General features: G+C 46.9%; 1 protein-coding gene across 2 annotated transcripts; it reads left to right on the top strand.

Moving 5' to 3' along the window:
- Nucleotides 1–28223: 28223 nt before the first annotated feature.
- MRPL55 (mitochondrial ribosomal protein L55) lies at nucleotides 28224–49832 on the top strand. Of its 2 annotated transcripts, none has more exons than XM_073629451.1 (4): nucleotides 28224–28378; nucleotides 36683–36804; nucleotides 39529–39733; nucleotides 49605–49832. In XM_073629451.1, exons 2-4 carry the CDS (start codon nucleotides 36758–36760, stop codon nucleotides 49755–49757), a joined length of 405 nt encoding a protein of 134 aa, XP_073485552.1. In that variant the 5' UTR covers nucleotides 28224–28378; nucleotides 36683–36757; the 3' UTR covers nucleotides 49758–49832. The 2 variants fall into 2 exon arrangements, with proteins under 2 accessions (XP_073485552.1, XP_073485553.1); XM_073629452.1 differs by having other exon boundaries at nucleotides 28299–28392.
- Nucleotides 49833–72089: the final 22257 nt, after the last annotated feature.

Raw genomic sequence — 72089 nt, 5'->3', positions numbered from 1 at the left:
AGACATGATACAGGAGATGGTCAGAGACTGCAGACATGATACAGGAGATGGTCAGAGACTGCAGACATGATACAGGAGATGGTCAGAGACTGCAGACATGATACAGGAGATGGTCAGAGACTGCAGACATGATACAGGAGATGGTCAGAGACTGGGGACACGATACAGGAGATGGTCAGAGACTGGGGACACGATACAGGAGATGGTCAGAGACTGGGGACACGATACAGGAGATGGTCAGAGACTGGGGACACGATACAGGAGATGGTCAGAGACTGGGGACACGATACAGGAGATGGTCAGAGACTGGGGACACGATACAGGAGATGGTCAGAGACTGGGGACACGATACAGGAGATGGTCAGAGACTGGGGACACGATACAGGAGATGGTCAGAGACTGGGGACACGATACAGGAGATGGTCAGAGACTGGGGACATGATACAAGAGATGGTCAGAGACTGGGGACATGATACAAGAGATGGTCAGAGACTGCAAAACATGATACAGGAGATGGTCAGAGACTGCAGACATGATACAGGAGATGGTCAGAGACATTGCTGCTATAACAGGGCAATAAGGAAACACAGATTGAAGTATGCAGGAGGCCTGAGGACTTTAGGAGCTGAAATTCACTATACAGACACCAATACCTATGGTATTCACCCATGGAGACAAGGGTTTACTCCATCCCTATTACAGCCAAAATAAGATCAATATATTTTAATGAATATTATAATGCAGACAGGTGGCACTCCTGGTCACACATGACACAACCTAATGTCATTTTTGGTCCCTACTTTTCCAGCCAACAACCATCAATAGACATTTAAATGATCTGAGAAGCTTGAATGCGTGCCTACGTAGGTTTGATCACACCAAATGGTCCTTCAGAGAGGACCATCCCCAAGAATATCAATCTTTACAGTAAGAATCTGGTTTGGCCATAAGGAGGACTATCTTTCTGGAAGTCTATTTATCTAACGGACCAGTGATATACAATACACAGGCTCGTCTCTCGCATCTGAAAGCACTGGCTCAACTAATTGCTGCCAGAGAATGTTCTTTGGTGTGAAGCTCACTGGGAAGTCAGGTGTGAACTCCATTATGGCTGAGGCTAGCTGAAGCATTGTTTATAGCAACAAATACAGGCCATTGTTCTATCATGGGTCACATCACCCTTGGGATGGAGTGCTGAGCAGCGATATGCACAGGGTAGAGACAGACGGAGGAACTTGTTTCATGAAACAAAGACCAAGAAGCACCCAGCTCTGAAGGCAGTACAATCTAATGTTACACCGGACACAAGATGGTCATAGGATGGAGGATCAAAGGTGATGCACAATACAATCAAATTTTTTAATAGACAAAAGCACAATCAAAATATAAGACCAAGAGTCTGGGGACACCTGGCCACCACACCTATATGAACATCATGGATATCCTATTTCAAGACCACGGCCATTACTATGGAGTTGGTCCCCATTTATGGCTGTGATGAGCTCCACCCTTATGGGAAGGCTTTCCCGAAGACTTCGGAGGGTTTCTGTTGGAATATGGGCCCATTTTTGAGGTCAGGTATCAATGTTGGATGAAAGGACCAGGCTCGCAATTGGTGCCCCAATCCCTCCCTAAAGTGTTGAGTAGGGTTGAGGTCAGTTACTGAAGTTGGATAAGACCTCGCTCACATTTGGTGCCCCAACTTATACCCAAGGTGTTGAGTAGGGTTGAGGTCAGGTACCGATGATGGATGAGAAGACCTGGCTCACAATTGGTGCCCCAATCCATCCCTAAAGTGTTCAGTAGGGTTGAGGTCAGGTACCGATGTTGGATGAGATGACCAGGGTCACAATTGGTGCCCCAACCCATCCCCACGGTGTTCAGTAGGGTTGAGATCAAATACCAGTGTTGGATGAGAAGATCTGGCTCACAATTGATGCCCCAACCCATCTCCAAGGTGTTCAGTAGGATTGAGGTCAGGTAACGATGTTCGAGGAGAAGACTTGTCTCAAAATTGGTGCTCCAACCCGTCCCCAAGGTGTTCAATCACCTGTTGGGTAGCTTTCCTCTAACTTCCTGTCCTGTGATGATATAACACTGGAGGAGGTTCTGACCCTTCTCTCTACCTAGTGACATCCGACACATCCGGAGATGTCCTATAGCATTGGTGCTCAAAGCTCTGCAGGGGAGGAAAATATGGACGTTTCCCCACAAGACAGGTCAGTATTCAGCTTCTTCTTTTTACAGGTTGGTACATTTCTTTTCAACTTTAAAGCTCCATACCAAAAAAGAAATTCAAAACTACTCTTGCACTGGGGCTTCTCCTGTGCTGCAAGGGTTCAATGGTCATTCTTGTCTTGGGAACCATTACCTTATCCCTTGCAGTCCTGCATTATAAGGTGCGTTTCAGACACGCGCAGAAATGCGTTGCCCAGTGGTTACATTAATACTTAGGGACCCTAGTGCACGATACCAGTATGGGCCACAATGCCCGACCTCTATGAACGACCAGAGACGCGGTCTGACTGTTTCTCAGTGTCCTAATGCCCAAGCAAACATTTTCTTTTTTCTTACAAGTAATATATAATAATAACAATCTAATGTATAATAGTATAAATAATATACTAATAAATGATGATGACAATATAATGTATTATTATTTTTGTTATTAATATAATTTATATTATATGTACTACTACTATTATAAATAATGATAATAATAATAATAATAACGATAATAAAAATAATACTAATATTATAAATAAGAATAATAATATACACTTTATTGCCCAAAGTATTGGGATGCCTGCCTTTACACACACATGAACTTTAATGACATCCCAGTCTTAGTCCGTAGGGCTCAATATTGAGTTGGCCCACCCTTTGCAGCTATAACAGCTTCAACTCTTCTGGGAAGGCCGTCCACAAGGTTTAGGAGGGTGTCTATGGGAATGTTTGACCATTCTTCCAGAAGTGCATTTGTGAGGTCAGGCACTGATGTTGGACGAGAAGGTCTGGCTTGCAGTCTCCGCTCTAATTCATCCCAAAGGTGTTCAATCGGGTTGAGTTTAGGACTCTGTGCAGGCCAGTTTAGTTCCTCCACCGCAAACTTGCTCATCCATGTCCAAGGTCAAGCCCAACCCCTGAAAAACAACCCCACACCATAATCCCTCCTCCACCAAATGATTTGGACCAGAGCACAAAGCAAGGTCTATAAAGACATGGATGAGCGAGTTTGGGATGGAGGAACTTGACTGGCCTGCACAGAGTCCTGACCTCAACCCGATAGACCACCTTTGGAATGAATTAGAGTGGAGATTGTGAGCCAGGCATTCTCGTCCAACATCAGTGCCTGACCTCACAAATGCTCTTCTGGAAGAATGGTCAAACATTCCCATAGACACCCTCCTAAACCTTGTGGACGGCCTTCCCAGAGGAGTTGAAGCTGTTATAGCTGTAAAGGGTGGGCCAACCCAATATTGAACCCTACGGACTAATGCCCCGTACACACAGTCAGATTTTTCAACGGAAAATGTGTGATAGGACCTTGTTGTCGGAAATTCCGACCGTGTGTGGGCTCCATCACACATTTTCCATCGGATTTTCCGACACACAAAGTTGGAGAGCAGGCTATAAAATTTTCCGACAACAAAATCCGTTGTCGGAAATTCCGATCGTGTGTACACAAATCCGACGGACAAAGTGCCACGCATGCTCAGAATAAATAAAGAGATGAAAGCTATTGGCCACTGACCCGTTTATAGTCCCGACGTACGTGTTTTACGTCACCGCGTTCAGAACGATCGGATTTTCCAACAACTTTGTGTGACCGTGTGTATGCAAGACAAGTTTGAGCCAACATCCGTCGGAAAAAAATCCTAGGATTTTGTTGTCGGAATGTCCGATCAATGTCCGACCGTGTGTACGGGGCATAAGACTGGGATGCCATTAAAGTTCATAGGTGTGTAAAGGCAGGCGTCCCAAAACTTTTGGTAATATAGTGTGTATATATTATAAAACATAAATAAGTAAATATAAACTAATAAATTATTAATAATAAAATGAAAAAAAAAAAAAAATTATATATATATATATATATACACACACACACACACACACACACACACTGTGTATATGTATCTATATCATGGTTTAATAGATGTGGCGAGACTGATTAAATAAGTAAAAATAAAAAAAAAACAGAGCCTTCCCATTCAATGTATTTGGAGAAGCCATGATCGATTCTGACGGCATCAATGAGCATCTGTGGAATGTATTTGATCACATTTGATTACTCAGCACATTTCTGTACATTCACCAAAGAACATTTAATCAATAGGTCACATCTATATGGCGGCACGGTGGCTTAGTGGTGGGCACTTCTCCCTGTGCCTGTGTTAGCTATATAGATGTATAACAACAACAGCGTGTGACTGTGGGGGGGGGGGGGACGACATTAGAATGTAAGCTCCTCTGGTACAGAGGCTGATGTGGCTGGCTCAGTGTTCTCTGTACAACACTGCGGTATATGTCAGAGCTATATAAATATATAATAAAAGTGTGTGACTGTGGGGGAGGGGACATTAGAGTGTAAGCTCCTCTGGTACGGAGACTGATGTGATTGGCTCAGTGTTCTCTGTACAACACTGCGGTATATGTCAGAGCTATATAAATGTATAATAATAATAATGTGTGACTGTGGGCAGGACATTTAAAGTGTAAGCTGCTGTGGTACAGAGACTAGGTTGCTGGCTCAGTGTTCTCTGTACAGCACTGCAGTATATGTCAGCGCTATATAAATGTATAATAATAATAATAAGTGTGTGACTGTGGGGGGAGGGGACATTAGAGTGTAAGCTGCTGTGGTACAGAGACTGTTGTGACCGGCTCAGTGTTCTCTGTACAGCACTGCGGTATATGTCAGAGCTATAGTATATAAATGTATAATAATAATAATAATAATAATAATAATAGTGTGTGAATGGTAACCATTGGAAATTTGAATGGAGGTTCCAAAAAAAATTAAAAATTTGAGCAAAATGTTTCTGGTGTTTGGCCAGCTTTGGATTGTAAGCTCCTGGAGTGCAAAGACCGATGTGACTGTACGGCATGGAAAGCGATGCGTAAATTGTCGTAAAATGCCGGTGGTAATAATCAATAAATCAGAATAAATAATAATAAATTGATCATATTCCAATATGTTTGGTCACATTGATCTCAGTTAGCGGACCACCAGTTGATTGGCTCTTCCTCGGACACTGCGCGGCCCCCTCTGCCCCCCCATCACCCACCTACCTCGACTCCTAGGTCTCCTCTCGCCCTGGCAGTCCTCCGGATTGTGGTGATGTGGAGGAAGCTGTGAAGGATTTATCTCAGCTCACAATGACAGGAGGAGGAGGGAAGAGCCGGTAATCCGGCCTGCATTCCACTGTACAGCCCCACACCCGACACACCTAATACACACACAGCGCAGGGTGACGGGAGGGGACAGCGAAGGGTTAACCATGGAGGATCACTATGTACACTCTTCACACCTCCAGAGTGCCGCCATGGGACCTTCCCGTCCTGGACTTCCTCATCCAGGGAAAGTGATCAATATACACCTCACTACACCCACACTCCGCTCAAAGGAGCTGACAATCTAAAAACAAAGACTAAAAAGACCAAAAGACAGACAAAAGTGACTGTGGGGGGGGGGGGGGGGGGCATTAGAGTGTAAGCTCCTCTGGTTTAGAGACTGATGTGACTGGCTCAGTGTCCTCTGTACACCACCGCAGTATATGTCAGCGAGTGAGCGTGGTGGGGCATTAGAGTGTAAGCTCCACTGGTGCAGAGACTGATGTGACTGGCTCAGTGTCCTCTGTACACCACCACGGTATATGTCAGCGCTATATAACTGTATAATAGTGAGCGTGGTGGGGCACTAAAGTGTAATCTCCTCTGGTGCAGAGAAAGGAACAGCTCAGTGTTCCCAGTACAACACTACAGAATATGTCAGAGCTATATAAATGTATAATAAGAATAGTCTCCGAGTGTGGTGGGGACATTAGAGTGTAAGCTCCTCTGGCACAAAACTGCAATGGCTTAGTGTTTTCTGTACAGCACTGTGGTATATGTCAGAGCTACTTAAACATATACAAATAGAGTGTAAGCTGCTCTGCTGCAGAGACTGGAATGGCTCCGTTTTCTCTGTACGGCACTACGGTATATGTCGGAGCTATAACAATGTATAACAATAATAGTGTGTGACTGTGTTGGGGGCATTAGAGTGTAAGCTCCTCTGGTACAGAGAATGGTGTGACTGGCTCAGTCTTCTCTGTACAGCACTGCGGTATATGTCAGAGCTATATAAATGTATAATAATAATAATAATAGTAATAGTGCGTGACTGTGGGAAGGAGAAGGGGGACATTAGAGTGTAAGCTCCTCTGGCACAAAACTGCAATGGCTCAGTGTTCTCTGTACAGCACTGTGGTATATGTCAGAGCTATTTAAATCTATACAAATAGAGTGTAAGCTGCTCTGCTGCAGAGACAGGAATGGCTCCGTTTTATCTGTACGGCACTACGGTATATGTCAGAGCTCTAACAATGTATAACAATAATATCTGTGTGACTGTGTTGGGGCATTAGAGTGTAAGCTCCTCTGGCGCAGACACTAGAATGGCTCCGTTTTATCTGTACGGCACTGCAGTATATGTCAGAGATATAGCAATGTATAACAATAATAGTGTGTGACTGTGGGGGGAACATTAGAGTGTAAGCTCCTCTGGTACAGAGACTGATGTGATTGGCTCAGCGTTCTCTGTACAACACTGCGGTATATGTCAGAGCTATATAATTGTATATTAATATGTGGCTGTGGGGGAACATTAGATTGTAAGCTCCTTTAGTGCAGCGAATAATACGAAATCATTCAAAGTGCCCTGTACAGCACTGCGGTATATGTCAGCGCTATATAAATGTATAATAATAAAAAATAATCTAAAAATGAAGACTAAAAAAAAAGGCCAAAGAGGCGGAAGTGACTGCGGTGGGGGCATTAGAGTGTAAGCCTCTCTGGCGCAGAGACTGGAATGGCTCGTTTTTAATCTGTACAGCACTTTGGTATATGTCAGAGCTATACAAATGTAGAATAGTAATAGTGTGTGACTGTGGGGGGGGACGGGACACGGACATTAGAGTGTAAGCCTCTCTGGCGCAGACTGGAATGGCTCGTTTTTATTTGCACAACACTTTGGTATATGTCAGAGCTATACAAATGTAAACTAGTAATAGTGTGTGACTGTGGGGGGGACATTAAAGTGTAAGCTCCTCTGGTGCAGCGAATAATACGAAACAGTCAAAGCTCTCTGTGCAGCACTGCGGTACGGTATATGTCAGAGCTATCTAAATGTATAAGAATAGTAGTAGATCACTAAAGGCGGGCAGTAGAGTGTAAGCTCTTCTGATGCAGAGACTTATATGAATGGCTCAGTGTTCTCTGTACAGCACCAAAGGATATGTCAGAGCTATATAATAATAATAATAGTGTGCGACTGTGTGGGGACATTAGAGTGTAAGCTCCTCTGGTTCAGAGACCGATGTGACTGGCTCAGTGTTCTCTGTACAGCACTGCAGTATAGGTCAGAGCTATATAAATGTATAATAATAATAATAATAATAATAATAATAATAATAATAATAATAATAATAATAGTGTGTGACTGTGATGGGACATTAGAGTGTAAGCTCCTCTGGTTTAGAGACTGATGTGACTTGACTGAAATACAAAAGCAAGAATCAGAACATGTAAATCTCCAGCCAACGAGGACAATGGATATCTCCAGCAGTGACGTATTTCTCTATGGCTGAACCTTTATACATTGGACAATGACACCGGACACAGGAAGGGGTTTTCTAATGCTGTATGACCCCCGGGGCAGGCCAGGCACTGAAAAGCCAGTTATTCTGCCGCCTATTTAAATGTTCATGTGAACGCCCAGGGCAGGGTTGGGAATGTGATATGGGATCTTGTAAAAAAAAAAAAAAAAAAAAGAAAACACACAAAAAAAACCATAAACAAACAAAACAAAACAAAACCAAAAAAAAACAAGCAAAAATACTTCCTCTGAACATTCTATCCTGGCAATGAATATATTCATATACTGTATATAACATAGGATTGTATGGATAGGAAAAACCTAAAGCCACAAAATGCCAATAAAACCTAAAAAGGTCACAACAAAAATAAGGACTACCCTCTGGTGATAACTAAAAATCGACTTCTGGAAATCAGGACCTCCTCCCGCTGGTGATCCCTCTAGTGATCTAAAAGATCTATATACATTCACAGGCCACTTTATTAGGTACACCTGTTCAATTTTGCTAATCAGCCAATCACATGGCAGCCACTCACTCAATGCATTTAGTCGTCCAGACGTGGTGAAGACGACTTGCTGAAGTTCAAACCAAGCATCAGAATGGAGAAGAAAAATGGGATTTAAGTGACTTTTAACGTGGCATAGTTGATGGTGCCAGACGGGCTTGTCTGAGTATTTCTGGGATTTTCACACAACCATCTCTCGGGGTTTACAGAGAATGGTGGGAAAAGAGAAAATATCCAGTGAGCGGCAGTTGTGTGGAGGAAAATGCCTTGTTGATGTCAGAGGAGAATGGGCAGACCGGTTGGAGATAACAGAAAGGCAACAGTAACTCAAATAATCACTCGTTACAACCAAGGTATGCAGAATACCATCTCTGAACATACAACACATCCAACCTTGAAGCAGATGGACTACAGCAGCAGAAGACCACACCGGGTGCCTCTCCTGTCAGCTAACAACAGGAAACTGAGGCCACAATTCGCACAATTCTCACCAAAATTGGACAATAGAAGATTGGAAAAACGTTGCCTGGTCTGATGAGTCTGGATTTCAGCTGCGACATTCAGATGGTGGGGTCAGAATTTGGCGCATGGATCCATCCTGCCTTGTATTACCGGTTCAGGCTGGTGTTGGTGGTGTAATGGTGGGGGGGATATTTTCTTGGCACACTTTGGGCCCCTTAGCACCAACTGAGCATCGTTTACACACCACGGCCTACCTGAGTATTGTTGCTGACCATGTCCATCCCTTTATGACTACAGTGTCCCCATCTTCTGATGGCTCCTTCCAGCAGGATAATGCACCATGTCACAAAGCTCCAATCATCTCACCACTGGACAATGAGGTCACTGTCCTCCAATGGGCTCAACACTCACCACATCCCAATCCACCTTTGGGATGTGGTGGAACGGGAGATTGGCATCATGGATGTGCAGCCGACAAATCTGAAGCAACTGCATGATGCTATCATGTCACTATGGACCCAAATCTCTGAGGAACGTTTCCAACACCTTGTTGAATCTATTCCACCAAGAATGAAGGCAGTTCTGAAGGCAAGAGAGGTTCCAACCTGGTACTAGCAAGGGGTACCTAATAAAGTTGTCAGTGAATATAGAGGAATCAGGACCTCCTTCCTCCTGCAGGTGGCCCCTCTAGTGATATAAAGAACTATATAGAAGAATCGAGACCTCCTTCCTCCTGCTTGTGATCCCTCTAGAGATATAAAAGGTCTATATAGAGGAATCAAGACCTCCTTGTTCCTGCTAGTGATATAAGGATCTATATAGAGGTACCAGCACCTAATTTGTCCTGCTGGAGATTCCTCTAATGATATAAAGATCTATACTGAGGAATCAGGACCTCCTTCCTCCTGCTGGTGACCCCTCTAGTGATATAAAGATCTATGTAGAGGATTCAAGACCTCCTTCATGTGACCCCTCTAGTGATATAAAGATCTATATAGCAGAATCGAGACCTCCTTCCTCCCGCTGGTGACCCTTCTAGTAATATAAAGATGTCGAGGAATCAAGACCTCCTTCCGCCTGCTGGTGAACCCTCTAGTGACAAAGACCTACGTAGAGGAATCGAGACCTCCCTTCTTCTGCTGATGACCCCTCTAGTGACAAAGATCTATGTAGCTGAATCAGGACCCCCTTCCTCCTGCTGGTGACCCCTCTAGTGATATAAAGATCTATATAGAGGACTCGGGTGCTCCTTCCTCCTGCATGTGACCCCTCTAGTGATATAAAGATCTATGTAGAGGATTCGAGACCTCCTTCCTCCTGCTGGGGATCCCTCTAGAGATATAAAAGTCTATATAGAAGAATCAAGACCTTCTTTCTCCTGCTAGTGATATAAAGATCTATATAGGAGGTATCGGGACCTCCTTTCTCCTGCTGGAGATTCCTCTTATGGTTGCCAATAAAGGAACATTTTGGTTGGGGTGGACAGCAGAAGGCCAATTGTTGAGTTGTCTTCCAATAGCCGGGTACAGATAAGAACCTCTCTGCAGTCATCATCAAGAAGGTGTAGAGCAACCTGTAATGACTGGGTGGAGGGGCATGCTAAAACGAATAGTTCTTTGGACTGCACAAAAAAAAGTTTTGGCTTTAGATATCAGGACCTCCTTCCTCCTGCAGGTGGCCCCTCTAGTGATATAAAGAACTATATAGAAGAATCAGGACCTCTTTCATCCTGCTTGTGATCCCTCTAGAGATATAAAAAGGTCTATATAGAGGAATCAAGACCTCCTTCTTCCTGCTAGAGATATAAGGATCTATATAGAGGTATCAGCACCTAATTTCTCCTGCTGGAGATCCCTCTAGTGATATAAAGATCTATACTGAGGAATCAGGACCTCCTTCCTCCTGCTGGTGATCCCTCTAGTTATATAAAGATCTATACTGAGGAATCAGGACCTCCTTCCTCCTGCTGCTGACCCCTCTAGTTATATAAAGATCTATCTAGAAGAATCAAGACCTTCTTTCTCCTGCTAGTGATATAAAGATCTATATAGGAGGTATCAGGACCTCCTTTCTCTTGCTGGAGATTCCTCTTACGGTTGCCAATAAAGGAACATTTTGGTTGGGGTGGACAGCAGAAGGCCAATTGTAGAGTTGTCTTCCAATAGCCGGGTACAGATAAGAACCTCTCTGCAGTCATCATGAAGAAGGTGTAGAGCAACCTGTAATGCCTGGGTGGAGGGGCATGCTGAAACGAATAGTTCTTTGGACTGCACAAAAAAAGTTTTGGCTTTAGATATACTTTAAAGCACACATCGAGAATTCGGGCGTTCACGTCTAGATGCCAAATTAAATGATTTATGATCTGTGGCCAAGTACAATGAACAGCTCAAGGTTTGTCAGCCTATAATCTGCAGCACCTAAATATAGAGCAAAGCCGATTTAAAGGCAGAAGATGAGGGAAGAGCCGGGAGTACAGCCAGATCACCAAGACTTCTCCCAGATGTCTGACTGTCCTCTGCCGAGAACTTATAAGAAGAATTACAGAGGCACTCCAGGGACAACTCCACCGTAATCCATCAAGCCGGGATCAGCGGCACAGAGAAGGTGATGGGTGCATTGTGTGAATTACGTTCATCTCCCGATACAATGAACCTCTGCTCAACTCTCATCCTAACCATCTGAAGTTTAGTCTTTTATACCTTGGCCTTCCCTTCAGTTGTACCGTCTCCTCTCCTGGACTGAAATGGCTTCCTCCGATTTCACTGCACACTGTGAACTTCTCACAACGTGCATTAGAAGCTGCAGCAAGTCAGATAGAGCCCACCTCATTTCCTGGTTGGAAGACGCCCAACATCGCCCCTTCATTCATCTGAACAACTTCATTCATTCTTTCAACTATGAAGCCTCGACATCCCATGTGGATGTTGTTTTGGGCAGTCTCTAATGCAGTCTGCTTAGGAACGCCTACTGGAATCCACCCATCAAGGCATTTTGATATTTGCGCAACTCCTCCTAAGAGCCAGAAGGACTCCTCTTGAGAGGAGTACCAAGGTGGCTGCTGTGATGTTTTCAGCAAGCCATGTACAGCACCCCGCTGGCCCCTCACAACAGTCACTATCTACATTGCATAGAAAAGGTACAGAGACCCAGTTATGACACCACCAAAGTAGTCAGGTGCTAGGCTATAGCAATATGGAGAAAGACGTTGCCTTTTTATTCTTTTCTCCCTCCACTGAGATACTAATGTTATGCTGCACCATCCTCCTCCGACCAGCAGGGGGAGAGCTAAAGCCATGCAAGCCTATAGAGATTTCTATGAGGAGCTCTTAGAATCCTGGGAGTTGTAGTTTGAGACACCAGCCGTTTAATGGCTACACTACAATGGTTACACTACAGATCCCAATATGCACTGTGCAGTAGGAGGCGTGGAAAGATGATTTTTATTAAACTGCTCAGAAAAGGTTCTTCCTCTTGGTACCGAGGGAGTTGGGGAGAGAGCACCTTTGTCTGGATATTCACCTGCCATTGGGACCAATTGTACATACATAGTTCATACCACACTCATAATGCACTGTATAATGCACTTATTGCAAACCTAGACTGCACCTATAGCAACCCTTCTACAGCATTATACCAAACCTTTACCACAGGGCTCGACAAAACCCAGGTGCCAGGTCGCAACGGCGACTGGAAATTGCATCCTGGCGCCCGAGTTACACTGCAGCAGTGATCGGAATCCTCCCATGTGGCCCACCCACGTGCGAACTAGCGTAGGGCTGGCCGATAATTGAGGCTACGGCTTTACGGCCTGCTGGAGCGGGATACACGCTCCTATGTGCGAACCAGCGCCCTCTGGTGGACGGCGCTGTGATGAACTTGCTTTTAATGCCCGTCCACCTCCGACATCTTCCCAGGTTGCCAGGTGTTGAGGTTGCATGATTGGTCGGTCGCTCGCCGCTGAGTGGATGGGGAGTGCAGCCTATCAGTGCCCATAAGTGCCACCCATCAGTGCTCATTAGCGCAGCCTCATCAACATCGCCCATCAGTGCCGCATGTCAGTGCCCCTTATTAGTGCCCATAAGTGCCACCTAATCAGTGCAACTTATCAGTGCAGCCTCATCAATGCTTATCGGTGCAGCCTCATCACTGCCCTCTTTCAGCGCCCATCAGCGCAGCCTCGTCAGCTCAGCCTGTCGGTGCCGCCTAATCGGTGCTTATCAGCGCAGCCTCAGTGTCGCCCATCAGTGCCACCTCATCAGTGCATATTAGCGCAGCCTCATCCATGCCCATCAGTGCCACCTTTTTTAATTTTCGGGGTTTTTTCGCTTGGCACCAGGCGTGAGCATTTCTTATTGCCTGACGCCCCGGACATGCAGTTCTGGGCACTGGGCAGCAGATTTAAAATAAAAAAACTGGCTCCTAACTTTTTAGCTGGCTCCTACATTCTAAGCAAATACGTCAATCCCTGCTTTACCGCATCTGAACCACATCTACCTTGCACCTCTGCCAATACTATACTGTACCTATACTGTATGCAGGCTAACTGGGACTGTAATTTAAGTGTTGCTAAACCCACGACTAGGGTTGTCCCGATAAAACTTTTTTAGGACCGAGTACAAGTACCGATACTTTTTTTCAGGTACTCACCGATTACCGATACTTTTTTTTTTTTAAATGTCATGTGACAGTGTTTTTTTGGGGGTTTTTTACAATTTTTTAACAATTTTTTTATAATTTTTTTTTGTTTTTTTACAATGCTTTCTTTTTTTAGGGAGGGAGGGGGTGGATGGTGTCTGTTTTTTATTTTAATTTTTATTATTTTTTACAATTATTTTTTTATTTTTTTAATTTATGGCAATACTTTTTTTTTTTTTTTTAATCAGCCCTGTTGGGGGACTTTGTGAGATATCAGGGGTCTTAATAGACCCCTGAAATCTCCCCCTTGAGACAGAGAAAGAGACCGAGGATAGAGATTCCCCAGTTCCTTTCTCTGCAGCCTCAGCTGCACTGAAAATGAATGGAGAGGAGACAGCGGCTCCTCTCCATTCATAAACTGAGACATCGTAATCACAGGAGGTTACAATGTTTCAGTTATGTGAATGGACAGAGTCAGCTGTCCATACAGAAAAGGAAGGAGGATGACATGGAGAGGGACAGCAGAACGGAGGAGGACAGGGAGGAAACCTGGAGGGGGACAGCAGCAGAACGGAGGCGGACAGCAGCAGAACGGAGGCGGACAGCAGCAGAACGGAGGAGGACAGCAGCAGAACGGAGGAGGACAGCAGCAGAACGGAGGAGGACAGCAGCAGAACGGAGGAGGACAGCAGCAGAACGGAGGAGGACAGCAGCAGAACGGAGGAGGACAGCAGCAGAACGGAGGAGGACAGCAGCAGAACGGAGGAGGACAGCAGCAGAACGGAGGAGGACAGCAGCAGAACGGAGGAGGACAGCAGCAGAACGGAGGAGGACAGCAGCAGAACGGAGGAGGACAGCAGCAGAACGGCGGGGGGACACAGAGGGGAAGAAAGGAGTGGGACAACAGAATGGAGGGGGCATGGAGGGGGACTGGAGGAGGATGCGGTGACAGTCAGCGGTGATCGTGTGTGGGGGAGTTACAAGCACCGATCACCGCTGTATAGATTTCACTAAAGCAGCTGAAAAAGGGGGGGGGGGAGAAGCTTGTACCTCCCCCACTCACCGATCACCGTTGACCGTCCAGGTATCGGGGGAAGCATCGGGAGCATTTGCCTGAGTACAAGTACTCGGGCAAATGCTTGGTATCAGTGCCGATACTAGTATCGGGACAACCCTACCCACAACAGTACAATCAGTCTGTAAATGCAGTAAAGCATGCTTGTTACACCCAATGTGGAACCTAAGGGGTTAATCCTCTGCATTGTGTAAAAAAGCAGCTTGATCTTATATGCATAGATCCTCCCCCTCCCTGCACTGTCCTCCTGGACAAGTCCAGACAAAACAAAGCCTTTGGAGTCAGGCTGCACATGGTCAGTTTGGAGTGAAATGCTAGGGAGGTTTTTTTTCTTTTCTTTAGAGGGTGCATGTGATCAGCACAGAGCCAATCAGCACTGTCCAGACAGAGGGTCAGGAGCCCTGCAGCCTCATAGGACAGTCAGAGGAGAATGAAAACACCTCCTACAAGCTTCACTAGGAACTGATAGAAAGACTGCTATATACTGCTGATGAGAAAAGGTATTTAGCAGTTTATATTTAATAAAATGATTGCATTTCCATGTTATGTGTACTGTGGGAGACCAGATATAGTGACTGCAGGCTCCTGAGTTTAGTAACATTTTAAGTGCAAAGATGCTCTTAAAGGGCCCCAATGATAGCCAGCAGAACATCTCAATGGACTCTCCCTCCCATAATAATTATTCTGCAAGTCCCCAAATGTTATCCTATGCCTGCTCCTTAAAGTGGTTGTTAAGCCACTCTAACCTGTATACACCATCAGCACTGCCTCCTATTGTAGTATCCCCCTCTGTGTGTGATTTATAAAAATAAATGCTGCAAATACCTCATTTCACTGCTGAGACTGCGATCACATGACCGACCAGCTTTCTCCTTTCCTCATCTGAGAGATGCAGTGGGCGGGGCTGAGATTCCTCTGCTGATGTCAGTCTGGAGGGGGAGGAGGAGAGCGCTGGCTGGTCATGTGATCGCATTCTCAGCTCTTAAATTAGGTATTTACAGCATTTATATTTATAAATCGTTCACAGAGGGGGACACTGGAATAGGAGGAAGTGCTGATGGTGTATACAGGTTAGTGTTATGAGAGCAGCAGGAGGGGGGAGGGGCGGCTCACACACAGAGAATGGAGGGGGGAGGAGGACGTAGGAGCAGAGAGGAGAGCAGATAGCAGGCTGCTGATGACAGAGGCACGTAAACTGACCACGGTGTCAGGGCTCAGCAGCCATGACACACCGTGGTCAATTTACAAAGGGGTGGGGAGAAACTGGCAGGATCAGCCAGGTTTTTTAGGTGTTACAGGGGGCCAAATGACACAGGACAAAACACTGTCATACAACATGCTTTAGAGGAGCAGGATAAAAAATTTTTATTGGGGTTAAACTCTTTAATCACTTTGTATGCCAAATTGTGTGATCATTGTTATTCCATTCATGCTTGCCTAGTTATCAACCATATCGGATGACAATATATATTAAGTTTGCCTTTACTACCTGGTTAGGTGCCCATTTTATTTGATATAGCGCTACTATTGTGAGCTACTTATTACTTTCAGTGATTTCCTGTGATATTGTATATTTGTACCCTCAACCTGGTGCGTCAGAGGAGCTGAGGTTCTTGAGAAATTCGAGGTGTCATAAAATTTCTCTCCGACTTATGAAAATCCTCCACCTCCTCACTTCCGGTGACGCCGCATCACCAAACAGCTGTTTGCTCGTCTTTACCGCGCATGCGCCAACTGTTTTTTTGGGTCCAGGAAAAATTATAGACCCGAGCGGCGTGCCAGTTGATGCATGATGTCAGCGGGAGCAGTGCGCCCAGCCCCATCCCTGCCACTAACATGCCCCTAGGCTGCTCTAGTAACCTGTACCGAAGGAAAGTGGGGGTGGGGGGGAATAGAGCGGTGCTTGGAGAGGGGGGTGGGCGCCCTGCATAGCACTGTGTGCATGTATGTATGTATGTATGGATGGGAGGTCGAGGAAAAACATAGAGCTGTGTCTGTGATCTCTGTCAAGTGCTGGGGGCTGGATCGCCTGCGTTTTCTTCCAATCAGGGGCCAAAGAAGCTGAGTGTGAGTTTCCCTGTAGCTCTCACGCTGGAGACTTGTGTATCATCATCATGGCATCTCAGGACGATGGGTACCCTGTCCCAAGGGCATGTGTGACCTGCGTCACCGGTAGTGACGAGGTCGAGGATTTTCATAAGTTGAGAGAAATTTTATGACAGAGGCAAAGAACAGAGAACCCATCCTATCTAGCGGCTCCTACAGGGGTAGCTCTGCACTACGTTAAGGTATATAAAGAAAACACAAAAGGTTTCTTTAGAAAATGTAATTAGCATATTGATGAGGGGGAAGGGAAGGGACCGGGGAAGGCAAAATATAAGCAAACCCCAGCTTTAAGATTAAAAAAAAACAAAAACAAAACACACATTAAAAACTCACCATGCATCCTCCTTAGACTCTTTTGTGGTGGCACATGACAGGCTCTCGACTATTAAGTTAAATTTACGACAAAAACACAACTATTTCCGCATAACGGAAGGAAGACGACTCATGTGAGCACCAGGAAGTCACATTTAACGGCTTATTAGTAACGATGTGCTGAGCATAAAAGTGACCAATTACAACAAAGTCTCTTATTTTCCTCTTTCAATCACTACGACGGGATGTGTAAGCTTTGTCCCAACTGTTAACAGCCACAACGAAGGTCCCAAGAAAACGGCAGAAAGTTTAAAAATATAAAAATTGCAACACAACCCCGCTTTCCAGACATCCCCCCAGACTACTAATAGTACAAGCCGTTCACTGCAGATCACAATGAAGATGTTACGCAACTAGAGAGTTCAATGAAGGCCAACCAAGTTCATAAGAGGCAATGGAGGAGCCCAGCAATGAGGAATGATGAACTGAAGGTATTCTCCCCTGAGAAAATGTTTTTGAAGATGAATGGAGGAGATCTAAATAGAGGAATCATGACCTCCTTCCTCCAGCTGGTGACCCCTCTAGTGATATACAGATCTATATAGAGGAATCGGGTCCTCCTTCCTCCAGCTGGTGACCCCTCTAGTGATATAAAGATCTAAATAGAGAAATCAGGACCTCCTTCCTCCTGCTGGTGATCCCTCTAGTGATATAAAGATCTATATAGAGGAATCAGGACTTCCTTCCTCCAGCTGGTGACCCCTCTAGTGATATAAAGATCTAAATAGAGGAATCAGGACCTCCTTCCCCCAGCTGGTGACCCCTCTAGTGATATAAAGATCTAAATAGAGGAATCAGGTCCTCCTTCCTCTGCTGGTGACCCCTCTAGTGATATAAAGATATATATAGAGGAATCAGGTCCTCCTTCCTCCAGCTGGTGACCCCTCTAGTGATATAAAGATCTAAATAGAGAAATCAGGACCTCCTTCCTCCTGCTGGTGACCCCTCTAGTGATATAAAGATATATATAGAGGAATCGGGTCCTCCTTCCTCCAGCTGGTGACCCCTCTAGTGATATAAAAGATCTATATAGAGGAATCAGGTCCTCCTTCCTCCAGCTGGTGACCCCTCTAGTGATATAAAGATCTATATAGAGGAATCGGGTCCTCCTTCCTCCAGCTGGTGACCCCTTGTCAGGGCTGGGCTCAGCCCTTCCTTCTGTGAGCTGGCCGCTCAGCTGTCGGCCAATTACCAGCTCCCATCTCTCTCCATAGTTACTCAGCTGTTGATGATATCCTGCTCGTCAGTCCTGCCTACTTAAGCCATCCAGTCCAGAGGAACTCTGTCTTTGCCTTGGTCACATCACAGGAAACTATCTCCTGCTTTCCTGTTTAATGACTTGCTTTGCTGACATCTCTTCTGGCTCCAGATCCTGCTTGCTGTTTCAGTACTTTGATCCCTGACTTCTGGCTTGGCTGACTATCCGTTCCGGTTACTGAACTTTGGCTATGTTTTGACTACGTTTGTTCTTTTTACTTCTATTATTAAACAAGTGTGATTTAACTGTACTTCTTTCTCAGTCTGTATTCATGGTTTCCGACACCCCTCTAGTGATATAAAGATCTATCTAGAGGAATCAGGACCTCCTTCCTCCTGCTGGGGATCCAAATAGTGATAACCTATTACCCTTTAGAGAAAATAAATACAATGATAAAGTGTTATCAGCACATTACATACACAAGATAGAGCCTGTGATGTGCACACGTTTGTGATTAATAAATGGCTCTATATTGAGCATGCGATGGGCCGATGAAACTTTACCATTGCAGAACCTCTCTTAGTTCTACTGGAAACCCATTCAGAAAGAACTGCACTTCCCCCTTTTGTATGCTATATATGGTAAGTACAGTGCTGAGTTATAGGGTTTGTCTTGGTTAAAATAATAGTTTTCTTCATTCTGGATACGGGAAGTGGGTGTCTATTTTTACCTCCATCAGCAGACACTCCATCCAAAGTTTATATACAAAATACAGCTTCCAGGATAAAATGTTACACCATACTGCCGTGTAGCAGCAGCTGTGTACCCGTAACTCTATTTCTGTGTCTGTGTGATGACTGTAAACATATGGGAACGGCGCGTGCAACAATGGATGCCGCATTGTGCAACTGTAATAAGAACAGAAGAACACTAAAAATAAAAGTGCACCATAAGGGTTCGTTCACACCAGGTGCCATTCTCAACCAGGGTTCCTCCAGTGGATTCTAGGGGTACCTTTGACCTCCCATCTGATGGTGTCAGCATAGAGTTGGGGGCCAATGCCACTTGGCAGAGGTAGCTGTAGGCCACCGAGGATTATTTTAACCGTCTGTACAAAGGGCAATCTTTCCACTGGCGGCCAAGGACTCGGTTTCAGCAGGGGTTTCCTGAGAACTAAAAATAATTTCAAGGGTTCCTCTGGCCTGCAGTTGACCTCCTCCTGAACTGCAGCTGACCACCCCCCCCCCCCCCCCCCCGCAGAGAGCCTGCTTCTGTCCTGCAGTTGACCCCCTCCTGACCGACAGATGGCCTCCCTCTGTCCTCTAGTTGACCCTCTCCTGACCTGCAGTTGATCTCCTTCTGACCTGCAGCTGACCCCCCTTACCTGTAGATGGCCGCCTCTCCTCTAGTTGATTCTCTCCTGACCTGCAATTGATCTCCCTCTGACTTTTGACCCCCTCCTGACCTGCAGATTGCCTCCTTTTGTCCTCCAGTTGACCCCTTCTGAACTGCAGCTGACCCCCTCCTGACCTGCAGATAGCCACCTTCTATGCTCCAGATGACCCCCTCCTGATCTGCAGCTGATCTCCTTCTGACCTGCAGATGGCCTCCTTCTGTCCTCCAGTAGACCCCTCCTGACCTACAGATGGCCTCCTTCTGTCCTCCAGTAGACCCCTCCTGACCTACAGATGGCCTCCTTCTGTCCTCCAGTAGACCCCTCCTGACCTGCAGCTGGTCTTCTTCTATCCTCCAGTTAACCCCCACCTGACCTGCTTCAAGTAGGCAAGTGCAACTCCATAGACTTGTATGGGGAGAGAAGCAGTTCTAGAGCCATGGTCAACGCTGGCCCTTCATGGTGTGTTTTACCTACAAGCCACCTACAGAGATCTGCAGCTGCAAAGTCTGGATCCCAGCACAGCTTCATCCTCAGCATGCCACTCTGTAGCCAGAAAAGATAAAAGTGTAACCCTGCGCTTACCCAACAAGGAAGCAGCTCACACAACAAATAAGGATTTTGTCAAATTACAAATGCATATACAAGTGTAGCGCTGTGGGTTAAAAAGCTTATAAAATAATGGAAATAAAGAAAAAACGTCTGTGTCAAACAACTATAGTTGCAAATTATGTTAACTTCACAGATAAATAAAATAGACAAAATAAAGTCTCTGATGTTTCTTCAGATGTTTTTTTTTAAAATTTGAAGAGAACTGATGTTAGTCCAAAGGTATGTATAGTTCCTTATTCACCACGTGGATAATACATGCAAAAGAGTGATGAACCCTCCACATAAGGACAAAATGAAGGCTTACCAGAAGGATTGAACTCATAAGAACATACGTTCAATGAGTCAATCAAGCTTGTAACCCCAACGGGTAATCAAAAGGAGGAACCTTGCGACTGGATGGTGGTAAAGCTTCAGTATATGTCCACACTTCTGACGGAACTCAAGATAAATGGCAAACCTTCCCACGGGTCATCTCAGATGGATAATCCATATAAGAATAAAGAAGGGGAGCCACATAGCATAATACCGTTTGGGAAAACAGATTTATTAAAATAAGTAAACAGTGGAGTGGGAGACTCCACTGCCTGCCATAATTTTAATTTGAAGCGCTTTTCTTACTACTGAAATGTAAGTTGTTTACTTATTTTAATAAATCTGTTTTCCCAAACGGTATTATGCTATGTGGCTCCCCTTCTTTATTCTTATATGGATTATCCATCTGAGATGACCCGTGGGAAGGTTTGCCATTTATCTTGAGTTCCGTCAGAAGTGTGGACATATACTGAAGCTTTACCACCATCCAGTCGCAAGGTTCCTCCTTTTGATTACCCGTTGGGGTTACAAGCTTGATTGACTCATTGAACGTATGTTCTTATGAGTTCAATCCTTCTGGTAAGCCTTCATTTTGTCCTTATGTGGAGGGTTCATCACTCTTTTGCATGTATTATCCACGTGGTGAATAAGGAACTATACATACCTTTGGACTAACATCAGTTCTCTTCAAATTTTTAAAAAAAACATCTGAAGAAACATCAGAGACTTTATTTTGTCTATTTTATTTATCTGTGAAGTTAACATAATTTGCAACCATAGTTGTTTGACACAGACGTTTTTTCTTTATTTCCATTATTTTATAAGCTTTTTAACCCACAGCGCTACACTTGTATATGCACTCTGTAGCCATCCAGAAAAAGTCCTTAGCCCGACCAACACCTGTGCAGATCTACCCCCCCTTCCCCATCTATGAGTTTTCTGGATGGAGGCCGAGGGGTAAATCACTGCACTCATCTCACCCCCATCCAGGGTACTAATGTACCATTCATGCCAATAAAGCCCCAAATTTAAAGTGTGGTTGCAGCAAAGCGATGTGATGTATGCTACCGGTCAAAAGTTTTAGAACACCCCCATTTTTCTAGTTATTATTGAAAAATAACCACCAGACCTCTGGAAGGTGAAACTGACAGGAGGAAGTCTGGCAAACACAACAGAACGAGAGGACAAGTTTCTGAGAGTCAACAGGCGGCTCACAAGACAACAGCTTCAAGCACTGCTAATCACCGACCAAAGGAAGTCTCAGATTCAACTGTGATGAGAAGACTCGAGCTGCAGGTTTGACAAGTCGAGTGTGATGTTCTCCTTTCCTTCCCCCTCCTCACTTCCTTCTCCCCTCCATTCCTTCCCCCTCCTCTTCTATCTCTCGCTTCCTTCTCCCCTCCCTCCCCCCTCCTCTTCTATCTCTCCCTTCCTTCTCCCCTCCCTTCCTTCCCCCTCCTCCTCTTCCATCTCTCCTCTCCCTTCCCCCTCCTCTTCCATCTCTCCCTTCCTTCCTTTCTCCTCTCCCTTCCCCCTCCCCCCTCCTCTTCCATCTCTCCCTTCTTTCCTTTCTCCTCTCCCTTCCCCCTCCTATTCCATCTCTCCCTTCTTTCCTTTCTCCTCTCCCTTCCCCCTCCTATTCCGTCTCTCCCTTCCTTTCTCCTCTCCCTTCCCCCTCCTCTTCCATCTCTCCCTTCCCCCTCCTCTTCCATCTCTCCCTTCCCCCTCCTCTTCCATCTCTCCCTTCCCCCTCCTCTTCCATCTCTCCCTTCCCCCTCCTCTTCCATCTCTCCCTTCCTTTCTCCTCTCCCTTCCCCCTCCTCTTCCATCTCTCCCTTCCCCCTCCTCTTCCATCTCTCCCTTCCTTTCTCCTCTCCCTTCCCCCTCCTCTTCCATCTCTCCCTTCCCCCTCCTCTTCCATCTCTCCCTTCCCCCTCCTCTTCCATCTCTCCCTTCCCCCTCCTCTTCCATCTCTCCATTCCTTCTCTCCTCTTCCATCTCTCCATTCCTTCTCTCCTCTCCTTCATTCTGCTCTCCCTTCCCCACTCCCTCCCTCTCCTCTCTCCTTCCCCTCTCCTCTCCTCTCCCCTCTTTCCCCTACCCCTTCCTTCCCTTCCCCTCCTCTCCCTTCCTCTCCCTTCCTGCTTCTTTGCTTTCCTTCCCCTCTCCTCTCCTTTCCCCTCTCCTCTCCCTTCTCTGCTTTCCTTCCCCTCTCCCTTCTCCTCTCTCTTCCTCGCCCGCCCTTCCTTCCCTCTCCTTTCCCTTCTCTCTCGTCTTTTGAGCTGCAGGTTTGATGGGTCGAGTGGCTGTGAGAATACCTTTACTAAGATGGCAAAATAATAAAAAAAAAAAAAAAAAAAAAAAAAAGAGAGGCTTGTCTGGACTATGAAGACAACTAGAAGAAGGTAAAAGTAAAAAAAAAAAAAAAAAAAAAAAAAAAAAAAAAAAAAAAAAGTAAAAGCACGGCTCACCCACCTATTTTTACCGCTCCCTAACAGTAAGTGTAAACTACGCCTTGAAGAGGAACTCCACTCCCCTGCCTTTAAACTTTTTTCTTTCCCCTCTTACCTTGTCTGCTGGGTTGTCCTATGAAAACACCCACCCAGGGAACCCGACCTATAGTAATAATGGATGCGTTGCACAGGCAGTCAAGTTGCATCAAGCGACATTCCACAAACGTCCCATGAGATTTATTTTTTTGTTACAACACTAAAAACGTGGAACGAGCCATTCTGGTGATTTGCAACCGGGCTTTAAATGCGATGTAAACGCTATGGGGGCATTCACAGATCACTGGCAACGCGTTTCAACAGAAGTGAATGGAGGCGGCCGGAAAGCATTAATGCCCGGAGAACTCTGCAGGCTGCGATATTTAAGGCTCGCCACAATGCGAAGCGAATAATGCCGTGTGTTCCCCTCCATCTGCTCCGTTTCCGTAATTGTTACTAGGCAATCACAACGCAGTATAAACACAACCGGACACATTTTTAACATCTGTGCTAACAAAGCCTTATTGTTAACCAGAACAGAGGGACAGAGGCAAAGTAAAGGGGTCTTCCACAACCGTGGCAGCTATTCCTGCTTCCTGAAAAGCGATTCACATTTTGGGGGGGGTGTTGTGTCACAGTGCCGCACTTCTGGCTTTTTTTGCCTCAAGGCCTCCTGGGATATGGAGGTCAGCAACTTCCCTGCAAGAACCAGGAAGAGACAACCCCCCCCCCCGGTGACGTGAGAGGAGAAGATGGCGGAAGAGTGCTGTGATGGAGCGGCAGCATACACTTGTCGCTGGACAGCTTAGATCAAAGACACTAGGTACAGAACCAATCAGAATGGCTCTATAGCTTGTGAATGTTGCCAGTGTTTACAAACATTGTGCCCATTCACCAAGGAGGAAGGGGAGTGTTGAATGTTTGTATACACAGCAGACAGGCGGATTACAACAGACCAAAAGGTCAGGGTGGGATGTATTTATTATATGCAGGTTATAGGTATATAGTGATTGTACAATAAGATTATATAGTGTGTATGGGCAGCTTTAGACTGACACCCCGTGCAATGTGCGCTACAGCCAGGTCCTCTCCGCTCCCTCCTTTTCTCTCTTTTCCTTTCTTTTCTTCTTCTTCTGCACCTTCTTCACTCTCTACCTTGTCTCTCCTTTCCTCTCTCTGACCCTCTGCTCATTCCCTCTCTTCTCCATACTCTCGCTTTCTCCCCTCATTTCCTTCCCTTTCTCTCTTCTCTTTCTGCTCCTTCCTCTCCCCACTCTCTCCCTCTTCGAGCCCTCGCTCCTCTCCTCTTCCTTCTCGTCTCCCCTCTCTCTGCTCCTTCCTCTTTTTCTATCTTTTCCTTTGCTCTTCTCTCTTCCTCCCCTCTCTCAGCTCCCTTCCTATCCCTTCACTTCTTCCTCAACTTCCTTCCCTCTCATTTAGCTCCTCTTGCTTCCCTCCCTTCACCCCTCTCCTCTTCCTTACCCTAGCCTTTCCCTCCCTTCCATATTCTCCTCTCCCTTCTCTCTTCCATCCTTCTACTCTCCTCTCCCTTCCTTCACCTCTCCCTTCCTTCTATCCATCTACTCTCCCTTCCCTCTCCTCTCTCTCTCTTCTCTCTCTGGTCCCAGGTTCCTGATATTCTATTGGCTGAAGATCTATGTAAGGCTCATTGACACACACATAGGAATCGTGTCTCTCTCCTATCTGTGTGCAATACAGCACTGCAGTCCTGGGCTCAGGTCCTGGCTAGGACACAACGTTCAGGCAAAATCTTTATACCAACAAAATAGTTGATTGTAATGTGAGATCATGTCATGTGATGGGATGGGAGGTCATGTGATGGGATGCGAGGTCATGTGATGGGATGGGAGGTCATGTGATGGGATGGGAGGTCATGTGATGGGATGGGATGCGAGGTCATGTGATGGGATGCGAGGTCATGTGATGCGAGGTCATGTAAGGTCATGTGATGTCATGTGATGGGATGCGAGGTCATGTGATGCGAGGGAATGGGAGGTCATGTGATGGAATGGGAGGTCATGTGATGGGATGGGAGGTCATGTGATGGGATGGGAGGTCATGTGATGGGATGGGAGGTCATGTGATGGGATGGGAGGTCATGTGATGGGATGGGAGGTCATGTAATGGGATGGGAGGTCATGTAATGTGATGGGAGGTCATGCAAAGGGATGTCATGTGATGGGATGGGAGGTCATGTGATGGGATGGGAGGTCATGTGATGGGATGGGAGGTCATGTCATGGGATGTCATAGTTACATAGTGGGTGAGGTTGAAAAAAAGACACAAGTCCATCAAGTCCAACCTATGTGTGTGATTATATGTCAGTATTACATTACATATCCCTGTATGTTGCGGTCATTCAGGTACTTATCTAATAGTTTCTTGAAGCTATCAATGCTCCCCGCTGAGACCACCGCCTGTGGAAGGGAATTCCACATCCTTGCCGCTCTTACAGTAAAGAACCCTCTACGTAGTTTAAGGTTAAACCTCTTTTCTTCTAATTTTAATGAGTGGCCACGAGTCTTGTTAAACTCTCTTCTGCGAAAAAGTTTTATCCCTATTGTGGGGTCACCAGTACAGTATTTGTAAATTGAAATCATATCCCCTCTCAAGCGTCTCTTCTCCAGAGAGAATAAGTTCAGTGCTCACAACCTTTCCTCATAACTAAGATCCTCCAGACCCTTTATTAGCTTTGTTGCCCTTCTTTGTACTCGCTCCATTTCCAGTACATCCTTCCTGAGGACTGGTGCCCAGAACTGGACAGCATACTCCAGGTGCGGCTGGACCAGAGTCTTGTAGAGTGGGAGAATTATCGTTTTATCTCTGGAGTTGATCCCCTTTTTAATGCCAATATTCTGTTTGCTTTGTTAGCAGCAGCTTGGCATTGCTGAGCCTATCATCTACTAGGACCCCCAGGTCCTTTTCCATCCTAGATTCCCCCAGAGGTTCTCCCCTCAGTGTATAGATTTCATTCATATTTTTGCCACCCAAATGCATTATTTTACATTTTTCTACATTGAACCTCATTTACCATGTAGTCGCCCACCCCATTAATTTGTTCAGGGCTTTTTGCAAGATTTCCACGTCCTGCGGAGAAGTTATTGCCCTGCTTAGCTTAGTATCGTCTGCAAATACCGAGATTGAACTGTTTACCCCATCCTCCAGATCGTTTATGAACAAATTAAATAGGATTGGTCCCAGCACAGAACCCTGGGGAACCCCACTACCCACCCCTGACCATTCTGAGTACTCCCCATTTATCACCACCCTCTGAACTCGCCCTTGTAGCCAGTTTTCAATCCATGTACTCACCCTATGGTCCATGCCAACGCACCTTATTTTGTACAGTAAAAGTTTATGGGGAACTGTGTCAAATGCTTTTGCAAAATCCAGATACACCACGTCTGCGGGCCTTCCTTTATCTAGATGGCAACTCACCTCCTCATAGAAGGTTAATAGATTGGTTTGGCAAGAATGTTTCTTCATGAATCCATCCTGATTACTGCTAATGATATCGTACGTATTACTAAAATCTTGTATATAGTCCCTTATCATCCCCTAGAGTTTACATACTATTGATGTTAGACTAACTGGTCTGTAATTCCCAGGGATGTTTTTTGGGCCCTTTTTAAATATTGGTGCTACATTGGCTTTTCTCCAATCAGCTGGTACCATTCCAGTCAGTAGACTATCTGTAAAAATTAGGAACAACGGTCTGGCAATCACCTGACTGAGTTCCCTAAGTACCCTCGGATGCAAGCCATCTGGTCCCAGTGATTTATTAATGTTAAGTTTCTCAAGTCTAATTTTAATTCCGTCCTCTGTTAACCATGGAGGTGCTTCCTGTGTTGTGTCATGAGGATAAACACTGCAGTTTTGGTTACTGAAGCCCCCCGATTCACTCGTGAAGACTGAGGAGAAGAATAAATTCAATACCATCGCCATCTCCCCATCCTTTGTAACCAGATGTCCTTCCTCATTCTTTATGGGGCCAATATGGTCTGTCCTCCCTTTAGTCATGTAATGGGATGTGATTGTGAGGTCAGGTCATGGGATGTGAGGTCAGGTCATGTAATGGGATGTGAGGTCATGTCATGGGATGTGATGTCATGGGAGGTCATGTAATGGGATGGGAGGTCATGTAATGGGATGGGATGTCATGTAATGGGATGTGATGTCATGTCATGGGAGGTCATGTAATGGGATGGGATGTCATGTAATGGGATGTCATGTCAGGTCATGTCATGGGATGTGAGGTCATGTCATGGGATGGGAGGTCATGTCATGGGATGGGAGGTCATGTCATGGGATGGGAGGTCATGTCATGGGATGGGAGGTCATGTCATGGGATGGGAGGTCATGGGATGGGAGGTCATGTCATGGGATGTCATGTCATGGGATGGGAGGTCATGTCATGGGATGGGAGGTCATGTCATGGGATGGGAGGTCATGTAATGCAGACACACACACACAGAGGGGGGAGGGGGGAAGTGAGACATAGAGAATAATGGATGATGATGAAGATGATGATGAAGAGGATGATGAGGATTCATCTTCTCATCCAGCAGACAGTATGTGACGTCAGAGCCTCTCATCACACAGAGGACTCTCCAGGAACTACAAGTCCCAGCATGCCCCGCCCATGTATACCACACAATGTATCTCCCACACACAGGCAGAGCTGTGACGTCACGTGACCACCCATACAACGATACAATGTATTACAATGTATTTTACCTGCAGCAGCGGCAGAGAAGAAGCGGCTCACAGCTCTTCCGAAGATCATCAGTGCCTGGCAGTGCGGGGCGGGACCACGTGTGCAGGGGTACTGCCGAGGGGGCGGGGACACGGCTGCATCTCTGAGGCTGGGGGCGGGACCAAGGTCCACACCTCCACTACTCGAGGCGGGGCCATTTTTTTATGGTTTTATGCTTCTCCTGAAGGGCGGGACCACGTGCTCACCTACCGCAGCCAGGGGCGGGGCGTGTTAAAAGCCGCACGGCCGGGGCGGTACTATATGTTCCGGAGGCGCGAACCTACTTTAGTCGGAAGGCGGGGCCATGTGGTCTAGACTACAGCTAGAGCTCGACTCCACCCACCGAAGGAGGGCTTATCACCACGGCAACCCAGACGTCACTTTTATGTCCCCGCTGTCGGGGCCATGCTTCCGGAGATTTCATCATGCAGTCTCTCGATGGGCGGCCTCAACAAAATGGCCGACTTGGTGTAATTTAGGAACCGGAAACGGGGACACAGCACCGGGGACTCAGGGTGATGACGTCATGTCGCTGTGGTGATGTCAGGAGCTCTGGCAGAGCAGTGTGACTTTGACATCGGTGAGTATCAGGAGGTGAGAGGTTTGTATGATGATTATTATTATCGTTCTATATAAATATTAATGACGTTACATTCTGGTTCTCTTTCTATAGAAGAACCGATAATCCCCCCAATCAACCTGTGATTACTCCATGTGGAGGACTACAAGTCCCATCATCACCCCCCTTTATGGAGGACTACAAGTCCCAGCATCCCCATCACCCCCCTTTATGGAGGACTACACGTCCCAGCATCACCATCACCCCCCTTTATGGAGGACTACAAGTCCCAGCATCACCATCACCCCCTTTATGGAGGACTGCAAGTCCCAGCATCCCCATCACCCCCCTTTATGGAGGACTGCAAGTCCCAGCATCCCCATCACCCCCCTTTATGGAGGACTGCAAGTCCCAGCATCCCCATCACCCCCCTTTATGGAGGACTGCAAGTCCCAGCATCCCCATCACCCCCCTTTATGGTGGACTACACGTCCCAGCATCACCATCACCCCCCTTTATGGAGGACTACAAGTCCCAGCATCACCATCACCCCCCCCCCCCCCCCCCTTTATGGAGGACTACAAGTCCCAGCATCCCCATCACCCCCTTTTATGGAGGACTACAAGTCCCAGCATCACCATCACCCACTTTGTGGAGGACTACAAGTCCCAGCATTCCCCATCACCCCCTTTATGGAGGACTACAAGTCCCAGCATCACCATCACCTCCCTTTATGGAGGACTGCAAGTCCCAGCATCACCATCACCTCCCTTTATGGAGGACTACAAGTCCCAGCATTCCCCATCACCCCCTTTATGGAGGACTACAAGTCCCAGCATCACCATCACCTCCCTTTATGGAGGACTACAAGTCCCAGCATCCCCATCACCCCCCTTTATGGAGGACTGCAAGTCCCAGCATCCCCATCACCCCCCTTTATGGAGGACTACACGTCCCAGCATCCCCATCACCCCCCTTTATGGAGGACTACAAGTCCCAGCATCCCCATCACCCCCTTTTATGGAGGACTACAAGTCCCAGCATCACCATCACCCCCCCCTTTATGGAGGACTACAAGTCCCAGCATCCCCATCACCCCCCCCCCCCCTTTATGGAGGACTACAAGTCCCAGCATCCCCATCACCCCCTTTATGGAGGACTACACGTCCCAGCATCCCCATCACCCCCTTTTATGGAGGACTACAAGTCCCAGCATCCCCATCACCCCCCCCCCTTTATGGAGGACTACAAGTCCCAGCATCCCCATCACCCCCTTTATGGAGGACTACAAGTCCCAGCATCCCCCTTTGTGGAGGACTACAAGTCCCAGCATCACCATCACCCACTTTGTGGAGGACTACAAGTCCCAGCATTCCCCATCACCCCCTTTATGGAGGACTACAAGTCCCAGCATCCCCATCACCCCCCTTTATGTAGGACTACAAGTCCCAGCATCCCCATCACCCACTTTATGGAGGACTACAAGTCCCAGCATCCCCCATCACCTCCCTTTATGGAGGACTGCAAGTCCCAGCATCCCCATCACCCCCCTTTATGGAGGACTACAAGTCCCAGCATCCCCATCACCCCCCCTTTATGGAGGACTACAAGTCCCAGCATCCCCATCACCCACTTTATGGAGGACTACAAGTCCCAGCATCCCCATCACCCACTTTATGGAGGACTACAAGTCCCAGCATCCCCATCACCCACTTTATGGAGGACTACAAGTCCCAGCATCCCCCATCACCTCCCTTTATGGAGGACTACAAGTCCCAGCATCCCCATCACCCACTTTATGGAGGACTACAAGTCCCAGCATTCCCCATCACCCCCTTTATGTAGGACTACAAGTCCCAGCATCCCCCATCACCCCCCTTTATGGAGGACTACAAGTCCCAGCATCCCCATCACCCACTTTGTGGAGGACTACAAGTCCCAGCATTCCCCATCACCCCCTTTATGGAGGACTACAAGTCCCAGCATCCCCATCACCCCCCTTTATGTAGGACTACAAGTCCCAGCATCCCCATCACCCACTTTATGGAGGACTACAAGTCCCAGCATCCCCCATCACCTCCCTTTATGGAGGACTGCAAGTCCCAGCATCCCCATCACCCCCCTTTATGGAGGACTACAAGTCCCAGCATCCCCATCACCCCCCCTTTATGGAGGACTACAAGTCCCAGCATCCCCATCACCCACTTTATGGAGGACTACAAGTCCCAGCATCCCCATCACCCACTTTATGGAGGACTACAAGTCCCAGCATCCCCATCACCCACTTTATGGAGGACTACAAGTCCCAGCATCCCCATCACCCACTTTATGGAGGACTACAAGTCCCAGCATCCCCCATCACCTCCCTTTATGGAGGACTACAAGTCCCAGCATCCCCATCACCCACTTTATGGAGGACTACAAGTCCCAGCATTCCCCATCACCCCCTTTATGTAGGACTACAAGTCCCAGCATCCCCCATCACCCCCCTTTATGGAGGACTACAAGTCCCAGCATCCCCCATCACCCCCCTTTATGGAGGACTACAAGTCCCAGCATCCCCCATCACCTCCCTTTATGGAGGACTACAAGTCCCAGCATCACCATCACCTCCCTTTATGGAGGACTGCAAGTCCCAGCATCCCCCATCACCTCCCTTTATGGAGGACTGCAAGTCCCAGCATCCCCATCACCCCCCTTTATGGAGGACTACAAGTCCCAGCATCCCCCATCACCTCCCTTTGTGGAGGACTACAAGTCCCAGCATCCCCATCACCCCCATTTATGGAGGACTACAAGTCCCAGCATCACCCCCTTTATGGAGGACTACAAGTCCCAGCATCACCATCACCCCCTTTTATGGAGGACTACAAGTCCCAGCATTCCCCATCACCCCCTTTATGGAGGACTACAAGTCCCAGCATCACCATCACCTCCCTTTATGGAGGACTGCAAGTCCCAGCATCACCATCACCTCCCTTTATGGAGGACTACAAGTCCCAGCATCCCCATCACCCCCCTTTATGGAGGACTACAAGTCCCAGCATCCCCATCACCCCCCTTTATGGAGGACTGCAAGTCCCAGCATCCCCATCACCCCCCTTTATGGAGGACTGCAAGTCCCAGCATCCCCATCACCCCCCTTTATGGTGGACTACACGTCCCAGCATCACCATCACCCCCCTTTATGGAGGACTACAAGTCCCAGCATCACCATCACCCCCCCCCCCCTTTATGGAGGACTACAAGTCCCAGCATCCCCATCACCCCCTTTTATGGAGGACTACAAGTCCCAGCATCCCCCTTTATGGAGGACTACAAGTCCCAGCATCACCATCACCCACTTTGTGGAGGACTACAAGTCCCAGCATTCCCCATCACCCCCTTTATGGAGGACTACAAGTCCCAGCATCACCATCACCTCCCTTTATGGAGGACTGCAAGTCCCAGCATCACCATCACCTCCCTTTATGAAGGACTACAAGTCCCAGCATCCCCATCACCCCCCTTTATGGAGGACTGCAAGTCCCAGCATCCCCATCACCCCCCTTTATGGAGGACTACACGTCCCAGCATCCCCATCACCCCCCTTTATGGAGGACTACAAGTCCCAGCATCCCCATCACCCCCTTTTATGGAGGACTACAAGTCCCAGCATCACCATCACCCCCCCTTTATGGAGGACTACAAGTCCCAGCATCCCCATCACCCCCCCCCTTTATGGAGGACTACAAGTCCCAGCATCCCCATCACCCCCTTTATGGAGGACTACACGTCCCAGCATCCCCATCACCCCCTTTTATGGAGGACTACAAGTCCCAGCATCCCCATCACCCCCCCCCCTTTATGGAGGACTACAAGTCCCAGCATCCCCATCACCCCCTTTATGGAGGACTACAAGTCCCAGCATCCCCCTTTGTGGAGGACTACAAGTCCCAGCATCACCATCACCCACTTTGTGGAGGACTACAAGTCCCAGCATTCCCCATCACCCCCTTTATGGAGGACTACAAGTCCCAGCATCCCCATCACCCCCCTTTATGTAGGACTACAAGTCCCAGCATCCCCATCACCCACTTTATGGAGGACTACAAGTCCCAGCATCCCCCATCACCTCCCTTTATGGAGGACTGCAAGTCCCAGCATCCCCATCACCCCCCTTTATGGAGGACTACAAGTCCCAGCATCCCCATCACCCCCCCTTTATGGAGGACTACAAGTCCCAGCATCCCCATCACCCACTTTATGGAGGACTACAAGTCCCAGCATCCCCATCACCCACTTTATGGAGGACTACAAGTCCCAGCATCCCCATCACCCACTTTATGGAGGACTACAAGTCCCAGCATCCCCCATCACCTCCCTTTATGGAGGACTACAAGTCCCAGCATCCCCATCACCCACTTTATGGAGGACTACAAGTCCCAGCATTCCCCATCACCCCCTTTATGTAGGACTACAAGTCCCAGCATCCCCCATCACCCCCCTTTATGGAGGACTACAAGTCCCAGCATCCCCATCACCCACTTTGTGGAGGACTACAAGTCCCAGCATTCCCCATCACCCCCTTTATGGAGGACTACAAGTCCCAGCATCCCCATCACCCCCCTTTATGTAGGACTACAAGTCCCAGCATCCCCATCACCCACTTTATGGAGGACTACAAGTCCCAGCATCCCCCATCACCTCCCTTTATGGAGGACTGCAAGTCCCAGCATCCCCATCACCCCCCTTTATGGAGGACTACAAGTCCCAGCATCCCCATCACCCCCCCTTTATGGAGGACTACAAGTCCCAGCATCCCCATCACCCACTTTATGGAGGACTACAAGTCCCAGCATCCCCATCACCCACTTTATGGAGGACTACAAGTCCCAGCATCCCCATCACCCACTTTATGGAGGACTACAAGTCCCAGCATCCCCATCACCCACTTTATGGAGGACTACAAGTCCCAGCATCCCCCATCACCTCCCTTTATGGAGGACTACAAGTCCCAGCATCCCCATCACCCACTTTATGGAGGACTACAAGTCCCAGCATTCCCCATCACCCCCTTTATGTAGGACTACAAGTCCCAGCATCCCCCATCACCCCCCTTTATGGAGGACTACAAGTCCCAGCATCCCCCATCACCCCCCTTTATGGAGGACTACAAGTCCCAGCATCCCCATCACCCCCCTTTATGGAGGACTACAAGTCCCAGCATCACCATCACCTCCCTTTATGGAGGACTGCAAGTCCCAGCATCCCCCATCACCTCCCTTTATGGAGGACTGCAAGTCCCAGCATCCCCATCACCCCCCTTTATGGAGGACTACAAGTCCCAGCATCCCCCATCACCTCCCTTTATGGAGGACTACAAGTCCCAGCATCCCCATCACCCCCATTTATGGAGGACTACAAGTCCCAGCATCACCCCCTTTATGGAGGACTACAAGTCCCAGCATCCCCATCACCCCCCTTTATGGAGGACTACAAGTCCCAGCATCACCATCACCCCCCCCCTTTATGGAGGACTACAAGTCCCAGCATCCCCATCACCCCCTTTTATGGAGGACTACAAGTCCCAGCATCACCATCACCCCCCCCCCCTTTATGGAGGACTACAAGTCCCAGCATCCCCATCACCCCCTTTATGGAGGACTACAAGTCCCAGCATCCCCCTTTATGGAGGACTACAAGTCCCAGCATCACCATCACCCACTTTGTGGAGGACTACAAGTCCCAGCATTCCCCATCACCCCCTTTATGGAGGACTACAAGTCCCAGCATCCCCCATCACCCCCCTTTATGTAGGACTACAAGTCCCAGCATCCCCATCACCCCCCTTTATGGAGGACTACAAGTCCCAGCATCACCATCACCCACTTTGTGGAGGACTACAAGTCCCAGCATTCCCCATCACCCCCTTTATGGAGGACTACAAGTCCCAGCATCCCCATCACCCCCCTTTATGGAGGACTACAAGTCCCAGCATTCCCATCACCCCCCCTTTATGGAGGACTACAAGTCCCAGCATCCCCATCACCCACTTTATGGAGGACTACAAGTCCCAGCATCCCCATCACCCACTTTATGGAGGACTACAAGTCCCAGCATCCCCATCACCCACTTTATGGAGGACTACAAGTCCCAGCATCCCCCATCACCTCCCTTTATGGAGGACTACAAGTCCCAGCATTCCCCATCACCCCCTTTATGTAGGACTACAAGTCCCAGCATCCCCCATCACCCCCCTTTATGGAGGACTACAAGTCCCAGCATCCCCCATCACCCCCCTTTATGTAGGACTACAAGTCCCAGCATCCCCATCACCCCCCTTTATGGAGGACTACAAGTCCCAGCATCACCATCACCTCCCTTTATGGAGGACTGCAAGTCCCAGCATCCCCCATCACCTCCCTTTATGGAGGACTACAAGTCCCAGCATCCCCATCACCCCCCTTTATGGAGGACTACAAGTCCCAGCATCCCCATCACCCCCCCTTTATGGAGGACTACAAGTCCCAGCATCCCCATCACCCACTTTATGGAGGACTACAAGTCCCAGCATCCCCATCACCCACTTTATGGAGGACTACAAGTCCCAGCATCCCCCATCACCTACCTTTATGGAGGACTACAAGTCCCAGCATCCCCCATCACCTCCCTTTATGGAGGACTACAAGTCCCAGCATCCCCTGTCTTCCCCTTTATAGTAGACTACAAGTCTCAGCATCCCCCTTTACCCCCTTTATGGAGGACTACAAGTCCCAGCATCCCCATCACCCCCTTTATGGAGGACTACAAGTCCCAGCATCCCCCTTTATGGAGGACTACAAGTCCCAGCATCACCATCACCCACTTTGTGGAGGACTACAAGTCCCAGCATTCCCCATCACCCCCTTTATGGAGGACTACAAGTCCCAGCATCCCCCATCACCCCCCTTTATGTAGGACTACAAGTCCCAGCATCCCCATCACCCCCCTTTATGGAGGACTACAAGTCCCAGCATCACCATCACCCACTTTGTGGAGGACTACAAGTCCCAGCATTCCCCATCACCCCCTTTATGGAGGACTACAAGTCCCAGCATCCCCATCACCCCCCTTTATGGAGGACTACAAGTCCCAGCATTCCCATCACCCCCCCTTTATGGAGGACTACAAGTCCCAGCATCCCCATCACCCACTTTATGGAGGACTACAAGTCCCAGCATCCCCATCACCCACTTTATGGAGGACTACAAGTCCCAGCATCCCCATCACCCACTTTATGGAGGACTACAAGTCCCAGCATCCCCCATCACCTCCCTTTATGGAGGACTACAAGTCCCAGCATTCCCCATCACCCCCTTTATGTAGGACTACAAGTCCCAGCATCCCCCATCACCCCCCTTTATGGAGGACTACAAGTCCCAGCATCCCCCATCACCCCCCTTTATGTAGGACTACAAGTCCCAGCATCCCCATCACCCCCCTTTATGGAGGACTACAAGTCCCAGCATCACCATCACCTCCCTTTATGGAGGACTGCAAGTCCCAGCATCCCCCATCACCTCCCTTTATGGAGGACTACAAGTCCCAGCATCCCCATCACCCCCCTTTATGGAGGACTACAAGTCCCAGCATCCCCATCACCCCCCCTTTATGGAGGACTACAAGTCCCAGCATCCCCATCACCCACTTTATGGAGGACTACAAGTCCCAGCATCCCCATCACCCACTTTATGGAGGACTACAAGTCCCAGCATCCCCCATCACCTACCTTTATGGAGGACTACAAGTCCCAGCATCCCCCATCACCTCCCTTTATGGAGGACTACAAGTCCCAGCATCCCCTGTCTTCCCCTTTATAGTAGACTACAAGTCTCAGCATCCCCCTTTACCCCCTTTATGGAGGACTACAAGTTCCAGCATCCCCCATCACCTCCCTTTATGGAGGACTACAAGTCCCAGCATCCCCTGTCTTCCCCTTTATAGTAGACTACAAGTCTCAGCATCCCCCTTTACCCCCTTTATGGAGGACTACAAGTCCCAGCATCCCCCGTCACCCCCTTTATGGAGGACTACAAGTTCCAGCATCCCATCACCTCTTTTATAGTAGACTACAAGTCCCAGCATCCCCTGTCTTCCCCTTTATGGAGGACTACAAGTCCCAGCATCCCCTAACTTCCCCTTTATAGTAGACTACAAGTCCCAGCATCCCCCGTCACCCCCCTTTATAGTAGACTACAAGACGCAGCATCCCCTGTCACCCCCTTAATGGAGGACTACAAGTCCCAGCATCCCCAAAGATGATTAGTTGATTACTGCCCATGTCTTATCTCTCTTCCTTCTCAGGTGTCTCAGTGATGTGGGAGGTTCTCTTCAGGATCTGACCAATCAGCATTGGGAATCGCCCGTCCCCGGGGTGTTATGGAAGCTCTCCGGAAGTCCGGCACAGCGCTGAGCACCGTTCTCTGGTAAATGGCGGGGGGTAGATCCCGGTACAGATAGATTAGAATTATCCGAGACAATCGCCGAGGGTGCCGCAGCTGACCTCTGCTTCTGAAAATGCTTTGTGCCTGGCTGCCATGCTGACCATCGGGTTTAACATGAGCCTTTCCTATGCTCACACAAGGGGGGGGGGCAGGAAGCATGGCGGAGAAGTCACATGGGGAGGGTGGGGGTGGGGTCTATGGGAGCGATCAGACGGCTGTACAGCTGTAAGTGTGTAAAATGCCACATGGATGGCAGTAAAAGGGTTAAAGTGTCAGTAAACCAAATAGAATTCTCAGTTTTACTATAAAACTAGTCAGTAAATATCTGGTGATCCCACCCGTAGGTTGGACTTCCTCATTCCCGGGGGAAACCCTTCGGAGGCCGATCTTCCCTCTGCAGCGTTGCCCCCGGACTTCACATTGTCCGGTTTTGTCAACAGCCGCAATTCTGCAGAGCGTTACCCATTCCCTCTCCGCTCCAGCAAAACTCCGCATGATGTATACCTTCCTTAAAGAGGAGCTGCAGTCTGCTCACATGATTTGTAATAAAACATCTTTGCCATTCTGAAGCTTCCCTCCAACCACTTTGCATATTATTTTATATATACTGTGATTCTGTACTTGCCAAATATGCTGCAGAAATCGCCCTCCACTGAGTCTGGCTGCAGCCATTTTAACTGTGGGCAGCTGAAGCTGCTGCCTGTTCACTTCCTGGATTTACACAGAGGCACACCTCCAGCTCTGCAGCTCTCATTGGCCCTCTTATGACTCATCCCCCCCCCCCCCCCCCTCCCGTCCTGGCAAACTCTCAGGAGAGTGAGAGAGAGAGCTGTGCATTATGTTGTAATCCTAGGCTAATGACCAGACAAGAAACAGGACGTGGGCTGTATAAGGGATTTACTGGCATAAAAAAAATACTATTCAAAGTTAAAACAACAACAGGGGCAGAAGATTTCATAGATGGGAAGATGAAAAAATGACTCAAATTCCGCTTTAAGAAATTGTTTTAAATTACAGGTTAGGCTCTATTCAGATGCGTGTGACTCCAAACTAGTGCGACTTTACATTGCGACTTTGGGTGGGTGCGACTTTGGCTGTTGCCCAACCGTCACAAGGTGCGACCCTTTGAGAGTTGACATTGCAGTCTATGGCACTCCTGTCGCATCAAAGTAGTGCAGGAACCTTTTTTTACCCCTTCAATGCCGGGCACTTTCACCCCCCTTCCTGCCCCAGGCCAATTTTCAGCTTTTAGCGCTGTCACACTTTGAATGACAATTGTGCCTTCATTTTACTCTGCACTAATATGATTAGTATACAATTTCCTTTTTTTTTCTTTACAAATAAATATATATATATATGTGTGTAAAGAAAAAAAAAAAAAGGAAGTTGAAAAAATTTATATATTTTTTTTTTTACATCTATCAAAATTTTATATATATATATATATATATATATATATATATATATATATATATATATATATATATATATATATATATATATATATATATATTTTTTTTTTATAAATACACTGTGACAAGAGCAATACAGCGTTACCATAGTAACATTGTACTACTCTGGGGAAGTAATAAGTATTTTTTTTTTCTTTAACACACAATATAGATTGCTTATAACATATGCTTGCTGTGATTAGCCACAGCTAATCACATAGTACAGATGGACTGTGATTGGCCCTGTATGCACCATGTGATCACTGTGACCAATCACAGCTAGCAGCACAATTGTACACAATGAAATGGCATGTAAGGAAGCCATCCTTTTGTTTACAATTGTCATGTGACCTGTTGTGATTGGTCACAGTGATGACACGGTACCGGCAGCCTGGCCGGTGCACTGATCAGTTATCGGCTGTGTCCACCGGACGGATCGCACCACAGCGCGGGCCTGTTCACGTCATATGACGCCCACCCAGAACAGCCAAAGTTCCGCCCAGCCGCCATTTTGCTATGGGGAATAAAGCCTTACAATCAATCCGAAGATAAATATTAAAGAAACTATGTATGATTTTTTTTTTTTTCTCTTTGTGAACGGTGGTCATGTGACTGCTTTGCAGAAGATGGCGGTCACCTGATGCCCTGTTGCTTAGCCCCTCCCCCCCAAAGACCGACGCCATGCAGTACGGAGAAGCAAGATGAGTCATGTGACCAGAATAAAATTTACTGAAAAAAAAAAAAAAAATCATCCTACTTGTAATGGTGCGATTTCGGGATGGATTAGTCTTCTATAGCCAATCTTTATGGTGAGAGGGATGTAGATGGGTTTACTGACACTTTAGGGTCCATGTATAAAACATTCACTTGAACGATTGTCAGAAGCGTTCTGCAAACTCAACTAAATTTCCTTTTTTATTTTCTAATAGATTGATTCCTGTATCGCCAGCGCCATCTAGTGGCCAGAATGCGGTATATGTCCTCATAGAAGGACTTGACGATATCACATTTTTGCCACTAGGTGCAGCTGACGATTTTTATTTTTGTTTTATTAGTAAAATCCGCGTTGTTTAGCTTGTACGAATGCATCTGACATTCGTGCAACAAATGTTTTATAAATAATGGACCCCCCCCCTTAAGTGACCTTTTTACGTTGGCAACATTGTAAAAAAATTTGTGGCAGATAAAAAAGTACAGAAATGTATTCACGGAATGCCACTGATTTACTACAACCCCCTCCTGTGTTCCCTTTCAGCTCTGTGCAGTACTCGCCTCTCAGGAGGTTTCTCCCCGCAGCGTGCCGCCTCCTCCACTCCTCGTCTGATCTACACAGCGCAAACAAAGCGTGCATAGGCCGCTCCGGCAGATCCACTTACCTGAGGACCTACCCGGTGCTACTGGTCCAGCCTGATGGGTCCACCATCACCATCCACTACAAGGAGCCACGAAGACTGCTGACTGTAAGGAACATGTGACTAGTGTATCTTCTCTGTACAGCACCGCAGTATATGTCAGAGCTGTATGATAATGATAGTGTTTGACTGTGGGGGGGGATTATAATGGGCACAGCGGGTGTACAGACCTGGGAACTCAGCACAGGGATGGTGGGAACCCCTCATAATGGGCACAGCAGGTGTACAGACCCAGGAACTCAGCACAGGGATGGTGGGAACCCCTCTTAGTGGTGTGATCTGAAGAAGTAGTGTAATTGTAGATGTAGTTTAATTCTGGGTTATTAAAAATATAGTATTAAAGTGGAGGGCCACCCTAAAATAGAAAATAGCATAAAAAAAATTAAAAAAAACATTTGAAAAAAATTTTTTTTTTTAAACTTACCTGAACCCTTGTTGCTAGGCAGTCTTCGTAATCTGCCTCTTCCTATTCCGCGGCGTGTTCTGCTCCTAGCTGAGCGGCCCCGTTGCCTTCTGGGAACTGTGTGTGTGTTCCCAGAAAACCACGGGGCCATTCACAGATCGCCGCGCCGCTCGCGCGTGCGCAGTAGGAAACTGGCAGTGAAACCGCAAGGCTCCACTGCCTGTTTCCCTTACCTAGGATGGCGGTGCCAGGACCCGAGAGCCGAGGGACGGGTCGGCCTTGGGCGGCCAACATCGTGGGCACCCAGGACAGGTAAGTCTACTTACTTAAAGTCAGCAGCTACAGTGTTTGTAGCTGCTGACTTTTAAAAAAAAAAAAAATTATAGCGGCTGGAATCCCGCTTTAACCACTTCAGCCCCGGAAGAATTTACCCCCTTCCTGACCAGAGCACTTTTTGTGATTCGGCACTGCGTCGCTTTAACTGACAATTGCGCAGTGGTGCGACGTGGCTCCCAAACAAAATTGACGTCCTTTTTTTCCCCACAAATAGAGCTTTCTTTTGGTTGTATTTGATCACCTGTGATTTTTATTTTTTGCGCTATAAACAAAATAAGAGCGACAATTTTGAAAAAAATTCATTATTTCCAAAACGTCTTTCAGGACAGCACCCGAGAGATCATGGCTCCTCCTCCCACAGGAAACACCTCATCAATTAAGTCTTTAAATTGGAGCCCTCCACGTTGCCTCGTCAGTTTTTTGTGTTTCCTCCTGCTGGAGGAACACCTCTGGTGGGTGCCATGATCTCTCAGGTTTATCCTGGGAGACACAGGTTCTCACCTGTTAGGTCTTTTTATGGCTAGGAGAGTGAGCCTCCCACTTGCCTCTCAGATGGATGGTCCCGTGGGCTCCCTCTCCCTCTTCCGTGCTCGGGGAGAGCCTGTACGTCTGGGGGTGCTGCCTCCAAATTTTTTGGCCAGAAAGGCGGCCGTCCTCTGTTCCCTGCGGGCTGCATTGGAGGAACGAGCGGTGGCGGCCGCCATGTTTCTGGTGGCAGAAGAGCGCTTCAGCCACGTCCTGTAATGGGAGGAGGCAGCACTTCCGGGTCGGCGCGCGCGTCATTTCCGGTCGCAAAGCGCAGTGGGAGAGGGCAGGGTCACCTGGTGCCTTATTTCCGGTTCCAGGTCAGCGCAGCGGCGTTTTCGAATCTGGAACTGGTCGTTTCACCACGCACCGCAGACAGCTATGGATAGCGATGCAGCGGATAAGGGGGCATGCCAAGGCGCCAGCAAGGCTAAGGTAAGGGACTGTGTCCTCTATTACCCGGGGCCGTTTTCTCCTGTGGGGGGGTTACTCACCCTTTCCCCCACCACCCCCCCCCCCCTCCCCTCCATGGGAATGTATGTTGCAGTGGCTAGATTTAGTATATCTGCCCTACAACAGGGGATTAGGTGGTGGTGGCTTGCTGGGCACATGGAAAGTGAGATGTTATCTTCCTTAGTGCACCTGGGTGTCTTATTTGCGCTGTATTGCAGCCTTTTAAGCGTGGTTCCATGTCTCTTTTCTGTTTGTCCAGGCCAAAGGTTCTGCCCAACCAGTCAAGAAAAGGTGCCCTGTCTGCAAAGAGAAATTAAGCGATGCTTGGACCAAAACGCTTTGTGCAGAGTGCATTACAAGTTTGGTCAGAGAGGAGACTCCATCCGTATGTGGCGACTTGGTTTCAACAATAAAGGATGAGCTCCGGGCCACCTTTCAAGCTTTTAGGTCTAACCTAAGAGAGGAACCAGGTCCCTCTAGGGATTCTTTGGTTCCGCAGCCATCTTCAGAACCCCAGGGCGGCTCTCAAATAATTTTTGGGGGTCCGATATCCCAGGACGCTTCCCAAGGGTTCGTTTCCCTCGCTCCAGATGATACAGATTCTGAGGAGGAGGAAAATGAATCAGATGCTGCTTCTAAATACAAATTGTCATTAGAAGAGGTGGGAGGACTCCTGAAGGTAATCCATGCCACTTTGGGGATAGAAGAGGAAAAGAAGGAACTCTCCCTGCATGACCGCATGTATGCTGGTTTAGGAGATTCAAAAGGCCGTTCTTTTCCAGTCCATTCAGTTATCACTGATATGATTAAAAAAGAGTGGCTGGAACCTGAGAAAAAGCCTTTCTTTTCCCGGGCTCACAAGAAAAGATTTCCATTTGAGGAAAATCCAGATTCTATATGGAATAAGGTTCCAAAATTGGACTCTGCCTTTTCTCAGGTCTCTAAGTCTACGGACCTCGCCTTTGAGGATATGGGCACTCTGAAGGAGCCTATGGACAAAAGGATGGACCTGCTTCTTAAAAGAACCTGGCAATCAGTGATGCACAATCTGAAACCAGCAATGGCAACAACCTGTGTTGCAAGGAACTTAGATCACTGGGTTAACCAGTTGAAAGCCCATGTCATAGCAGATTCCTCAAAACAGGAGATTCTAGACTCTTTTTCAACCCTGTCTGCAGCAATATCATATATTGCGGATGCGTCTGCGGAATCTATCCGCATGTCAGCAAGGTCAGCAGCTTTAACTAATTCTGCCAGAAGGGCCTTATGGCTGAAGACGTGGCCAGGGGATGCTGCATCTAAAAATAGACTGTGTGGTATTCCGTTTGCAGGTGATCTGCTATTCGGTTCAGAGCTAGAGTCCATTCTTGACCGTACGGCAGATAAGAAAAAGTAGTTTCCGGTTAAGAAAAAGCAGGTGCAAACCCGTAAGCGTTTCTTTTGGCCCCAAAAAGGTCAGCAGGAAGGAAAAACGCAGGGCAAGAGGAAATCATGGTGTTCTCAGAAGCCCAAAGGTAGGGGTGGAGTCCTCTTCAATCCTCCTGCGGCCTCCGCAAAACCACAATGACTCCTTCAAGGTCGGGGGAAGACTCCAGGAGTTTCTTCCTCAGTGGAGAGCCATTTCTTCAAATCAGTTCGTTGTAAATATGCTCTCCCAGGGGTATGTGATAGAATTCACGGAAGAGCCTCCAAAAAGATTCCTGGTGACAAACGTCCCAAGGGATGCAGTCAAGGCTTTCGCCATGAAGTCCCTAATTCAGGAACTGAAAAATCAGAAAGTCATTGTTCCGGTCCCGTCAGGGGGAGTTCTTCCAGGGGTTCTACTCACATGTTTTTCTGGTTCAGAAACCTTCAGGAAAGTTCCGTCTTATCCTGAATCTCAAAATGTTGAACAAATCAGTAGAGTACAGAAGGTTTCGGATGGATTCAATATTTTCAGTAAGAAACCTCCTGTATCAAGGGTGTTATATGGCATCAATAGATTTACAAGATGCCTACCTCCACATTCCTATTGCCGCCAGGTCACAGAAATATCTGAGGTTAGCACTGAAAGAAGGGAAGAAGGTGGTACATCTACAATTCAGAGCACTCCCGTTTGGTCTGTCATCATCCCCAAGGTCTTCACGAAAATAATGGCCGAAGCTCTGGCGCCTCTGCGTCTAGAGGGGATCTCAGTTATTCCTTATCTGGACGACCTGCTGTTTTTTGCTCAGACCAGAGAAGGTCTTCAAGAAAACTTGCTCAGAACCGTGTTCACCTAGAATCCATAGGGTGGATTTTAAACCTTCAAAAATCAAATCTGATTCCCTCACAGGAAGTGTTATTCCTGGGTTTCCGTATCAACTCTTTGGAACAAAAAATTTTTCTTCCAGAGGAAAAACAGGAAAAGTTGGTACAAGTGGTGTCACTGCTACAGTCCAATCAATTTCTGTCCATCAGGAAGGTCATGTCAGCATTGGGAACCCTGACCTCTTCCATACCGGCCATCCAGTGGGCAAAGCTCCACTTCAGACCTCTGCAAAGTTTCCTGTTAAAAACCTGGAATCACCAGCAGGATTCACTAGATTCATTAGTGAAGATCCCTACTTCAGTAAAAAGAAGTCTTTGGTGGTGGAAGAACCAGACAAGGTATTCAGAGGGTCTGTTATGGTCCTTCCCAACTCAGGTGAGGTTGACAACCGATGCCAGTTCCTGGGGTTGGGGGGCTCATATGAGCGGCCGGTGGGCCCAGGGCTCGTGGGCCACAAAAGATGCACTGAGGTCCTCAAATTGGAGGGAACTAAAAGCTATAGAGATGGCCTTACTGACCTTTGTGAAAGAAGTCCAGGGGCAGCATACTCAGATCCTGTCAGACAACGCCACGGCAGTGGCTTACATAAACAGACAGGGAGGAACCAGAAGCAAAGTTCTGCAAAGCCTGGCAAAAGGCATTCTGAGTTGGGCAGAGCTCCATACTCTATCCTTATCCGCGGTCCATTTGAAAGGGACCCTAAACAGAGTAGCGGACTTCCTAAGCAGGAACCAGATATTGGAAGCGGAGTGGCAATTGAATCCAGAAGTCTTCCATTTAATAGTGCAGAAATGGGGGCGCCCAAGAGTGAATCTCTTTGCCACCCAGGAAAACTCGCAAATGTCTCGCTTCTTCTCCCTGAACAGGAACGAGGCATCACTGGCAGTGGATGCTCTGGCGCATGATTGGAAATTTCACCTCTGTTACGCATTCCCCCCGTTTCAGCTTATCCCTCGGGTCATAGCAAAAATCAGGAAGGAGGATACAACAGTGATCCTTATCACTCCCTTCTGGCCAAAAAGGCCTTATTTTTCATCCCTTCTTCAGATGCAACTAAAACCATACTGGCACCTTCCGTTAAGAAAAGACCTTCTGTTACAAGGTCCTCTGCTTCACCAGGAAGTAGCAAAACTAAAGCTCACGGCCTGGCTACTGAGGAACAGCTCTTGAAGAGAAAAGGTTTCTCGGATAGGTTGGTAGCTACCCTCCTATCCAGTAGAAAGAAGGTTACAAGAGCAATATATTCCAAAGTTTGAACTCCTGGTGCACAGCATCTGACAGATCACCAAAACAAACTTCTTCTGTTCTTGAGTTCCTGCAAGAAGGGGCGGACAAGGGCCTAGCGGTCAGCACCCTCAAGGTTCAAGTTGCTGCGCTGGGGGTATTCCTGGAAAAATCCATTTCATCAGAACCCCTAGTAATAAGATTCTTCAAAGCTCTTACCCGGTCTAGACCAGTGGTAATCAAAAGCTGTCCAGCATGGGACTTATCGGTTGTTCTACAGGCCCTGACCAAGGAAACTTTTGAACCCATTAATTTAGCCTCCCTGAAATTAATTACTTTGAAAACCGTTTTTTTTAGTGGCTGTTACAACAGCTCGAAGAGTTAGTGAGCTGCAAGCCTTATCAATCAGGGAGCCTTTCTTTTCCATTTTTTCAGACCGAATTGTTCTGAAGACGGATCCTAATTTTTTGCCGAAGGTCGCTTCGATCCAGAATCGAACTCAGGAAATAATACTTCCTACCTTTTGTTCTAATCCATCGTGTAAGAAGGAAGAAGAATTCCATACCCTGGATGTTAAAAGAGCAGTCTTGAGTTGCTTGGAAAACACTAAAGACTTTAGATGTTCAGATGCTCTATTTGTTTTATTTTCCGGTAATAAAAAAGGAAGACAAGCTTCTAGAGGAACCATTGCCAGATGGTTGAGAATGGCTATCTCAGAAGCCTATTCTCTTACAGGTCAAGAGAGTCCAGTGAATGTCCGGGCTCATTGTACAAGAGCTTCGGCGGTGAGTTGGGCAGAAAAAGCTGGCGCCACCCCCGAACAAATCTGTAAGGCAGCTACTTGGACAAGTCTGACAACCTTTGCCCGTCATTATAGGTTAGACCTCATGACGGCTGGGGACCAGGCTTTTGGAAAGAAAGTCTTACAGGCTGTTGTCCCACCCTAAATGGAGTAAGTCTCGATTATCCTCTCGGGTGCTGTCCTGAAAGACGTTTTGGAAAATTGCAAGTTAGACTTACCGGTAACTTGTTTTCCAATAGGCTTTCAGGACAGCAGTAACCCGCCCTTTTTTATGCTAATGCTGTAATACTATGATATAACTGTCGCTTATGTGTTGCAGCTGGGGCTGGAGTTCTCTACAAACAACTGACGAGGCAACGTGGAGGACTCCAATTTAAAGACTTAATTGATGAGGTGTTTCCTGTGGGAGGAGGAGCCATGATCTCTCGGGTGCTGTCCTGAAAGCCTATTGGAAAACAAGTTACCGGTAAGTCTAACTTGCAATTTTTTTACATTTTGCTATAATAAATATCCCCCAAAAATATATAAAAAAACTTTTTTTTTCCTCAGTTTAGGCTGATACGTATTCTTCTACATATTTTTGGTTAAAAAAAAATCGCAATAAGCGTTTATTGATTGGTTTGCGCAAAAGTTATAACGTTTACTAAATAGGGGATAGTTTTATGGCATTTTTATTAATAATTTTTTTTTTTACTAGTAATGGCGGCGATCAGTGATTTTTATTGTGACTGCGACATTATGGCGGACATGTCGGACATTTTTGACACATTTTTGGAACCATTGTCATTTATACAGCGATCAGTGCGATTAAAAATGCACTGATTACTGTGTAAATGACACTGGCAGTGAAGGAGTTAACTACTAGGGGGCGGGGAGGGGTTAATCAGTACTAGGGGATTGATTCTAACTGTAGGGGGGAGGGGCTGTGTGTGTCACTAGACTGATCATTGCTCCGGATGACAGGGAGCAGTGATCAGTGACACTGTCACTAGGCAGAACGGGGAGATGCTGTTTACATCAGCATCTCCCCGTTCGTCCTCTCCGTGAGGCAATCGCGGGTATCCCCGCGGCGATCGAGTCCGCGGGACCCGCGACCCGACTCGCGGAGCTCCCGGCCGGCGCGCACACGCGATGGCACGGCAGGGAATTCAAATGGACGTACAGGTATGCCCATTTGCCCAGCCGTGCCATTCTGCCGACGTACATCGTCGTGCGCCGGTCGGGAACCGGTTAAATATCAGTCATGCACGTATGTTCTTTTATTAGCATTTGAAAAGGACAGAGACAGTTATTTTAGGATGGAAGTGACACCTAGATGCCAATAAAAGTTCCCATTAGAAGTAAACATAGATTGCCACCTTCCTGAGGCCTCAAAGAAAACTGCTAGTCATCTTGGCTACACGAATCCGCAGGGGGCATTCGCGAGGCACCGGCCGGTCTGCAAACTTTGAATAATATCAACAGATCTAAGGAACCTATTTTATAAAAGCTCAAATATTAGCGGATTTCTGTTTTTATCCTTTTTTATTTTCATAGCAAATTGTGTGTCTTTCTGTATTTTTTGTATTTTTTTTTTTTTTTTTGTAACTCCTTTTTCTTTGTATATATCTTTAATGCACTGCCCACTTTCAGGATATTAAATGATAAAATTAATAAGTGACTTCTGTGTACTAAGCTAGGACTCATATCTCTGGAAAGGTTGTTGTATTTTAGTGCCTAAGTACTCGGTCTAAGTGATGTGCCAATCGGTATGCAATTGCACTGCGTGTTGGCAGATTGCATGCAGATTGTAAGCTAACAGATCTTCCAGACGGAGATCTGTGTGTGTGTGTGTGGTGGCTCAGCAGACCAGTCTGCGGACAAACTGTTGGGTGGTGGCAGGCTATCGTTTATTGTGTGTCTGTGGGAAGAGTGATTAATACCAGGGTTCAAGCTTGCAGGATAGCTGGAGGAACCCTAAAAGTGTATAGTAATTGCTGGACTGCTCCCCAACCCTTTGAGTGCACCAGATTGTATGTAAGATTCGTATCTGCCTGTGTGTGGTCAGCTAGCTGGATTGGAGTGGAGTCTCCCTCTAGTGGTGGCCAAAGGTAGTGCAGGCTGTGAAAGTACCACAGTCAGTCTTACATGCTCGGTATAAGTTCCCCCTTAGTTCCTCATATACCCTGGTCACGGAACGCACGTTGTGGCTAGCTAGTCGCCGTGGGCGTGCATATCCGGGACACCCTCATAATGGGCACAGCAGGTGTACAGACCCGGGAACTCAGCACAGGGATGGTGAGAACCCCTCATAATGGGCACAGCAGGTGTACAGACCCGGGAACTCAGCACAGGGATGGTGAGAACCCCTCATAATGGGCACAGCAGGTGTACAGACCCGGGAACTCAGCACAGGGATGGTGAGAACCCCTCATAATGGGCACAGCAGGTGTACAGACCCGGGAACTCAGCACAGGGATGGTGGGAGCCCCTCATAATGGGCACAGCAGGTGTACAGACCCAGGAACTCAGCACAGGGATGGTGAGAACCCCTCATAATAGTGTTGTCCCCATACCACTTTTCTGAAGACTGTACAAGGCCGATACTTTTTTTTTTTTCAAGTACTCGCTGATACTGATACTTTTGTCACATGACAGTTTTCAAAGCACAATACAGGCTAATGATAGGTGGCACTGAAGAGCACTGATAGATGGCACTGAGTGATGGCTGGCACTGATACGTGGCACTTATGGGGAATTCCTGGCCTGGCATAATAAATTACATGAATGATGAGAGAAAAGGAAGGATTTTGCAATGCTGTATGGCATATAGCATTGCAAAATCCTCCCTTTACTCATCATTCATCATATACAGTAGTATGCTGAGACGCTCATTTTGGTACACCTTGCCGCAGTAAGCAGCAGTAAGCATCTTGTTACACCCAGCCCGAACTATATGGGCTGGGTGTAACAAGATGTCCGCTGCTGGTTTACTGCGGTCGAGAGCAGGGTGTACCAAGATGGGCGTCGTCATGTTTAACCCTCCGAGGGAGACACGGAACTTCACTTCCTTTTACCTAATGTGATGGCTCCGGTCTCCGATTTTGACGGAATTCAACGGAATGGCCAGGGCAGGGATGCCACCCTGCATCCCTGCCCCAGCCAGCTTACCACTTGTTCCACTGCTGCCAGCCTGTTGACACGCTCTCTGCCCTGCCTGTTGACTTCCGGTTCCGCCGCATTCCCAGGTATCACAGGGATGGTGGAAACCCCTCATAATGGGCACAGCAGGTGTACAGACCCGGGAACTCAGCACAGGGATGGTGGGAACCCCTCATAATGGGCACAGCAGGTGTACAGACCCGGGAACTCAGCACATGGATGGTGAGGACCCCTCATAATGGGCACAGCAGGTGTACAGACCCGGGAACTCAGCACAGGGATGGTGGGAACCCCTCATAATGGGCACAGCAGGTGTACAGACCCGGGAACTCAGCACAGGGATGGTGGGAACCCCTCATAATGGGCACAGCAGGTGTACAGACCCGGGAACTCAGCACAGGGATGGTGGGAACCCCTCATAATGGGTACAGCAGGTGGTACAGACCCGGGAACTCAGCACAGGGATGGTGGGAACCCCTCATAATGGGCACAGCGGGTGTACAGACCTGGGAACTCAGCACAGGGATGGTGGGAACCCCTCATAATGGGCACAGCAGGTGTACAGACCTGGGAACTCAGCACAGGGATGGTGGGAACCCCTCATAATGGGCACAGCGGGTGTACAGACCTATAAAAATAGGTTGTAGAGTCCATTCTTGCACAGACCTTGCTCCAGGATGTGACATCTTTCATGATATGATTGGTCATGTGTCCCTGTGTTCTCTCTCCCTCTCTCTCTCCACAGATGCCGATAGATGTCACCACGCTGTCTGAAGACGAGCGGAAGGCGCGGCAGCGTCTCAGGGACCAGTCCAAGAAGGTGAAGGCCAAGAAGGAGAAGGACATCTATGATGACTTCAGCTTAGACGAGTACAAGAAGTTCTGGAAGAAGAAATAAATCCCACTGAGAGCTGTGATTGTACATAGAATTATCGGGTCACGAGCAGAACTAATAAAGATTTTTTTTTTTTATATTGAAAGCATTGATTTTGTCTTTGTAATAAGATCATTTCATGTTCAAGGAGTCTACTTAATAAGCGGCAGTCACACCACATCACATGCGTTGGGTTGACCTGCATTGTTATCTGTTCTTTCACAGCATTGCATTGATGTGAAGGTTTTTTTTTTGTTCACAACAGGAGCCAAAATACATGACTTTTTTTCAAAATCAGCCACAGCCTGAGTAGCAAAGCCTGTCCCCTGCCAGAATGCTGTAGAATAGAACCTTGCTCTCTGTTTGGAAGCAGTAGTCTCTCTGCGGAGGTGCGATACACCCCCTGCTACATATCTGCATTCATTAAAGCTCATGCCCCCTACTAGAGAGCTCTGGCTCTGACACAGGAAGGGATATGTCAGTCCTCTGCAGAGAGGCCGCTGCTTCCACACAGAGAGCCCTTCTCTGCAACATCCTGACATGCTTTACTCTGAAATTTAAAATATACAATTCTATTCCAGAATGTATTCTTAAAGTGATTCTAAAGAAGAAAAAAAATTCCTTTTAACCACTTCAATACCGGGCACTTTCACCCCCTTCCTGCCCAGGCCAATTCTCAGCTTTCAGCGCTGTCGCACTTTGAATGACAATTGTGCGGTTATGCAAACCTCGTACCCTTATTAACATTTTTATCATTTTTTTTTTCACATAAATAGAGCTTTCTTTTGGTGGTATTTAATCAGCACTGGGTTATTTTTTTGCTACAAAAAATAGAAAAAAGACCAAAATTTGGGGAAAATTTTTGTTTCTGTTTATATAATTTTTAAAATAATTTTTTCTTCATTAATTTACACCAAACTATATGCTGCTACATTTATTTGGTGCAAATAGCTAAAATCGGTGTATATTATTTAGCCTGTAGGAAAGTTATAGAGTTCACAAACCATGGGATATATATCTGAAAATCGATCAATCCTGATGTACTGACAGCCGATCTAATTTCTTGAGGCCCAAAAAAGTCCGGACAAGTACAGATACCCCCCAAATGACCCCTGTTTGGAAAGTAAGACAGTCCAAGGTATTTGGTAAGAGGCATGGCGAGTTTTTTGAAGTTGTAATTTTTTTTTTGTCACAATTTTTTTTGGAAAATGAAGAAATTTAAAAAAATGAGGTTTTTTTTTTTCGTTTTATTTATTTTTTTTTTTTAAATACTATCACCAGTGCAGTACAGTGTCATCATATGACTGGTCAGCGATCAAGGACACTAACTGGTGACAGTATGTGAAAAAATTAATTTAAAAAAATTATTACAATTATTTTTTTTTTTTTTTTAAAGATTTTTTTACATTTTATTTAAAGTAGTTGGAAAGTCTCCATGGTTTCTCACCTTAATGCATTCTATGCATTAAGGTGAAAAACCTGTGCTGCAGCAGCCCCCCCTTGTTCTTACCTGAACTCGATCGTTTCAGCGCCGAGCGCGAGCCCAACGGCTCCAGCCGCTGTCTCCGTCCTCATTGGATAGATTGATCGCCATTGGCTCCCGCTGCTGTCAATCAAATCCAGTGAGGCGGGGGGTGTGAATGGACGCAGCAGCAGGACTCGTGAGCGCGCCCGCCCGGATGTCCCCAGGGAAAGCGGCTCTCCGTGGGGGGGCACTCCATGTAGAGGAGGAGCCGGGAGCGCCGGCGGTACACCCCAGAATGGGAGGATTCGGGCTGCTCTGTGCAAAACCCTTGCCCAGAGCAGGTAAGTATAACAAAAACAAAGCTTTACAATCATTTTAACGCACTGACCAGAGCAAAACCGTTTTAGCATAGTAACATTGTACAACTCTGGAGAGCTGATTAGGATTTTATTTTTATTTTTTTACACGCTATGATTGCTTATACCAGTGAATTTCACTGGTATAAGCAACCATTTTTACTAGATGAAATTGATTCATTCAGTGCGTATTGTTGTAGTTAGCTGTGATTGGCTCTGTCTGTACCATGTGATCACTGTGACCAATCGCAGCTGGCAACACAATTATACACCGTCAATGGCACGAATCCAAGCCATGTACGCATGTGATCAAGGCAACCCTTCCATATGGTGAGCAAGGCAACCCTTCCATATGGTGAGCAAGGCAACCCTTCCATATGGTGATCAAGGCAACCCTTCCATATGGTGATCAAGGCAACCCTTCCATATGGTGATCAAGGCAACCCTTCCATATGGTGAGCAAGGCAACCCTTCCATATGGGGACCAAGGCACCCCTGCCAGATGACATTGCAGGTCAGTGACCTCACTTTCTCTCTGCAGTAGTCAAACAATGGAGCTTGGTCACCCATCCCCAGACTCCTAACAGGACAGCACTTCACCAATTGTCACACTGCGTTAGGCAAAGCTATACACCGCAACGTGGCCTGACCGGCTCACACTGATACCTGTCCCTCTCCCAGTTTGAATTCTGCTGCAAGGAAGGTGTGTAGGTGCGGCGGGCAGAAAACACACAGAGTCTAAGTGCAGAAACAGGAATATATTGTAACAGTCCCGGCGGTAAGGCAAACCGACTGGGAAAACTGATAAGGTGTAAAAGTGATGTGACATCAGATTGGTGACTTGGAGGTGCCAAAAGCATCTGTCTCAAGGGGGTGGAATGTGGCCTGGCCGGTCTGTACCCAAATGTGGAGGCTTCCAGGTAGGATGGCCAGTCCCTGCACTTTCCCTACTCCTCCTGAACATTTCCCTGATGCTAAGCACTGTCCTTGACAGACAAGTGACCTGTCCCTACTCTAGCCACTCAGAAAATGCGCACCAAACCCAGGAGCCAGGGTCTTAAATACACTCTGCCTGACCCAAGAGGGCCACCAAAGTCACCTGGGGTGCCAGCATCCAATCGGATAGCTGCCTCCTTGTGACTGACGAAACCATAGAGGACCTAGCTTCCTCTCTACTTCCTCCCCCATCTGCATTGCCGCTGCGGACAGCGCCACCCGCAGTGGAAAAAATAGACTGCAGTTGCCTACAAGCTAATATAAAAATAGCTTTTTGGTATTTTTACTGGCTTTATTTGGGAAATAGTTGTCATGAATACATCAATGGAATCAAGCAATGTTTTATATTTGTCTGGACTTCAAGTATTAGATATTGGATTAGATTAGTTTGATGTAGGGGAAGACTAGAAACATGTTAGAAAAGGGTTATGGTATTGAGAAGTTTAGTATACATGTCCTTTCTCCATGGAGGAACCACCCTACAGTATTTGTGGCAGCTGCCAGAAAGTGAGAACAGAACAGCAAATTGTACGATGGGTGTCACTTATATCAGTTCATGGAGCAAAGATAAGAGAGAGAGAGAGAGAGAGACTTTCATTTGGACCTTCTAGCTGAATTTCATCCACTGACTTGTCTGTATTTCCTTCCCCAGGATTATATGTTCTATGTTATGGAATATCTCGGTGGAGGAGACCTCTACCAGAAGGAAAACATCATAGATCCAGGTGACCTCCCCACCATCAGACTCCTGGCAGCGGAGCTCCTCTGCGGTCTGGATTTCTTGCACTCCAAGGGTGTAGCTCACAGGTAACTATATTCAGTCGTTTTACAATCTGTCCCTCCCCCCCCCCTCCTTTGCTCTCACTGCCTCCGTATCTTAATGGTTACTATACCCTATTGGTGGAAAGGACGAAGGTGAGTGCACACTCACCAGATCATCCTTCGCCGTTCAAGACATTGCAAAAATGGGACGCGACTTTGCATTGAAGTCAACAGGAGGTGGTTTTGCATTGAAGTCAATAGGACACATTTTTGCATTGAAGTCAATGGGACGCGATTTTGCATTAAAGTCAATGGGACACAGCATGCCATTATCGGCACCTTTTTTTTTTCCTATCGGCCAAATGCTGATAACCCTATTTATTGCCTACAATTTTCAGCGGTGTGTCCCTGCTCACAGTGAAAAAGAATTGCTGTATTGTGTCGAATATATTTATTTCCTGAGCCCCTCAGCGCCTTCTAGTGGCCATAATGCAGTATTTTTATGATTGAAGTATTTCAGGAACATTCTGCATTATGGCCACAATATGGAGCTGTTGATCACAGGAAATAAACACACTAGACATGTGACTTCCTTTCTAAACGATCGTCCAGCGGGCAATCAGTTCATGAAAGATACGATTGTTTCCTGGATCGTATCTATGGGCAGTGCTAGGAAAGGGAGCTTTGTGAATGTTGATCCCTCAATGGACCAGTAATACCAGGATATATGGGGGGGGGGGGGATAATTGTCTGAACTGCAGAGCTGACACTCTTTTTTTCTTTTTTTCACAGGGATCTAAAGCCTGAGAACATTCTTATCGATGGCACTGGACATGTGAGAATCGGGGACTTTGGCTTAGCAGAAACCAACATGTTCGGATCGAGGACAGTGACAAGAAAATATGGAACACGGACTTTCTGGGCCCCAGAGGTAAGTAGAAAGCTTTGTGCTGGTCCAGTGCACCCATTTACAGGTTATTTATCCACCACATTAGTCCTGAATTTATGAGAACCTGAATACACAAGGCCATAAAAGACCAGATAAGGTCTGTCCAGAAGTAAACAGAACCTGTATACACAGAGAAATGATACAACATGTATATATAAAGTGCAATTACCAAGCAGATTAGGCCCGGATTACAGGGAACATGCAGATGAAGTGCAATTACCACCCAACCAAGACGTCTCTCAGGAGTGCTTGAAATGTAAGAAGTGTCCCTGTCCCTTTGCAGGTTTGTTTTCCTTCTCTTTTATTGCCCCTGACAGGGGCAGAGGATGAGCTCTGTGTACACAGGGGGTGGGCCAGATATGGCCCTTTGTCTGGCTTTATCCAGTCCTCGGGGCACTATTTCTGTCATTATTCCTTCTATTGACACCAACAATGGGGCACCATTCTTTCCATTGATGCCAACATTGGGGCATATTTCCTTCCACTGACACCAACAATGGGGCATACTTCCTTCCACTGATATAAACTTTGGAACACTATTCCTTCCATTGACACCAATGATGGGGCACTATTCCTCTCACTAATACCAATGATGGGGCACTATTCCTCCCACTAATACCAATGATGTGGCACTAGTCCTGCCACTGATACCAGTGACGGGGCACTATTCCATTAACTGACACAAATAATGGGGCACTATTCCTCTCACTGATGCCAACAATGAGACTGTATTGTTCCCACTGACACCAAAGAAAGGGCACTATTCCTCCCACTGACACCAATGATGGGGCACTATTCCTCACACTGACACCAATGATGGGGCACTATTCCTCCCACTGACACCAATGATGGGGCACTATTCCTCCCACTAATACCAATGATGGGGCACTAATCCTCCAACTGATACCAATGATTGGGGCACTATTCCATTAACTGACACAAATAATGGGGCACTATTCCTCTCACTGATGCCAACAATGAGACCGTATTGTTCCCACTGACACCAAAGAAAGGGCACTATTCCTCTCACTAATACTAATGATGGGGCACTATTCCTCTCACTGGTACCAATGATGGGGCACTATTCTTCCCACTGATACCAATGATGGGGTATTATTTCCTCCACTGACACCAATGATGGGGCACTATTCCTCACACTGACACCAATGATGGGGCACTATTCCACTGACACCAATGATGGGGCACTATTTCTCCTACTGACACCAATGATGGGACACTATTACTCCCATTTTCTACTCACACTGGCCACAGTCCGGCCCTCCTATAGTCTGAGGGACAATAAACTGGCCCTTTGTGTAGAAAGTTTGGAGACCCCTGATCTAAATGAATGAAAAGTTACAAATGAAGAATGAAAACTTTTGCTGTGTGTTTTGTGTCTGAATTGTCACCCTGATCCTTTTCTCTCCTATTTCCCTACAGTTGGTCCGTTCTCAGCCATACGACAAAACCGCCGATTATTTCTCGCTGGGGATTTTACTATATAAGACGATCTTTAGAATGAATCCTTTCTACGGAGCATCTATAGAAGAAGTTATGGGAAACATAAGCTGGGGAAAGCCAAGATTCCGGCGTGGCGACGACCGCGTTCTTGTACACTTTCTATGCCAGGTATGTATGGACAGCCTCATAGTGGGACAAGGAAAGTGGACCTATAGGCCCATCCAGGCTTTTTACATTTTAGTTTGTGCTTTGCCGCTCTGAAACAAGTAAAGCCGCATTCATTCTAATGACTGTAAAGAAAAACACACTCCACTATGCATTTTATTAATAGGATGTGAATTGCCAGCAGGACTGGATCTGGATTGTCTGACCCGGGGGTGCAGTAAGTCAGGGGACATACCATCAACACACATTAGAGTCCCCCCCCCTCTTCATATGACAAGAGAGCCATCTGCCCCCCCCCCCCCCCTCTTCACAAATAGTCCTAGCTTCAATTCCTCACCATGGATCCTTAAACATTCATTGTAACTTTATTACTTTTGTATCTACTGTTTCATTCATCTGCAGATCAAAGTGATGAGCTTCAGTCTCCCCATCTGCATCAGAGTCCCCTCATCACACCAGGGCTCCCCTACACATCAGAGCCCCCTCCCCCTTCACATCAGGGTCCCTTCTTCACATCAGAGCCCCCCCCCCTCCCCCTTCACATCAGGGTCCCTTCTTCACATCAGAGCCCCCCCCCCCTCCCCCTTCACATCAGGGTCCCTTCTTCACATCAGAGCCCCCCCCCTCCCCCTTCACATCAGGGTCCCTTCTTCACAGCAGAGCCCCCCCCCCCTCCCCCTTCACATCAGGGTCCCTTCTTCACATCAGAGCCCCCCCCTCCCCCTTCACATCAGGGTCCCTTCTTCACATCAGAGCCCCCCCCCTCCCCCTTCACATCAGGGTCCCTTCTTCACAGCAGAGCCCCCCCCCCTCCCCCTTCACATCAGGGTCCCTTCTTCACATCAGAGCCCCCCCCTCCCCCTTCACATCAGGGTCCCTTCTTCACATCAGAGCCCCCCCCCTCCCCCTTCACATCAGGGTCCCTTCTTCACATCAGAGCCCCCCCCCCTCCCCCTTCACATCAGGGTCCCTTCTTCACATCAGAGCCCCCCCCCTCCCCCTTCACATCAGGGTCCCTTCTTCACATCAGAGCCCCCCCCTCCCCCTTCACATCAGGGTCCCTTCTTCACAGCAGAGCCCCCCCCCCCCCCTTCACATCAGGGTCCCTTCTTCACATCAGAGCCCCCCCCTCCCCCTTCACATCAGGGTCCCTTCTTCACATCAGAGTCTCCCCCACCACATCAGATCCCCCCTCACATCAGCATTCCCTCATTATATCTGAGCCCCCCCTTCACATTAGAGCCTACCCATCACATGGGAGTCTCCCCTTCATACTAGAGTCCCCCTTTACACATTAGAGTCCATCCCATCATATCAAGTCTCCCCTACACATTAGAGTGCCCCCTCCATCAGAGCCCTCAGTCCTTCATTCACAAACAGTCCTACCCTGGGGGTGGACACTGTGCAGCCTTGGTGACTCTACATTGCTGGGAATGAGCAGTGCCCCCCAGCCCCTCAGTAAGGTCCTGGGGGGGGGGGGGGGGTTTGAATGAAATCTGGGGGGGGGGCTCAGCTAACCCCAGCACCCCCCAACATCCGGCTCTGATTGACAGCTCTGTGTGGAGTGTGATAACCTTAGGTCTTCATTAATAGGCCTCTTAGCATTGTTGCGTCATTATAGTGATCTGATGTTTTTCTGTTTTCTTTTTTCCCCCGCAGTTCCTGCACAAAGACCCGAAAATATGAAAAGAGGCCATGGCTAACATTCGACAACACCCATTTTTCAATGGCGTAAATTGGGAGGAGGTGGAGGCAGGGAAGACACCCCCACCATTTGTAATGCGATCGGTAAGTAGAGGTTCCAATCACTGTACAAAAGGTCGTGACCCATCATGACATTGTTTATAGAGGAAAGCTATGACATCATAGGTGTTTATAGAGGAAAGCTATGACATCATAGGTGTTTATAGAGGAAAGCTATGACATCATAGGTGTTTATAGAGGAAAGCTATGACATCATAGGTGTTTATAGAGGAAAGGTATGACATCATAGGTGTTTATAGAAGAAAGCTATGACATCATAGGTGTTTATAGAGGAAAGGTATGACATCATAGGTGTTTATAGAGGAAAGGTATGACATCATAGGTGTTTATAGAGGAAAGGTATGACATCATAGGTGTTTATAGAGGAAAGGTATGACATCATAGGTGTTTATAGAGGAAAGCTATGACATCATAGGTGTTTATAGAGGAAAGGTATGACATCATAGGTGTTTATAGAGGAAAGCTATGACATCATAGGTGTTTATAGATGAAAGCTATGACATCATAGGTGTTTATAGAGGAAAGCTATGACATCATAGGTGTTTATAGAGGAAAGGTATGACATCATAGGTGTTTATAGAGGAAAGGTATGACATCATAGGTGTTTATAGAGGAAAGGTATGACATCATAGGTGTTTATAGAGGAAAGGTATGACATCATAGGTGTTTATAGAGGAAAGCTATGACATCATAGGTGTTTATAGAGGAAAGGTATGACATCATAGGTGTTTATAGAGGAAAGCTATGACATCATAGGTGTTTATAGAGGAAAGCTATGACATCATAGGTGTTTATAGAGGAAAGCTATGACATCATAGGTGTTTATAGAGGAAAGGTATGACATTTGTGAGACGGTATCATTGTGCTTAACCTCATCCCGGCCGGGTCATAGACAAATGACATCCTCAGTCAGAAGAGAAATACCGGGGATTTGGCTGCAGCAATATGTGGTTCTCGGGCTTACCTGGATGATCGGTAGCCCCGAGAAGTGATCCGGTGGTTGCGGCAGCTGGCAACAGAGATGAGCGGAGGAAAGATGGCTTCCACTCTTTTTTTTTTTTTATAAAGCATTAGATCAATGATTTTGTTTTTAATATAATGCTTTACATTGTAGAGGAAAGATGTGGGGTCCTTTTGACCCCAGATCTCTCCATAAAGAGGACCAGTCACTTCTTATCTCTATCACAAGGGATGTTTACATTGAAAGTGATTAACATTTTTTTTTTTAAGGGACAGTGTAAAAAAGTAATAAAATAAATAATAATAGAACTTTTTTTAAAAGTGCACCCATCCCCCCGGGCTTGCACGCAGTGGTGAATGCATACGAAGGTCAAACCCACATATATAAACGGTGTTCAAACCACACATGTGAGATTTAGCAGCGAACACCAGAGCGAGAGCAATAATTCTAGTGCTAGATCTCCTCTGTACCTCTAAACTGGTAACCTGTATACATTTTTAAAGTGTCGCCTATGGAGATTTTTAAGTACCGTAGTTTGGCGCCATTCAACGAGCGTGTGAAATTTTAAATCATGACATGTTGGGTATCTATTTACTCGACGTAACATCATCTTTCATATTATACAAAAAAAAATGGGTTGTACATTTTGTTTTTTGTTTTTAATTCATTAAAGTGTATTTTTTCCCTAAAATGTCTCATAATATCTAATTTCTCTCTCCTTTTCTTTTTCAGATCCCCCACGGAAATTACAGAATCGGTAATCAAGCTGGAAGACCTTGTAAAGAAACAAATGCCGATTTCAGACCCAAAACAGAGATTGTTCAGTGGCTTTTCATACCTAAGTGACGCATGGAGAGCCATGCAGCAGCCAAAATGCAGCCAAACGCACACCAGGTACCGGTAGCTTATGGAAAACTAGCATAAAACAATGCAAGGTATTTCAGACCTAACAAGTATCATCCACCATTAACATCAGCAACCATAAAATACCGTATATATAGAGCATAGGTACCAACAGTCCCGATCTGCCCGGGACATTCACGGAAATCAGACCCACGTCCCGGTCAGACCGTGTCATCAATATAATTATACATATCCCGTGACTGTTGTTTTCTGAGAGGTTAGAGTTATTCTCTCTCTCTCCCCCTCCATCCCTCTTTCTCCATCTGCCAGGTAGCAGGGAGAAGTCTGTGGGGGAGTGTGGGGGGGTTCTGTAAGAAGGTGGGGACAAGTCTGTAAGGGAGTATGGAGGAGTCTTTAGGGAGGAAGGAACATGTAAGGACCCCCCTCCTTGCACACTCCTTCCTCCCTGCAGCCCCCTTCTCACTCCCCCACAGACTTGTCCCCACCTTCTTACAGACTCCTCCCTCGCAGACTCCTCCCAGCTCCCTCTCAGACTCCTCCCAGCTCCCTCTCAGACTCAGTCCCGACTCCCCCACAATATAAACCTTGAGTCTCTTGAAGACTCCATCCGATGAACTTGTAGACTCAGCAGCCCAGTCCAGCTATTTTACATATGTCATATTCCTGGATCTGGTAGGACCAGATGTCCATCAGTCTGGCCTTTGTCACAGACTGTCCATCACTTACATTTACTAAAGCTGCCCTCAGGTGGATCACAATTCAGCTGGTTGAGGATGGAACTGGCTGAATTTCCGTCCAAGCTTGGCTGTCCCTCTTCGACACAAGTCAACAGATTAACTTCTGTAAATCATGAAGTTTGGAAAACTTATCACTGGCGAGTCCAGCTGGGGAATGGGGGTGGGGAGATTCTTCCATCTACCTCGCTTGGGTGGATGGAGGAACCTCTTTGTTTTTTTCGTTCCGCCAAAAAAAGACTCATCTATGACCAGCTTAAGTATGTCCACCCGTCTGGTTTAGACTTTATACTCTCCATAAATGTTGTTTGCTGAAGGATTATAATCTTCATAAATTTTTAAGGTGGTTGATGCTTTAGGAAGGGTACCTTGCAGAGTTTTATGTTTTCCAATATTAGCTACTTTGTATTGTGTACCTGGCATGCACTGGGTTTACTTTTACCACCTGTTAAAGTAAGTAGCATGCTTCTAGTGCATCTCACAAGAGTAGAGAGGGTGACTCTTTCTTTACTTGGGATCATCTATCTGAGGTGAGGTTTGGGAACAACGCTCAGAGCTGCAGCGCTGGAAGGAAGGGAACAGTCGTAACTCTGCTCTCCGACCCGCTGAGGACATCTTCATTAGAAGCATGCATCATCCATTAGAACAGTCCCTTATTTAAAGCTACCTAACAACTAGTTGTATATATTAGTGTTATATGCCTAACAAAGGTACATAGATAGTTTAGGCATGTACGCATTCAATTTAACTTTCTTTACACCTTTTTACATCTTCAATCCAGTGAAGATACCTTTTACACCTTATAAATGCCTAAACTTCAAATTAACCCCGGTAAAACATTGGGGGCTCGTAAGCCGGGATCACACCTATGTTCAACAAAACTGGGCATTATTTCTGATATCTTTGCTGATTGTTGCAGGGGAAACCCCTCATAAACTCATCTAATGATGCCCCAACAAGGCAATGCCCCCACAGGCCAGAAGCACGTATGTAGCAGTAGGACACGTGCTACTCTTAATTCCCATAAGTAGGAAGCTGTGAATCTCATCAACTCACACTGGCCAGAGAGGGATTACTTGATGGGATTAGTTGATCCAGGTAATATCCGATTGCCTCTCGAGGGATCAGGAAGGAAAGTTTTCCCCTGCTGGAGGAAATTGGTTCATGCTTTGCTGGGGTATTTTGCCTTCCTCTGGATCAATTGTGGGTATAGAATTGTATGATTGAGTTTTTCCCCTTTTATTGATTGAACTAGATGGACTTGAGTCCACCAGACTATGTAGACTATGTATTGCAACGCATGTGAACTAAAAATCCCTATTATGGTGGAAAGTGTGCTAGAAAGGGTGTATAGCAGTGTGCAGAGGGTCCATTCATGTGGTCACACCTCTTTAGCACCTGATGGGTTATATATATGTATAAACTATTGGGATATGAGCATAGGGTTTAATTATTGCCACAACATGTGTGTACACTGGCCAGACAGGGATTACTTGATAGGATTAGTTGATCCAGGGAATATCCGATCGCCTTTCGGGGGATCAGGAAGGAATTTTTTTCCCCTGCTGGAACAAATTGATTCGTGCTTTGCTGGGGTTTTTCGCCTTCCTCTGGATCAATTGTGGATATAGGATTGTATACATAGGATTGTATGATTTTTTTTCCCCCTTCATCCCCCTTTCTCTCTCCCTCCATTCCTCTTTCTCCCTCTCTCTCTCTCTCCATCCCTCTTTCTTTCCCTCCATCCTTCTTTCTTCCTCTTTCTCTTCCTCCCTCCCTTTTTCTCTCCCTCCATCCCTCTTTCTCTCTCACACACACCCTCCCTCCCTTCATCCCCCTTTCTCTCTCTCTTTCTCTCTTTCTCCCCCTCCATCCCTCTTTCTCTCTCTCTCTCTCTCTCTATCTCTCTCTCTCTCTCTCTCTCTCTCTCTCCCTTCATACCTCTTTTTCTCTCCCTCCTTCTTTCTCTCTCTCTCACAACCTCCCTCCTTCATCCCTCTTTCTTCCTCTTTCTCTCCCTTCATCCCCCTTTCTCTCTTCCTCCATCCCTCTTTCTTTACCTCCATTCCTCTTTCTCCCCCTCCATCCCTCTTTCTTCCTCTTTCTCTCCATTCATCCCTCTTTCTCTCCCTCCATCCCTCTCTTTCTCTCCCTTCATCCCTCTTTCTTTAGGATGGGATTAGGGACAGAGGGATGGTGGTGGGGTGGGATCAGGAACAGAGGGATGGTGGTGGGTGGAATCAGGGACGGAGGGATGGTGGTGGGGTGGGATCGGATGGTGGTGGGGTGGAGGGATCAGGACAGAGAGGTGTGAGATCAGGACAGAGAGTGTGTGATGGATCAGGAACAGAGAGCATAGTGGGGTGGATAGGATCAGGGACAGAGGATGGTGGTGGGATCAGGGACAGAGGATGGTGTGGATGGATCAGGACAGAGGGATGGTAATGGGGATCAGGGACAGAGGGACGGTGGATCAACAAGACGTGTGATATCAGACAAGACGGAGGTGGGTGGGATGGGATCAGGGACAGAGGGATGGTGGTGGGGTGGGATGGGATCAGGGACAGAGGGATGGTGGTGGGGTGGATCAGGGACAGAGGGAGAGGTGGTGGGATGGGATCAGGGACAGAGGGACGGTGGTGGGTGGGATGGGATCAGGGACAGAGGGATGGTGGTGGGGTGGGATCAGGGACAGAGGGATGGTGGTGGGGTGGGATGGGATCAGGACAGAGGGATGGTGGTGGGGTGGGATCAGGGACAGAGGGATGGTGGTGGGGATCAGGACAGAGCGGGGGTGGGAGTATTACTTACTTGCTCTTAGTTTCAGTCAATTCCCTCTCCTGCTCAGTGTTCTAAGTCTGGACTCACAGTGCCTCCACTAATGGCTCTCCTGACATGGGGACAATGTCTCGACATCTCACTAAGGGGAGAGTTGGTCCCCTTCACTGGACTGGTCCGTCAGCTGATCAGCTGACTTTCTCCTCCACTCCAGTTTCTTCCTCCCGACATGGATCTGTTTGGAGGAATGGGCGGAGCTGCTGTACCAGTCAGTGAGTGCTCACATGACTGTTTCCTGTAACTAGAAACGGCGAGCAGCGTGCGGTGACCCCCCCCAGAGTACTGCTATGTGTGGGACGTGATGCCCCGATCATTGCCTAGAACCCACGCGGGCCCCCCCACAGTGGCGGACGCCAGGGCCCAGTCGTAAGCGTGACTGCTGCGACCCTGGTAGTTTCGCCACTGTTCATGCTTTGCTGGGGTTTTTCGCCTTCCTCTGATCAATTGTGGGTATAGGATTGTGTACATAGGATTGTATGATTTTTTTCCTCTTTTATGGTTGAACTAGATGGAGTCTTTTTTCAACCAGATTAACTATTTAGAGTATGTGGACTACTTTAACAAAGTTAGCCGCCATAGACACATATTGCAATGCATGTGAACTAAAAATCCCTGTTATTGTGCAACAATTGCTAGAAAGGTTGTATAGCAGTGTGCAGAGGTTCCATTCATGTGTCACACCTCTTTAGCACCTGATGGGTTATATGTATAAACTATTGGCTAATGAGCATAGTATATCTTATTTCCATCGCATAGTCCAGGTCAGTAACCAGACCTGAATCTGTAGTTCCCAAACAGCTTGTATCTATCTGCCCCACGTTGGCACTATATACACTGGAGCATTTGCATTGTGCAGAGTAGAGTAGGGACTGGCCAGAGAGGGATTACTTTGACGCAGTTGCCGGCTTAACATGTATTGCAATGTATGTGAACCTTTTTTTTATTCAAAGTTTACTAGAAAGGGTGTATAGCAGTGTGTAGAGGGTTCATCCAGAATTTTTAATGTGTACAACTCTATTTTGCAGATGTACGGGCTGCATTCATTCTTTTTCAAATTGTTTATTTATAGGAAACAGGAAAGGCAGATCAACATTCCATCTACATTGTACAATTGTTCACATAACAATAACTAAATAACGCTTATTTTTTTCTCTAGATTTGGGTCCCGGAGGAGCGCATTTCCTGAGCACATAAGTCAACTATAGGGGAATGGTCTGACCACGTCCTGTTCCCTTTAGAAGTATCTTTATGGCTTGTGGTTGACAATGGGGGATCAGAAAGAAGTCTATACGAGTGTATATTTATGAGGGGAAGAGAAAAAAGTGTAATCTCTTTCCCCTGAATGCTGCAAATGCCACACATCTATAAGTTGCGCCTTGTGTAAGGCTTGTGCTACTCGGTTTCTGGAGCCAGGAGGGAAAGAGGAAACACCTGAGGAGGTGTCTACAGATGGAATCAAAGGAACATTAAAATCGACACCTAAAATCAGTTGGCTGCCATTCATTCCTAATGGTTCCCCACGCATCTGAACATGCAGTGCGATCATCGGCATCTCCTCGCAGGCGAGACTGTGCAGGTAATCAGGGCACTGATCATCAGTGCAGCCCCAGCAGTGCCCAGCAGTGACAACAATCAGTGCTGCCTTTCTGTGCCCATCAGTGCCTGCTCATTAGTGCCACCTATCAGTGCCAGCTATCAGTGCCCATAAGTGCCACCTATCAGTGCCCCCATTGGTGCCCATCAGTGCCTTATATCAGCCGGCATATTAGTGCCGCCTAATCAGTGCCCATCAGTGAAGGAGAAAAATTGCTTTTTTACAAATTTAAACCAACAGGCGAAAAAGTAAATAAGTGCACATAATAAATGACTATTTTACAGTAGCGCTCATAAAAAAAAAAAAATAATAATAATAATTAACAACTCAATGTAGGTTAACAAAAATGTGTTTAAACATATCTATTCATAATAAATGTCCATGAAAAAAAAAAACGTGAAAATATCTTGCAATTGCACATGAAACATAAACGACAGTCCTCTTGTAAAGTGCAAAAAAAAAAAAGTGTAAAAATGAAATTCACACAACTCCTCCACCACGGTCAAAAATGGGAGTTCAACTCCTTTAAGAAACAGGCTCACCGAATGCTGTTGCCATTCACTCTCGTGTTTGCGAACTAAGCTCAGAGATAATATTGAAGAGCTGCTGTAAAACGCCACACTCCTGTTCAAATGCCTGATTGAGATCTCCACATGTAGGAAAAAATAGAGACGATGCCTCCAATAGTCTAAAATCTCTTAAGACAATGGATCTATTAAAAAATATATTGCACGTGCATCAAATACAAGTGAAATGAGCCTTTATGTTACATGGTACAAGGACATCAGATCGCCTTCCAGCCTCAACATACAGTTGCCGTGTAGCCACACCCAGACCGACCGTTTCGTCACTTCTGACTTCGTCCCTTTTCTTTTTTTTTTTTTTTTTGCACTTTACAAAAGTACTGTGGTTTATGTTTCATGTAGAATTGCGATATTTTCACATGTTTTTATCATGGTTATTTAATATGAATAGATATGTTTAAACACATTTTTGTTAACCTACTTTTGAGTTGTTAATTTTTTTATGAGCGCTACTGTGAAATAGTCATTTATGTGCAAATCACTTATTTATTTTTTCACCTATTGGTTTATATTGTTTTTTTAAGTAGCAGCACTATTGTTTTACTTTTTTTGGTGTTTTAAGCGCAGTACTTATAGATTTATTTACAAAATTTACTGACAGAAACTAAGAAAAACTTACCGACCGCGTCCTGTACATATACGTCGGCACTTTGAAGGTGGATATCTCGGTAACGGCAGCAGCTGCTGCCACAACCGAGGTATCCATCTTTACAGGAGCCGGCCATGTTTCCGATAATGGTGGTCTCTGGGCCGTATTCGCCGCAAGATCACCGTTATCGTTGGCGGGAGAGGTGCAACCCCCCTCCCGCGCCCTCCGCAGCTTACCGGAGCTGTCAGTAGCAGCGGAGGCAATCGGGACCTGTCACTTCCTCGGTATGGAGACGAGTGATGCTAAGATGGCCCCCACCTGTCTCCATACCATAGGAGGGGCGGAAGCACTGTCATAATTTCAGCTCCGCCCATTTGTCTTAAAGGCATATTTTTATTTTTTTTGTCATTTTTTTGCAAACGACAATTATTTTTTTTTGCATTTAAGTCCAAATATGAGATCTGAGGACTTTTTGACCCCGGATCTCATATTTAAGAGACCTGTCATGCTTTTTTCTATTACAAGGGATGTTTACATTCCTTGTAATAGGAATAAAAGTGATCCAAATGTTTTTTTTAAAACAGTGAAAAAATAAATAAAATAAAGTAAAATAAATAAGAAGAAAAAAAATTTTTTAAAGCGCCCCGTCCCGACGAGATCGCGCGCAGAAGCGAACGCATACGTGAGTAGCGCCGCATATGAAAACGGTGGTCAAACCACACATGTGAGATATCGCCGTGACCGGTAGAACAAGAGCAATAATTCTAGCCTCTTCTGTAACTCAAAACATGCAACCTGTAGAATTTTTTAAATGTCGCCTATGGAGATTTTAAGGTAAAAGTTTGACGCCATTCCGCGAGCAGGGCGCAATTTTGAAGCGTGACATGTTGGTATCAATTTACTTGGTGTAACATTATATTTCACAATATAAAAACAAATTGGGCTAACTTACTGTTGTCTCATTTTTTTATTTAAAAAAGTTAATTTTTTCCAAAAAAAGTGCGCTTATAAGACCGCTGCGCAATACGTGCAAAAAAAAGTATTGAATTGACTGCCATTTTATTCTCTAGGGTGTTAGAAGAAAAACCACATATAATGTTTGGGGGTTCTAAGTAATTTTCTAGCAAAAAACCTGTTTAAACATGTAAACACTAAAATCAAAACGAGGCCGGTCCTTAAGTGGTTAATTTTTATTTCAAAGTTTTCGTCTTTTTTTGTTTTTTTTTTAGCAAAACATAAAAAATAACAGTGGTGATTAAATACCACCAAAACAAAGCTCTATTTGTGTGAAAAAAAAATGATAAAAATGTCATATGGGTACAGTGTAGCATGACGTGCAATTATCATTCAAAGTGTGACAGCGCTGAAAGCTGAAATTGGTCTGGGCAGGAAGGGGGAAGGGGATAAGAGTGTCCGGTATTGAAGCGGTTAAACTCATAATTTTAATAGATTTAAACGAACCAGTAGACAAACAGGTAGCAAGTCAAAATAAATATGAGCATAAAATTAAAGAAAAATGCAGAGTTTTGCCTATTTATTTTTTATTTTTTAATAAATATCCCCAATAAGAATAACTATGACACATTTCAATATACAGATTTGCAACATTTTTCTAGAACAGAACACAGAACTGCTGATAACAAAGACACAGTACGCACTGGGGAATGTTGGGGAAAACCGTCTGGATTTTGCATTTGTTACCACGCCTTTAAGAGCAGGGTAAACCCTTTAGTTCAGGGATATGCAATTAGCGGACCTCCAGCTGTTGCAAAACTACAAGTCCCATCATGCCTCTGCCTCTGGGTGTCATGCTTGTGGCTGTCAGTCTTGCTATGCCTCATGGGAATTGTAGTTCTGCAACAGCTGGAGATCCGCTAATTGCATATCCCTGCTTTAGGTAAACTTGCTTGCAATTTAGTCATTGCTATTTGTGTTCCACTGATGGTGGTGCCTCGGGGGTGCAGACATCAGAGCGCAGCTTTGCGTGGCTGCTCCACTTTGTAGAATCATCTTGCTGCCCCCTGAAATAAAAGAGGCAAGGTGAGTTATCTACAGCAGTGGTGGCCGACCTCGCGGACCACTGAACTCAAATTCCGAATCCCGCGTACCACCAACATGAATTTTACATTCCTTGTACACAATACTCCGGCTCTCTGCCCCCCCCCCCCCTCGCGATCACACTGCTTCCTTATAGACACAATGCTCCGGCTCTCTGCCCCCCCCCCCCTCGATAACACTGCTGCCTTATACACACAACACTCCGGCTTTCGGCCCCTCCTTTCACACCACACTGCTGCCTTAAAGACAATGCTTCGACTCTCTGCACCCCCTGCTGTCTTATACACACAATGCTCCGCCCCCCGGATCACACTGCTGCCTTATACACACAATGCTCTGACTCTCTGCCCCCCCCCCTCGGACAACACTGCTGCCTTATACACACAATGCTCTGACTCTCTGCCCCCCCCCCCCTCGGACAACACTGCTGCCTTATACACACAATGCTCTGGCTCTCTGCCCCCATCACTCTGCACCAAACTGCTGGTTTATACACCTAATGCTCCGGCTATCTGACCCCCCCCCTCCCTCGCACCACACTTGCCTTAGCTGGGTTCACACGTATCTGGCTGCAGTTTGCAGTCCAGATTGGTTCAGGTACACATTTTTACTTGAATTTGCACCTAAACCAGACCCAAAATCGCACGGGACCCTTTTCGGGAAATGACCGCGTCGCCCCAGACATGGGTGAACCGGCTCAATTGAAAGCCGGGGACAATTTACGTTACAAGAATCAGATGCAGTTAAAAACGCATCCGATTCTCCATCAAATGATGGGGCACTATTTCTCCCACTGACACCAATGATGGAGCACTATTCCTGCCACTAACACCAATGATGGGGCACTAATCCTCCACTGACACCAATGCTGGGGCACTATTCCTCCCACTAACACAATGATGGGGCACTATTCCTCCACTGACACCAATGATGGGGCACTATTCCTCCCACTGATACCAATGATGGGCACTATTCCTCCCACTGATACCAATGAGGGGCACTATTCCTCCACTGACACCAATGATGGGCACTATTCCTCCCACTGACACCAATGATGGGCACTATTCCTCCCACTTACAATATGGGCACTATTCTCCCACTATACCATGATGGGCACTATTCCTCCACTGATACCAATGATGGGCACTATTCCTCCCACTGATACCAATGATGGGCACTATTCCTCCCACTGACACCAATGATGGGGCACTATTCCTCCCACTGATACCAATGATGGGGCACTATTCCTCCACTGATACCAATGATGGGCACTATTCCTCCCACTAACACCAATGATGGGCACTATTCTCCCACTAACACTAACATAAGAGGTCCTTATCGCCGAGCGGAACTTTCTCGGCAGAACACCGGTGTATTGTCATATTCCGCTCCCCATCATAGAATGCTCCGAAGTAACGTTGCAGCCAGAATTTGGCACTGCGCATGCGCGATGCGTGCCAAACGCTTGCACGATGCGTTCCAAACTATTTGTAACGACATATTCGGCGACCCAACGCAGTTTGCTAGGAAGTGACGTTCCATCGCCGCCATCTTGCTACACCCACACTCGTCCACAGTAAGGATACACTAAGAAGGAAAAGCGGACATCTTTTTACACCCACCGAGTTTTGCATTTTTTACACATATTTATAACAGTATAAAGTTTATATAGTGAAATACAGTACTTAGAACTCCGTCTGACTGCTTACGTGTTGAATTTTCAAAGCAGCGGAACCCTGCTCATCTCACAGGTTTGCTAATCTGACAGAAGTTCGCTGCTTTTAAAATTCAACATGTAAGCAGTCAGACGAGTTCTAAGTCCTGTATTCCACTATAGAAACTGATTTTACTGTTATAAATACGTGTAAAATGCAAGGTGGGTGTAACAACATGTCGCGTTCCCCCTTCTTAGTGTATCCTTACTGTGTACGAGCGTGGGTGTAGCAAGATGGCGGCGACGTAACGTCACTTCCGTAGCAAATTGCGATGGGTCGCCGAATATGTCGTTACACCTCCTCATTCCCCCCCCCCCCCCCCCCATACAAATACTGAAAGAAGTGTTTTGTAGTTTCTCTTCCGACTATGAAAAAAGTGAGCAATAGTGTGGGTATGTATGTATGTGTGTGGGAACGGCCTCCTGCACCAGGTATTAGTCTTTGCCCACAACAAAGATGCGTGACGGACTCCTTCTCGGCGTCATGTGACTGGTGCGTCGTCCTCATTCTTCCCCCATACAGATCCCGGAAGTGAGTGTGTTTTCGTGGTTTCCCTTCCGAAGGTGAGAAATCTGAGAGGTAGGTGTGGATGTGTGTGATAGGAGCCGGTATGTGGCCCTCTGACCTGACACTGGCCTGTCAAGTGAGGTGTAGGAGCAAGGTATATATATCTATATAGGTATATATAGTATGATTGTATAGAACTCATAGTGTGTGTGACATAGAGAGTCATAGACTGAGTGTCAGGAGGAGGGATGGGTGACCTGCTGGGACTTGTCACACAGAATTTCCAGACCAGGTCACCCTCAGCTGTACTTATTATCTCTGAGGCTTGGGTTAGACCTGTTGCTGCATTCTGCATGTGGGCAGCCAATTCATTTCAATGGATTTCCTACCCGTGGAAATGCGTAGACAAAGTCGCTGACCCCCCCCCACTTTTTTTTTTTTTTGCTAATGCCTGAGGGGGGGGGGTTGGGAAACATTGCAGCCCTGTGTGTCCGCTAAAGAGCAGTGCGTTTCTGTGGTTAGGCGGGGAACGCGCACAGTAAAGTACAGCACAGTGCAGCACGTTCTCCAGCATACCAGCTAATATTTGTAGACGGGACAGGAAAAAAAAAAGGACGCCTTCCAGGAGAAGGTTTGTAGATGGACACCTACCAGTGCCCCCGGACATTTATAGAGACCCTGGCACAATGGGTTCACGTTAGACTGTCGTGTCCTAAAAAATGCAACCTCGTCGCTGCTTATTGGTGACTTCCAGGTGTGTAGAATAATGCACTTCCGCCCGCAGGGGCGCACACGGGTGTTGGCCGTGTTCTATCGAATAGTGCCCTCCGTTGTAAAATGCCCATGGTACGGAAGGCCACTCGGGCTGATTTCCCCGATCAGCTGGCATGACGTCACCATAGCGCATTGTGCACATCATAGGTGGCATTTTTCGACGGGAGATACCATTTGATGGGGCAGAATTTAAAACCTATGCAAACAGCGGGGGGGGGGGGGGGGGGGGACCGTAGTTGTCAGATTGTGCCTCGCTGTTGCAGGGCGGGGTTTTGTCTGTGTTGCAACCCGCCCTTAGACACTGGCAAAACGCCCCACCGTTCAACACACCAAACCCGCCGTGCAACACAGGCAAAACCCGACCTTGGGCACACTGTAAACCCGCCCCGCAACACCAAGGCACAATTATTAAAAGTCCGATTATTAAAAGCCAGCAGCTGCAGTATGTGTAGCTGCTGGCTTTTTTTTTTTTTTTTTTTTTTGGGCGAACAGCACTTTAAATAACAACAAAAGAGGGGGTAAAATTTCCCGGTAGGCCAGTGGTTAAGGTGGACCTGCACTTCATCTGCTTATCATCATTATTATTATACACCGTTTTTATGGCACAGCATTTTACAATATCAGTGGAGACAGTACAGTTACAACAGAATTCAATACAAGGGGTTAGAAGGGTTCTGCTCACCAAAGATTGCAATCTAAAAAAGGATGACAGACCCAACCAGGACGGGGGCTTTTGTAGGGGACTACAGGGTAGCCCATGCCTACTGACTATGGGCCCTGGCTTTTGAGGGGGCTCTATTAGGGTTGCCACTTTTTCTTCAAGTCAAACCCTGAACACTTTAGCGCCGCACAGTACGATATTTTTATTTCTTTTAGTGTACACTATAGGATTGTAACAGACCTGGGACACCTTTTGGGCACTCCAAAGAGAATAGTAATGCAGCACACATAGTGCCCCTCTCACCCTCCTGTCAAGCCCTGTTCTGAGCCACATTCCTGTCTGAATAACGTGTCCGGGTTTCAGGTGGACTGAAACCCGGACACATGATTCAACACCGGGATTGTCCGGGTGAATCCCGGACAGGTGGCAACTCTAGGCTCTAGTCTTGGGGGAGGTGCCTGGGGGACCTTTTTGGAGTGGTTTTGCTTTGGATTTGGGTCCATGTCTCCCCAAAAAAACTTTGGTAACCTAGGACCTGGATACAGATTTGGGCCTCTGT

This window comes from Aquarana catesbeiana, linkage group LG05 (genome assembly GCF_042186555.1).
Source record: "Aquarana catesbeiana isolate 2022-GZ linkage group LG05, ASM4218655v1, whole genome shotgun sequence".
Taxonomy (NCBI): Eukaryota; Metazoa; Chordata; class Amphibia; order Anura; family Ranidae; genus Aquarana; species Aquarana catesbeiana.
Note: the sequence above shows the minus strand (reverse complement) of the source record. Positions and strands in the feature narration are given on the sequence as shown.

What these genes read in the sequence shown, in the direction of transcription:
- MRPL55 (XM_073629451.1), top strand. Translation starts at nt 36,758, where the DNA reads ATGGAAGCTCTCCGGAAGTCCGGCACAGCGCTGAGCACCGTTCTCTG. An exon ending in GCGCTGAGCACCGTTCTCTG is followed by an intron (nt 36,805 to 39,528) that starts GTAAATGGCGGG and finishes GTTCCCTTTCAG; the next exon opens with CTCTGTGCAGTACTCGCCTC. An exon ending in AGCCACGAAGACTGCTGACT is followed by an intron (nt 39,734 to 49,604) that starts GTAAGGAACATG and finishes CTCTCTCCACAG; the next exon opens with ATGCCGATAGATGTCACCAC.